This window comes from Ursus maritimus, unplaced genomic scaffold (assembly GCF_017311325.1).
Source record: "Ursus maritimus isolate PB19 unplaced genomic scaffold, ASM1731132v1 scaffold_15, whole genome shotgun sequence".
NCBI classification, from domain to species: domain Eukaryota; kingdom Metazoa; phylum Chordata; class Mammalia; order Carnivora; family Ursidae; genus Ursus; species Ursus maritimus.
Window position 1 is genome coordinate 30,631,654 of NW_024423897.1, and position 72,089 is coordinate 30,703,742.

Consider the following 72,089-nt stretch of genomic DNA (forward strand, 5'->3'; position numbering starts at 1 on the left):
TTCCGAGGAAGGGGACATCTGTGATGAGACTATGAGGCTTGGTTTCGCTCAGCTGGGAGGTCTGGTTTCTTGTACCTTTCCTTCAATGACCACAGAGGTCCTGTAAGATCCCACACAGATCCAAGTTTTAAACATAGCAAAACAATCCAAGCAGGTCTGTAACCACAGGAGACTAGAAAGTTCTGAAACAGCAGGTGACTTTTCTAAGAAAGCTCACACAGTCTGGGTTAGGCTAACCTGGCCACAACAGAGCAGAAGGAAAAACAAACAAACAAACCCCTCCTTTTTTTCTTTTTTAAAAAGCAGCAGCTTCACTTGCTGGCTCAGCAAATGTTTTTCCCTATTATAGTTTGAAAAAGAACATGACTTGGAGGCCCTTTTACCCTTAGCCCTTCCTCCCGCCCCCGACTGTACCATTAAATCCTAGATACTGGGGTGACTAAAAAGGATAGGGAATAAATCAGTAATTGCAAAAAAACTTTCTCCCCATTTTATGCTTGGCAGCACTTGCTATTTTCTTTTAAGTTGTTTATGAAGATCTGCTCAAGGGTTTGCTCAGCTTGCAATGTCAAAGCCAGAGCGGGCAATGAACTTTGGACTCTCGCTGGAGAGAGGTAAACAACAGGACTATAAATATCAGGGCTTCTGGCTGCGGCTTCCAGGAGCCGCAGAGTTGAGCAAAGAGAGAGGAAGCCGGCTGCTCCCAAGGGTTGTGTAAGTAGGAACTTTGTGTTTTCCAATATCTGATTCTTTTAGAGTTTGATAAATAATTTGATTTCGAGTCTGATAAAATGTTTCTGTCCTTAGGACAGAGTTTTAAAAGGGGAGATGGGTAAATAAAATAAAAATACAAAGGAAAGAAAACAAAGATTCTGGATTTGGGTGGGGTAGGTGAGGTTCTGCTGTGGGCAGGAGGCAGTCCTTTCTGATTTCTGCCCTGTCTGCTGGACGAGGATGGGAGCAGGGGAGGCTGGAGAAATCCAACGCGGTTGCTCTGCAAAGAGTTGTGTTGTTAGAGGCGATATTCTGTGTTCGAGCTTAACTCTGTCCTGCTGAAATGCATAGTGAGAACTCTGGAAGAATCAGCCCCTGGGTTTGAAGGGCGGAGACCGAGATATGGCCATTCTGCAGTGCTATAGAAATGTCTAGGGATACTGTGAGCAGTTTCAGAAAACAAAACAAAATATGACACAAGAGCTGGGCTGGGGGGTGGGGGGAGCAGGGTCTGTCCACTGTGCGGAAGTGGTCGCCCTTCAAAGAGTTAAAACCCAGGTGGCCTGTGGTGAAATGCAAGGTTTTGCAGTGTGCAAGGTGAGCAGGTACTTTCAGGTGAATGAGGAAGGACCCTCAGATGCCAGCCTGAAGTTCAGGGAGAAATTTTCTGCATATTTTGCCTTTTAATGGGGAATTTAAAACAGATGTAAGCCTGCATGTGGCCAAATATCTAGTTTCGTGATTGCAAAGTGGTGGGATTAGTGAAATTTACAACTACTTCCAACAGCTTCCAATAATTCCAATTGAGTTATTTATCTTCATTATTTTTACATAGCTATCTGATAGCTATAACTATAATCAGATGTTTATTATGCCAAAAATGATCTTAAGAGAACAAAGTTGAACAGCCTATTGATTATACAATAGAAGAAAATTTGTGTGAACTCCGTAATCCACTACCCTCTGCCAATGGTTTTATGTCTTTTTTCATCAAAAAACTAAGTGAGGGACATAAGGGAAAACGTCTTTTTATTTATATTTACTACTTAGCCCCTTGAAAGGGTATGTATATGGTGAAGTGAGGATACCAAGTGCTGAATTTATGCTGAAGATTCTAAAATTCTGTAATTATGGAAATTATATTGTAGAAAGTAGGGGATCTTCTTCCATTCTAGTAAGAAACAAAACAGCGTGAATTGTTTTGATGTTCTCTTTGCCGTCCTCGGGCATAAACAAATAAAACCCTGGCTACTGTGGTTGTTAAAGGTAATTTATCTAATAGCTAAGAGGTCACGGTTTGGATTTAGCAGAACTGGTTTGAATCCAGTCTCTTTCGTGACTTACTACCTGTGTGGACTTTCAGCCATGGTTTCCTGAGCTGCAGAAGGGGATGTGGGTCACGCAGTTGTAAGGATTGACTGACAGGGTATAGAGAAGTGCTCCAGCCGTGTAGAGTTCTGCAAAAGCTCCATGAGTGGTAGTTATAACAAGGGTAACTGTGCCATCAATATAAATACCAGCCTAAAGAAATTCCCTAGATTTAGTCCAGATATATCCTCTATTTTAAAATATTAGAATCTTAAAAATATTAGAATAGTTGGGATGGCCTTAATAAATCACTTACTTTCCCTCTTTTCTTTTAGTTAGGCTCTTATCGAGAGCCTAACTATATAGGTAGGAATTTTGTGGTCTTAAATGATGTGAAAGTTAGTCCGGTTTTTAAAAATTCTGTCTATGTCTCCCAGTGTGCCAGAGCCCCAGTCAATCTGATTTTAGCCTTTCTACACCCATCTTAATTCTGGGCTCACTCTAGGTAACTTGTCATTAGCTCCCCACCTTCTTTCCCTCCCCTGCCTCCCCAAAAGTACTTTTACTTTCTTGTGCCAGATTAGTGCCTGAAAGTGGGCCAACTTCACAGTTCTAGAATGTCGTCCTGATCTCTCTCCACAGACTTCTATATAAGAATGAGCCTGTTCCTGGGTGGATTTTTCTTTTTCTGCTCATCTCTGCTGAATGGGTTTCTTATTTTTACTACCTCTCTGCAGATTCCCTGTGTTAGGTGTACCTCTCTGCTGGGAGAGTTAGCCTTAGTGTGGGCATATTTCTGGTCAGATACTGAACTTTTCTACTAGAGGGGGGCACCTTTTTACCCAAGAGCTTGCCATCTAGTCACAGAAACTTCCTGAAAGTCAAGGTAGCCAATAGCTAGACGGAGTGTAAATTGCAATAAGTTTGGAATGGTATATTTACCTCGGATGTGGTAGTAACATTTTGGCAGGCAGTTTTATACCTGAAAAGATTCAAATCTCTTATTGTTAACATAGAGCTAGACTTTAAAGAAGAAGAGGAACAAAAGGGAGCCGTACCCCAGAGACTTAGCAATACAGAATGCTTGAACCTGCAGAGCTAAGGGCCCACCTGAGCCGCCTTCATGTTGGCAAATTGCCCTCACTGCCGCCTCCTTTCTTCCTGGGTTCCCTTTCATGCTGGCTCTTCTTTCTGTACAGAATGCCCTGCTTACCCTTTCCTTTCTTAGACTGGTGGAGGGTAGAAAGCAGCAGTCAGAACTTGCATCTCCAAGCTCCTATTTATTTGAGAGAGAGAGAGAGAGAGAGAGAGAGAGAGAGAGAGAGACCATGAGATGGGGGAGGGGCAGAGGGCTAAGCAGACTCCCCACTCAGCAGGGAGCCTGATATGGGGCTGGATCCCGGGACTCCGGGATCATGACCTGAGCCCAAGGCAGACCCTTAACCGCTTAACAGACTGAGACACCAGGGTGCCCCGCATCTCAATAAAAACGAAATCATGTTTGCAGAATGTTATTTGGTTATAGAAGCCACAGTCTCAAAATTTTTCTAAACCTTTGTCTTCTTCTAAGGAGTACTTGGCTGCCTGTTGAGGCAGATCTCCATAGCACTTAGCACACTTACTAAACTTTCCTGCCAAGCCAGGTAGTTAACAGATGCTTTGACAACTCCCCTGCCTGTGGCTGATTTTTTAACCCCTTCTGGGAAGATTTGGAGCAGGGAGGTGAGGCCCAACATCACAGCCCAGTACCACTGGGATAGAATCCCTGGGGTTGGCTGCTGATAGGAAGGGGAACTGCACTGGCTGGATTTAATAGCAGTTCCTGGTTATGACTGTGAAATTGCTTGTAAAGATGACAGAAAGGTTTCTTCTTTTACAGGACAACCCCAGTGATGTGGAGAAGCTTGGGGCTTGCCCTGGCTCTCTGTCTCCTCCCCTGGGGAGGAACAGAGAGCCAGGGACAAAGCTCCTTCTGCAAGCAACCTCCAGCCTGGAGCATAGGGGATCAAAGTCCAATGCTGAACTCGGGTGGGTCTGTGACCGTGGTGGCTCTTCTTCAAGCCAGCTGATACCTGTGCATTCTGCAGGCATCCAGGTGCGTCTCTCTGTGCTCCGGGATTGCTCCAGGCCACAGCTATGGACTACATACACACATGCATACAATAAACATAGAAATGGAAAAGCTGTGTTTATTAAATCACATTTTTAGAAAAACTGGATGTGTTTGCATAAAACATGTTAGAAGAAAGCATACCAGGAGGATATACACCAAAATATTTATAGTGGTTTTCCTGGGATTATAGAAAACTTTTCTTCATTTTGTGGACCTGTATTTTATAATGTCCTACTAAACCTGCATTACTTATGTAATGAAATGTTCTAAAATGTAATCCTGCTAATGTGTTAGTTATTTTGACAGAGGAAGGAAGCAAATGAGAGTGCTTTGCTGGAATAGAATCAACATCAGACTTGCCACTGAAAGTCTTGTGTCATTTCACAAATATATATATGTAGATATAAATTATATGTGTAACAAATATATTTATATTTGTTGGGTTATTCAGTAAGTATTTATTGGGTAGAATTCTCTGTCAGATGGATTAAAAAGTACATGCTTTGTAGGATTAATTTGAGGACCAAATGAGCTATTGCTTGTGCAATTACTTAGCATAAGGTTTTAACTGAGCACAGGTCCTCCATCAATAATTGAAAAAACATAAGTTTTAGTTTTTTACAACAATATAAAGAAGAGATATAAGTAAAAAATAGTAAAAGAGTTTCATGTAAAAAATAGTGAGGAGAGAGAAGTCACTAATAAAGTAAACGAGATATTCCTTTTTTGTATTTTTCCCAAATACAGATTGGAAGACCTGCGAGTAAAACTGGAGAAAGAAGGCTATTTGAACATCTCTTATGTGGTTGTTAATCATCAAGGACTTCCTTCTCAATTAAAATATATGCATCTTAAAAATAAGGTTTCAGAGCATATTCCTGTTTATCAACAAGAAGAAAACCAAACAGATGTCTGGACGCTCTTAAATGGGAAAAAGGATGACTTCCTCGTGTATGACAGGTGTGTACACACACACCCCCCAAATTAAAATATAACCTGCCTTGCATTTAGTTTAAAAGGGAGTGATTTAAAATAAGACACCTCTTTTGTTTTATTACCAGATACTCAGAGTGAGCACTTTAAAATATTTGGTTTTATGTTTTTGAAATGACTTCCTTTTGTGCGAAAGAATTCACCATTCTAGTAGGGAAGTACAGAAAATTGACTATACTTTCCCCCCCAGTAGATTGGCATTCTGAAAAAGAAGGAGCAATTTGTATATCCGATACAATTCTAACCTGCAAATTTGTAGATGAATGACTGTACTTCACAGAGCACTTGCTTATCTCTAATCTGATTAAGTTTAAAAGCAACATACCTGGATTTCTGAACTGTAAAGTGTGTTACTCACTTAGGTCTAATCTGCATAAATCTGCTTTTGGTTCCTTGAATGATGAAAACTTTTGTATTTGAGGGAACCTCGATGCTCACATTCTTTGATATGACCAACATGAGTAGTTGGTGCTGTTTTCTTTGGATTCTTCAGAAATGGTAGCCAGAGTCTGTGTAGGCCTAAGCCCTACTTCATCTTACTCTACATATTTTTAATAGTATGTATTCTTTTTGGACGCAAACTTCTAATTTAGATAGTTGCAAAGCGTAGCTCTTTGATACTCACATAATAGCACATAGCCTGGGTAAAATGTGGGCAAGAAGGACATTTCAACTCCTCCATTTCTGAGAAAACCAAGTATTGTAATTCCATTTTTTTCATTATGCTGAAATTTTTGTTGCATCAGATATATTTTTTAAATAAATGGGTTACTGGCCAAGACACGAGGATCTTTTTTGTCATGCTGTGATTTTTTTGTTGTGTGGAATTAGTGCTGCCGTAGTAGTTATGAAAACCTCATGTGATTTGCAGAGCCCAGTTGATGATAGGTCAGTGGTTTGGGCATTGGCAGAATTTATGTCTCTTACCAAATGTATTTGACTAAGTCACAGTGACTAAACTACGTAGTTTTGATATTATTAGTGGCATTATCTAGAACACTTTGAAACGCTAGTATTAGACTCACTGTGGTCTTGCTGTGACCGAAGCTGGTATTCAGTGCCAGAGCTCATCCGAGACCCCATTCAAGGAAATTTACTGAAGTTGTGAATGGGTGGGTCTTTGTTATAAGACCATTAAACCAATAATACCTATCCTAAACTGCTTACGTACGCTCACTGTACAGAAAATATTGTAATGATAGTGTGTTTGTCCTTTTGTTTTTAGATGTGGCCGTCTCGTGCATCATCTTGGTTTGCCTTACTCCTTCCTAACTTTCCCGTATGTAGAAGAAGCCATTAAGATGGCTTACTGTGAAGAGAAATGTGGAAACTGCTCCCTCATGGTATTTTATTTTTCTCAATTATTTTTACTGGGAGAAAAAAGAAAATCTTTTAAGAGCTATCTAAATAAGTTAGTGTTGTTTTAAGACCAATTAGCTAGTCAGTGTTTCTGTTGGTTATACCAAGAATAAACTACAACAGTAATTTTTATAATTACATACTCTTTCTGTTATGTAACATACACTATAAGCCGTCTTTTCAAGATCGTATCGCTTTTATCTAGCAGGAGTTTTGAAAACAAAAATCAGCATAGATCACATATTTCAAATACCACCAAATGATGTGGCATATGTTCAAAGCACTCAAGGAATTCAGCCAACATAAAATAACATTATTGTAATATCCTGAATGTGTTCACACAAGAGCATACCGACAGCAAAGCTTATTCATGGCATTACCTGAAATGGAATTGGGGCCCAGATACCTACTTAATTTGTCAAGGATGTAAGACTATCAGCTTTTCCATGAAGCCTTTAACACTGTCTGCCCATTCTGTAGCCAGAATTTCCGTGTTTATTTCACAATGGAATACATTTTCTACTCGTTACTGATATTTCTCTCCTAACAACTGTGAGAATACTTCTTCCTTGTTATGAGAAACTCTCTATTTAAATATGGTTTATAAAAAGATACTCAAGGAATTGATTTTGATTTATATTAACTAGAACCCCCCCCATGTTGAAAAGGAGAATAATTCTGAACAATTTTCCTTAATAGGGCAAATTGGCAAAATTTGAACTCAGGTTTAAAAATAATTCTTTTTTTCTTAAGATTTTATTTATTCATTTATTTGACAGAGAGAGAGAAAGAGAGGGATCACAAGTAGGCAGAGTGGTAGGCAGAGGGAGAGGGAGAAGCAGGCTCCCCGCTGAGCAGGGAGTCCAGGGTGGGTCTCGATCCCAGGACCCTGGGATCATGACCTGAACCACCCAGACACCCCTAAGAATAAGTCTGAATTTTATTTGTGAGCTGTACATCTTTCAGAATCTTCCAGGTGTAAAGAAAGCCATCTCAATTTTTAATGAATTATTTAGTTAACTAATTTAGTTGTTATGAAGCACAACAGGTTAATTACTCTAGTTATATAATTTTTTCACATTCTAATCTTCATTATAATCCTATGAAGCTTATTCTACTGCTTTTAAGAGGGGGGACTGAGATAATGCAAATAAAGTATTAACTCAATGTCTAACTTCTAAGTGCTTAATAAATGCTATCTATGTTGATTCCTCATATTCTGGGATTATTTTAATATTTTGCATTTTTGCAAGTGCCTAATAGTTATAAATATACCCAGTTATATTGAAACAAAGGCAGAAACAGTTCCCATAACATGCTTTAAATTTATGAACCACCTGTAAATAGGAATAATATACCATATATATCTGATATGCCAGAGCAAATTCGAGTTTTTCTATTTCATTGCATCCTAGATGCCATCAATTAAATGACACATTATTTTATGTACTATTTAAAAAAATGCTGTCAGTTAAGGTAGGACACAATGTTACAACACCATCAACAGTAGGATGCGTTCTGATTTTAAAGGCATTAAAGTGTGAAAAAAATACATTGTAGGATCAATAAAATATAGTAATTGGTTTTTTGAAATTAGACTACTACTACCAATCTTTGAACATTTAGAACATTATGTAGTATATTTTAAACACTTATCAAATTGTTACTAAGTTTATCAAATTGTTTATAGTATTAAATTCTCAAAAGTGAAGGAAACAATCAACAAAACTAAAAGGCAACCTATGGAATGGGGAAGGTATTTGCAAATGACATATCTGATAAAGGGTTAGTATCCAAAATATATAAAGAACTTCTAAAAACTCAACACCAAATAACCCTAATAATCTAATTAAAAAATGGGCAGAACACAAGAATAGACATTTTTTCCAAAGAAGACATACAGACGGCCAACAGACCCACGAAAAGATGCGCAATATCACTCATCACCAGGAAAATACACATTACAACTACAATGAGATATCACTTCACAACTGTCAGAATGGCTAAAATCAATAACACAAGAAACAACAGCTGTTGGTGAGGATGTGGAGAAAGGGGAACCGTCTTACACTGTTGGTGGGAATGCAAGCTGGTGCAGCCACTCTGGAAAACAGTATGGAGGTTCCTCAAAAAGTTAAAAATAGAACTACCCTATGATCCAGGAATTGCACTAGTGGGTATTTACCCAAAGAATATGAAAATGCTAATTCAAAAGGATACATGCACCCCTATGTTTATAGCAGCATTATCTATAATAAGCAAATTATGGAAACAATCCAAGTGTCTCTCAATTGATGAATGGATAAGGAAGATGGGGGGGGTGTTTGTGTGTGTGTAATGGAATATTACTCAGCCATTAAAAAGAGTGAAATCTTGCCATTTGCGATCGTGTGGATGGAGCTAGAGAGTATTATGCTAAGTGAAATAAATCAGAGAAAGACAAATACCATGATTTTACTCATATGTGAAATTTAAGAAAAAAACCCCAAATGAACATGGGGAAAACAAAAAGAGAGGCAAACCAAGAAAAAGACCCTTAATTATAGAGAACAAACTGAGGGTTGCTGGAGGGGAGGTAGTTGGTGGCGAGGAATGGGTTAAACAAGTGATGGGCATTAAGGAGGGCACTTGTGATGAGCACTGGGTGTTATATGTACCTGATGGATCACTAAATTCTATACCTGAAACTAATATTGTACTGAATGTTAACTAGCTGGAATTTAAGTAAAAACTTGGAAAAAAATAAAAGAAAGAAATGAGCAAATGAGCAAAGGGGGAGAACGGGGGGAAGCAAACCAAGAATCAGAAACAGACTCTTAACTACAGAGAACAAACTGATGGTTACCAGAGGGGAGGTGGGTGTGGGGGATGGGTTAACTAAATGCTGGGATTAAGGAATTCATTTGTTGTGATGAGCACCAGGTCTTGTATGTAAGTGTTGAATCACTCACTACATTGTACACCTGAACCTAATATTACACTGTATGTTAACTGACTGGAATTTGAATACAAACTTTAAAAATTGCATTGAATTCTCAAAATTCAGAAATAACCAAAATATGTATCATTTAATAACTGTATGCAAAAATCCAGTGGAATTTTTAACTTTTCAAAACAATGAACCATAACACTTGGAAGATCAGTTTGAGAGACCAAAGACTCACCAACTTTACCTGCAAATCACTTTAGGTAGAAGTTTCACATGACACCGTAAGCTTTGAGCCTATGACTTGTGGGTGCACAAAACAATAAAAAAAGACTTGGAGCAAATTAACTAGATTGATGCAGCATGGAATCTCTTGCTTATTGGAAGATGGGCAGGAATTTGCTCCTTGCAGCCCACAGCCCTCCAGTAGGGACACAGTAACAAAACTAGTGAAGTTCAAAACATTTCCTGGCATAAGCTGAGGCAGGAAAAACTAGTCATTTTGAGCGGAGTTTATTGGCATTTTTGAATTATCAGAGAGAAATTAGTTTGCTTCAGAATAAATCACTAAATTTGAATAGAATACTAGATCGACACAGGTGTGAGAGATTCCATGTAGTTCAGCTGCTTCTAAGATTTGATATTTGTTTGACTTTACTGCAATCAATGTCAGTTCTTTAAGCAGTTTATTTAGTTTTGCTTCTGCAGATGTAAGTATAGTGGTTTGCTTTCTCTTTAAGCCTTATGTATCTCTCAAATTCTTCTTCGGAATTCTTAAAAATTTAGGAAATGCTCTTGATAAGGAAAATTTGAAATCTGCTGTTGATTTAACCAGTGTAGCAGTTTAGGTGAATTGTTGAATTTTAACTGTCTTGTGCTCTATTTTATCTATTTGCAAAACATTAATATTAATTCCCTTGTAAGATGCTTGAGGATTCTGTGATTAGGTGCAGACTTTGCACAAGAAGCAGTTTATAATTAGGTATGATGGGAACCAAATTTTAATAAAAAGTCGAGGTGTTGGAACCGATACCAAATTTTTATCTCATGAACACGACGCTAGGAAAACAGAGCCAGTTCAAAACTGATTAACTGGTTTGAATTTTACATATTTTAGTTCTACAAATCATTTTTTGTGCACTCCTGCTAAATCTATACATTTGTGGCTAAGTCATTATAAATTTGTTCTAGACCCAGGAAGCTGAAGACTTCTGTAAAATGGTATCTTCGGCTACTGTGGCAACCACAACAGAGGCTCCCCTGCCACATCACCACCACCACCACCACCACAACCAACACCACCAACACCAGCACAAGCACGGGCATCCGCATCATGGGAACGATGAGCTTTCAGAGGATCAGCAACCAGAAACAGCACAGGCTCGGGAGCATCCCGCTCCTCGAGGCCTTCATCGCCACCATAAGCTCAAGAACCACCAAAGACAGGGCCACCCCGAGAACTGAGATATGCCAGCCGGAAGTGAAAATTTACAACTTCCGGTCCCACAAAAGCAGCTCTGACGAAAGGGCTGTATAAATCAGTTACTCTGCAAATTGCCTAAAGTTTCAGGGTTGGCCCCTAGCAGCTGATGCTGACACTGTCGACATCTGATATTTGAAAAAACAGGGTCTGCAATCACCTGACAATGTAAAGAAACCCTCCCCTCTTTATGCAGCTGACAGGGACTTCTGGCAGAGGAGAACGTCATTGAATCCTGACAGTGACGTTTGCCTCTAGCTGCCTGACAAGCAAGTCAGCAGCTTCAGCCCACAGAAGCCAGCACCAATTGAAGCTGAAAATATAAGGCCAAAATGTGAAAATGACCTTCATACTAAATACTTAAATAAGATATACTCCCCAAGTCAGTCTAGATAATTTCATTTCCAGCATTTTATAAGCCACCTAATAATGATCCAAAAATAAGAATTGGATTTGTACAAACATGGAGAAATCTATTATATTGGCTTCCAAATTTTAAAATTTAAGTCAAAGAAATTTTGACCCAAACCATATTTTCATTATTTTATTATAAAGGTGATTGCAGCATTTGGTTAATATGTTTTTCTTTTTCTTTTTCCAGCATTCTACTTGCTTTAATGAGAACAGAGACGTAAACTATGACCTAGGGGTTTCTGCTGGATAGTTAGCAATTTAGAATGGAGAAAGAACAACAAAGACATGTTTTCCATTTTTTTCTTTACTTATTTCTCAAAAATATATTATCTTTGTCTTTTTAATCTTACATTTTTAACTGATTAAACCTTTAAAGGACTCAGTGAACTCTGTCTTTTAAGTTCCAGAAATACTGACACATGAATATTTTGCTAGGACTACATTTTAAATATCCATTTATACTTTGTGTGTCTAAGAGTCATATCTTGATTTTTACTATCACATATGAATGAAGCCCTTATATCTTGTTTTCTTTATCTAGCATTATATCACACTCTTAAAGTTGAGATTGTCTTGAAAGTTGTAATGGAAAAGATAAAAGAATGTTGTCTATCTCTTGATTGCTTAGAAAGTATTTCCATAGGCAATGATGGTTCAATAGGTAAACCAAGTCCTATAAACCTGAACTCCTCTATGGTTAATACTATTAAGCAAGAATGTGGTACACAATTGGCCAAATGTGGATTTGTTAAAATAAACTCAATTTAAAAAGTTTAAAGCTCTCGTTTTTTTCATTGTTATTATTTAGACGGTATGTTATATTAATGACAGAAGTAAAATTTCAACTGCTTTTCAAGAAATTAAGTAGCCACTGATGAGTTTGCTGTCCTACTCAAAAACGTCTACGCTTAAGCAAAGAACCTTTGCCAGTAGGTTTAAATTGAGAATCTTTGCCAAGGGAGAGGCGTTGCTCTAAATCGTGAATGGTATTACGAAGAACTGCAATCTCCTTGTTTTTTTCTTCTTGAAGATGTTGAAGTTTCTAAATAAAGCAGAAAGACTTTGTACTGCAATTCATAAACAGTAAGATTAAACACAAGAAACAACAAGACAACAACAAAAACTGCATTTCTGGCTTAAGTAGATATTTTTAAAGACAGCTTATTTTGAAAGGTTTATAATCTTATTTTTAGGAGGCTTATGGAGTAAAACTGGAATAGGGATACCAAAATACGTATTAGTACCATTTGTTCTAGTCCATTCCCTTCTCCCTATATAGTTTGAAGTTATAAACCATTAAGGAGGAGTTGAACAAAAAACCTATTATTTGAGTGCCTAAATAACGTCAGAATAGTAGGTCAGCCCGAGTTCAGAATATATTATAGAATTCCTTAGATGGCCCAGAGTCAAACGACTTCTCTAATGGTTTAATTTACTGCTAAAATTTATTATTTTAAATTGAAGGTCACTTTTAAAGTTTTAATTATTTATTTTACAGAGAGAGAGAGAGTGTGAGCAGCTCAGCGGGGAGGGGGAGAGGGGGAGGGAGAGAGAGACTCTCTCAAGCAGACTCTATGCTGAGCACATGGCCCAATGTAGGGCTCGATCTCATGACCCTGAGATCATGACCTGAGCTGAAACCAATAGTCTGATGCTTAATTGAGCATGCAGGTGCCCCCGACTGAAAGTGACTTTTAAAGATTATTCAAAACCCAAGATCATATTTTAAGAAAAACGTTAAGTATATTGTTAGTAAATACTAGATAGCTTTTATAGAAACAGACTAAGAAAATGTATTCTTAAGCAACAGCTATGGAAGAAAATCTCACATACCCTTCTGTAGATACTCTGTGGCAAAACAGTAGAATCTGGATATGATTTTGATTTAGTTTGAACTCTTGCTAGTTTGGCATCAAACTGAATCAAGTTTAAAAAGAAAGTTATCGAGAACATTCTAGCTAAACAACTAAAAACAATTATTTCTACAAATATAAGCATAATCCATTATATTTTTAAACATATAATCTGTAATTTAAGTATATTCTTTGTATAACTCAAGATAGAGAAGTCTTTCTTCAAGAAATAATTTTTAAGAAAAAGCAAAGAACACCCAAACAAGATTAATCTTGCTGCATGTTAAGATTACCTGGAGAGCTTTTTAAAAGTCCCAAATGCCTGGGCAGTACCTTAGAGATTCTCAGATAATGTCTTAATAAATGATTATGCTGACCCTAAGTAGAGAATCTAGATAACCAGGGTTGGGAAATCTAGTTAACATAAAGATGGATAAAAATATTTTCATGTTATCATGAATGTCCCTTTGTAAAGAAAACGTAGCATGGTCAACAGTCATGGGATAAAAACTCATACACCCTTCCAAAAAATCTTTGAGGCTGAGTAGTAGAATTTGGATATAATTTTGTTGATTTAGTTTGAACTTTTACTGGTTTGACATTAAACTGAGTCAGGTTTAAAAATTCTCATTAAGTCATTCTTACAGGTCATATATATATATATTTTTTTTCTTTTTTTTGCAAAATCTCCCCCCCACCCCTTTGTTTTTTTAGATTTTACTTATTTATTTGTCGGGGAGAGAGAGAGAGAGAGACAGAGCACAAGCAGGGGGAGCTGCAGGCAGAGGGAGAAGCAGGCTCCCTGCTGAGCAAGGAGCCTAATGTGGGACTTGATCCCAGGACCCTGGGATCATGACCTGAGCCAAAGGCAGATGCTTAACCAGCTGAGGCACCCAGGTGTTCCACAAAGTCTTCCGTTATAATTCTTCCCTTCAGGTGGAGTTCAGTGTAGCCTCTTTGTGGTCTAAAAAAACTCAGTGAAATTGTGTTCTGGTTTAAGGAGGTAAATGGGTAGCTACAGTGAAGAAAGTTCTGTATATCATTGTAAACAACAAACTTGGGCTAGACCAGTGACAGGGCACAGATAGCAAACGAAATGCACATTTTCAATAAATGAATTAGAAATTGATGGTAAATCTTGAAACCTGGCCTACTGTATCTCAGTTGGCTGTCCAGCCCTTCCTCTCTGTGGGTTGTAGGCCTACTTGACCAGAGATAGTAGCAGCAGCAAAATGCCTCTCAAGTCAACATCTGTCCCCCTTTGCTCAAACATTATACGGATTTCACCATTGTACCTCACCGAACACCCTAGAGACACCTAACTTCCATGAACATGAATAGTAAGCTAACTAAGCTGGTGAATTCTGACAAGATAAGGTAAAGTGTGAGTCAGGCTGGGGAAAAGCAATGGAAGAATGATGGAAGTGGAGATGGGTAGACTCTAGAAAAAAAATTTTAAGAACAAATATATTGTCAAACTAGGGATGTACTGTATGGTGACTAACATAACATAGTAAAAAATTATTATTAAAAAAACCAAAAAACCCCAAAAATATATTGTCAAAACATCCATGTCTTTGAGATTCTGGCATCTGGTTAAACAACCTCCTGAAAAGGCTTTAGAGCTTAGAACTGGAACTGTAGCCTTTGAGATGCCCTATTTGCAGTCCCTTTAACATTAAAAAAAAAAATCTGGTTTGTCTGGTAAGTATTTTCCACACATTTATTAGGGAGCAACTTGTCTCTTTTTAATAAAGCCGGAGGAATTTCTAATTGGTTTACCAGGGTTCCACAGTCTCTGCTAAGGAGAGAAAAATGTTAAGGATTAGAAACATTCTCTTCACTGCTGGAATGGTAGTCCTATAAAGCTTGCATAGACTCAGCTACAAAGTGTGGGGAAATCTTGAGTTTCAGGTCCCCAGTCTCAGAGGAAACAGACCCTCTGTGGAAACCAGGACCTTCTGAATGACTGAAGAGTCCCACCTTCAGGCCAAGTGATGAAAGGCAGGGTAGCTAGCTGTGTCTGATGTTTGAGAACTGTGTGTGATGGAGAGTGAGCCCGCGCGTGTGTATGTGTGTGTGTGCGCGTGCGTGTGTGTGTGTGTGTGTGTGTGTGTGTGTATTTACTCCTGAAATTTATCTCACTGTGGTGACAAAAAGTCTGGTCTAGACTAAAGGATGCATCTTCAAATTTAGCAGACTCTTACCTCTAACTGTAATTTGATTATTTCGCTTTGTTTTTCCTTTTCTTGAGTTCTTAACTTTGCATTTAACTCTGAAATTTCCACCTCCTTTTTTTCTATCAGTTTTTTATGCTTTTCTTCATTTGACTCAACTGAACAAAAGTAAATAAAATTAATTCATTTTAACATTTCAAAAATCTCATAAACTGTTTCCTTAACATTTTAAACAATCCATAAGAAAGTAAATTTTATTAATAAAAACATATATTTTAAAAACCATTTACATGCAGGGTAGCTTTTATATATTTTTGACAAGCCCCTGCAAATTGCTTGAAACACAAAGATTACCCATGAAGTGCTTTTGAACAAACTGATTTGTATTCTTAAACATCAATTATATATAATATATATACACAATATATAAATATTTTATGTATAATAGAGAGAGAATAAATAGGAGACTTAATAGTTCCAGAGGGACACAAAGCCGGGGTTCCTAGGTACAGAGGGCTCCAAATTACTGGATGATTTTAGAGCTATATCAGACTCCCGCTAAACCCTATTCCACATGATTGGGCGTCTGTCATAGTCACACCACATATCTATGTTTCATTAAATTTCTTCTCCTCTCAAACTTTTCTTTTTTTTTTTAAAGATTTTATTTATTTATGTGACAGAGAGACAGCCAGCGAGAGAGGGAACACAGCAGGGGGAGTGGGAGAGGAAGAAGCAGGCTCCCAGCAGAGGAGCCCGATGTGGGACTCGATCCCCGAACGCCAGGATCACACCCTGAGCCGAAGGCAGACGCTTAACAACTGCGCTACCCAGACGCCCCATCCTCTCAACTTTTCTATTCCTATTAAAGACACCATGTCATTCAGGATGGGAGTCTCAAGGAAATTTCCAACTTTAGGGAGAAAAGAGTCAATTCATCAACAAGCCCCACTAATAAGGGCTCTCCATTCAGGACCAATCCAATACTTACTAAGTTTCAAGCCTTGTTTTTCCTCGCTTGGACTCTGTCCAGGCTCCCAATCGCCAAGTCCCTACACCCTATACACCATTGCCGGGTTAGTCTTCCCAAAGCGTACCTCTAAGTATGGCCATCACCTTCTCAAAAACCTTTACTCACTCCCATTTTTTTTAATTCTATAATTCAAGGGGTCAAAGAATCCAACCCTAGCCACAGTTTTTGGCTTTTCTCTTGCTAACCTTTCCAGAAAGAAAAGGTAGGAGATGGACTATTATTCCCTAGAATGTCCTATGTCTCCCCCTCTATATGTCTTGGCTTTTATTTTCTCTCTGCTGAGAGACTGTATTTTCCATCTTCCCCAACGCATCTGAGTCATATCCAGTCTTTGTGATCAGGGCCTAGTACTTCACAGTGTTGAAGGACAGAGTTAGTAACTTTGATAAAGTTCAATTTATAATTTTTTCCCTTTATTGTTTGTGCTTTTTAATTCTTTCCAAGAAGTTGTGGCTAACTCAGGTTCACAAAGATTATCTTCTATGCTTTCTTCCAGCAGTTTGTAGATGTAGGTTTATATTCTGACTTAGCCATTTCCAGTAAGTTTTTGCATATTGTCCATAAGTATGAGCCAATACTAAGAAAAGTTATTACTTTCATGAAACCAGTTAACTCTCAACATAAGTTCAACCTTCTTTAGTGAGGGAAGAAAATTTCATTACTGAAATAATATTCCATAAGCAGAGTATATAAATGTCAAAGTTATTAATTATACATTTCACCATAATCTTATAAGGACATTAACTGCTTCATATTAAGCAATGGTAAGTGCAAAAACATAAATCCAGTTTACAAATGTTGTAATTTATATCACATAAATATATAGAAAGGTACAAAACTTAAAATGCATCAAGGCAATGTTCATTCAAGAATTGGCAATTACTGAAAAAAGTTTATACATGCATTTAAATTATTTTATGATGTCTTAGAATTCAGTAAGTTAAAAATAAAAAACATACTTTTTTCCTGCATATCCTCATGAAGTTTCCTTATTTCTATCTTATGTCCCTCCTCTTTGATTTTCATTTCACTCGTAAGTTTGGCAATATTATTCTTATATTCCTAAAGATTAAAATATATATTCATTCCTCAATTAAATACATGTACACAATGTTCCATTAATTAGAAAGGTGAAATTCTCAAAGTTTATGTTAATTTTTAATATGTAATTATATCTAGAGGGGAAAGATATTGTTTATCACTTGAATAACAGGCTTTGAGAAGGATCAATTTCCGGTCCAAGGAGATAGGGACCATCTAGAGACAACATTTTCTTATCTTTGCTTCCTGAATACTCATCACCAGTGTTTACCATATCATAGATGCTCAGAATATTTTGTTAATTGTTCACAAATAAATGCCATGATAGCATTAAAATATGTCTATTAAAGCCAAAGCTATACTTTAGAGCCAATAGTAGGTTCTGTTCGATAACCGGCAAGTTTAACGTAACATAGGATGAATCCTTTGAATGTGGCCTGAAGTTCTAGTTCTGAAAATTATATATACATCCCTAATTCCCAGAAGGAGATTAAGTACTACGTATAGTAAGGGTTAGCTTTATGAGGAGGAGGCTAGAGAAGGATGAATTTGGGAGTTGAGAAGTTCTCACCAGGCACCTGAGATTGGTTTCTTAGGTTGCTGAAGCATAGAAGTGATTATTGGGTTAATGTGTTAAGGGGCATACAGAGACATGTTGGAAGAGAAAGCCCCCAAAGATAAAATTTACATTTTTTCCAAGGGATGTTTCTACATAAAGAAACCACTCACAGGCCTAAGATGTAGGCAGGAAAAAGGAAAGCAGCAAGAATAAAAGTAAAATAGGATACTAAGAACAGTACATTAATGAAGGCAACAGGTGCAAGAAAAGCTTCTAAACTAAACATCATAAAAGCAGGGACTTGGTTTTTACTCAGCATTGTATCCCCAACTCCCAGTGTCTATCTCTGGATAAAATTTGTTGAATGAGTAAGAGTGCCAACAAGAATTATTTAAGTCAAAATTTCCTAGCCTAGACCCAGTGAATGGGCTTTTGAAGATCCATTAACTTTCCGAAATTGTATGAAAATTAGACACATGTATGGATGCATGTGTACCATTGAGCATTTTTCTCAGAAAGTGTTCAGAGCTTTCAACAGATATTCAGTGGTATTGAGGAGGTTAGATGTCCGTAAACACGGAGGCATGTGTGACGAGATTATATAAATTCAAGCGGAGATAGTGTGGCTACCTACTTAGGCTACTTAACCTGCCTGGTGACTTGTAGGAATAGCCAAACCTATCTAACCATCGGCTTTGATGAAAGCTTGGCAGGTGAATGTAGGGGTGAATCTCATAAATTGCCCCTTTTCACGTGCATGTATCTAGATTTCTAGATGGGCAACTACGGAGTGGCTTTCATAAACTACTCCTGACTCCGCTGGTGCCCTAGGCATTTGCTGCTCTGAGAAACCACGAGAGACGAGTCTATGTGTGTTTTCATTCCCCACTGATTCTGCCGCCTGAAGAGGCCACCACTGAAGTGGAAAGCGTCCATTAATTCGGAAAGACAGGATTTTCACTCCAGCCTCCAGGCATAAAGGCTGTTTTAAAGGTGGGCTTGCGCCTGGCTGTACCTCACTAGGTTCTTCTCCCCAACTTTAGCCTGTGTCAGCTCTGAGGAATCAAATTCTTTTCTCTTTCTAAGGGGACCAAGTCCCAACAAGTTATTCTTGGTTGCCTTCTTTTCCTTTGCCTTCTGGGAACTTTAAATTGCAAGAGAAAACCCCCATGTTGTGTTTTTGTTTTTATAAAATTTAAGGATCCTCTGCATACAAGTTACAAAATCTCTTCCAGTCTTACAAACACGGCCTTTCCGGACCTCCTGAGTGTTTCCTAGAGAGTGGTTCTCTATGTGTTTTGGATGTGCCTGGACATTTTGGACTAGAGACTTCTCATTGGATTGAGGTCATCTTTAGTTTGCTTTGAAGAGATGCTAATTAAGGACTTCTGAATCTCGGGTTATGGTATTTTCTCTTTAATTTCCATCCCTTTGAAAATTCCTAAAGTATCCTAGGCAAAGCAATATTCTATGGTTTGACATTTTAGAAGAGAAAGAAGCCAAAAATTTCTCCCCCTTCTCTCTCTCTCTTTCTATGGAAAAGAAGAAAAGAAAGGGATAAAGGAAAGGAAAAATAAAGGGTGGGATATTGTCTAGAGATATTTAAATTATCTCAAGTGAGGGACCAGATTGAATTTGGAAATGATCCTTCAAGTTGAAGTTCTAAGCTTGATACAGATCCAATTTGAATTTTAGAAACCTTAGGTCTGCCAGAGTTTGACATATTGGGTCTTGGGAGATGAGAAAAAAATTTATCACAATATGCCTCCCAAAGGGTGGTGGGAACTGACATTTGCTGAGCACTTTTTATGTTCTAGCCACTGTGTTATCTGTTTCATAACTGCTGCCATATGCTGTTCCTATGGAAGAAAAGAAAAAGTAGCAGAGGGTATGGTAGCCTTTGGCAGATACATAATTGGTGATCCACATAAAGTCCTCCTTTCATTTGGATGATGCAATAAAAGTGCAACAGATTACTCAAGTCAGAAAGATTAAAGATTCATTTATTTTATAATAAAAAATTTTTAAAAGTGCTAATTAATAGAGTATACTCTAGAGTAAAAATTCTATTAACATAATTTAAAAATATGTAAATATGTAGCAAAATAGTTGCATTTCTTTTTGGTGGAAAGAAAAAGTAAGGCAAGTGATATATTAGTGCATTATAGTCTGCAAAGAGACTAGAGTCCTTCAAACTGTTATTTCTTTAAAGATTTTTATTCGTTAAAAATTCTGGTATACATATACACATGTTTATTTCCTCTCCAAATTTTGGCTGCCTTCATTAATGAGAACAACCCCCCTTTTTTCTAATTTGAGAAGACAAATGCTCTACAGGAATTTGATTGAATATAAAAATATATAAACTCACCTGTTCATGAGATTTTAACTTTTCTTTCATAAGATCAACATTTCTTTTTAGTAGTTCATTTTCACCTGTGTAAAAATCACCAGAGGGCATCCTAGTACATAGTACTTTTTAATTAATATGGGAAAATATTTAACATTTCAAGTTTTCATTCATGGGTGCATTCAATACATACATACAGCCTCTACTACACACAAGGCTCTGTGCTTAGCACTGGGAAGGTTAAAACAAACAAAATCAGAGCTCTTCAAAGAAGAGCCTAATGGTAAAACAGATGTGGAAGTAGTTGCGGTATGCTATGATAATTGTTCTGTAATGGCAGTGTGTTTAAACTACCATGGGAACCTGTGGAAGAAAAGCCTCAATCAGCTTGAAATCAGGAAAGGATGTACAGAAGAGAAACCACTGGCAGTGAGACAAATGATTAGGGTTACTCCATGTTGAAGGAAGGCATTTCACATACAGAAAACTGCACAGAAGACTGGGTTTGAGTGAGTATAGCATGTTTGGGAAAATTACAATTCAAGTACAGTACTGTTGGAGTGTAAACTGTGAGGAGGATATACTAAAGAGGCTGAAGCCATATCCTACTAGGAGGTGGACATATTCTATATGAATGACTCTAAATTTTATTTTATAGGTTATGGAGTCAAAGAATTTTGAACAGTAAAGTGAAATGATTCGTTACAGGTTAAAAAAATTACCTATCGGTGTAGAGGATGAATGGGAGGGTTTTGACCCTAGAGGAATGGGTATCAGTAAAAATAGATCAAGTAAGAAATAACAGGAGGCCTAAATTAGATCAGCGGCAGCAGGACATAAAAGGAGAATGAAGATAATTATTTAGATAGTAAGATGGTAAGATTACCAGGAGACTGACCGGATAGCAGAGGCAAAAAAGAAAGGGGAACGCTTGCTTCGTAGGTTGGGTAATTTGTTTGGGTAATTGAAAAATGTTCATCGGTTTTGGAAAAATTAAAGGAGGAAGACTTTTAGGAGTGAAATGATGAGTGTAGGTCTTCACCATGCTAAATTTGATTGCTTGAGATATCCAGGGAATATTTCTGGTAGGCTGAGAAACATTTAGAAGTGGCCAAAGGAGAGTATCCTGTAAAGGAGACTGAGAAGTGTCCAGAGACACAGGAGAGAGGGTATCTGCCTGCCGCTCTGCCTACTTGTGCTCTCTCTCTCTGAGACAGAAATAAATAAAATCTTAAAAAAAAATGACAGTATGTGAAAAGTTAAAAAAAAAACAAAAAAAAGAGGGTAAGGGGTCATAATCAGTGGCAATAAATGCAATAAAGAGATCAAGTGAAAGCACTTCAAATCTGAAACCTTTGGGAAACGCCCAATTGCTTAGTTGAAGACTACGTGACGATGAGGAAATGGATAGTGAGTACAGACTGTTCCCTTGAGGTTTGATTGTAAAGGGAAAGAGTGAGAGCAATTGCAGGGAATAAATCCAAAGTCAAGGAAACATTGTTTTCTTGTTTGTTGAAGAGATGGGAGAGACCTGAGTTGTTCAAATGCTGAGAGGAATGACAGCAGAAAGAGAGAAATGATAAACAGAACAGAAGGGACAACTGAAGACGCAATACCCCAGAAGAGAGACAAGAGTTAAACCCACGTGGAGGAATTAACTTTGGACTGGAAGGATTTTCTTTTTTTCTCTTTTTTTAGGTGAAGGAGGAAGGTAGTAAGGATATGTCCAGGTATATATATATTTGGAAAAGTGAAGTGGGAAGAAGAAGTGGTAGACGATAAGAATGAGGTAGTTTCTGGGGCGCCTGGGTGGCTCAGTCATTAAGCGTCTGCCTTCCGCTCAGATCATGATCCTGGAATCCCCAGATAGATTGGGAACATGGGGCTCCCTGCTCAGCTCCCTGCTTCTCCCTCTGCTCCTCCCCCCAGCTCATGTTCTCTTTCTCTCTCTCAAATAAATAAAAATCTATAAAAAAGAACGAGGTAGTTTATGTCTGACAGCTTTCATTTTTTCTGTGAAATAGAAAATAAAATAAGTTGAAAGAGAAAGAAACAGATTTAAAGTTGGGGGTTTGAAGAGTGAAAAGTCTGAAAAGTGAGGATAAATGAAGGCTATAATTGAAACTGAGATTTATAAATTAATATGGGTCTGTAATGTATGATTTTTTTACCAGTTCAGTAACTGTAGCATTATAAGTAAGCAGGTGTATGGTTGGATTGATCCATATTTGGGGATTGTTTAATTGGTATTACAGAATGGATAAGGGAAATAAAACCACTCCCAAAAGAGAAGATAAGTGATATTCTAAGCTAGATATGTAAGCTAAAAAGGGAGGAAGTTTTTATCCTATAACAATATTATCGAGAGCATAGTTATATTTACTTAATGTCTTTTTATGTAAAACTTAAATAAGAAAAAAATGAAATAAAATGTATTAAAATATGGTTTTGCATCTTTAACTGGTCCTCCTGTTTCAGACCTATCTTAGTCGGCGTCTATTTATATATAACCAAAAGCCATCTCCTGACAAAGGATGATGAAGAAGGAGCAGTGCTTGACAGTTTTCTGTACTCATTCTTGTTAACTTCTAGGTGTTTTAAGGAAAAGGAGGTATACTTAGACCAGAAAAGAGCCCATTCTGAATCACTGTGTGATGAGGGTTCAAAACAGAGTCAGGATCCGCACTGAAGCCAGACATAAAAGGTACTCAAAGCAAATATTAGGCCAGGAGTAGGCATGGCACCAAGACTATAATTCAAAACCATTGTGAAATAGAGGCCAGGGCTTGAGTTCAGTGATTAGCTGGGACCAGTGACAAAGCTGAATCAGACACTAGACCTGGGTAACAATAATTCCAGTTCTGTATTATTTAGAATTAGTTTGTCGATATCCACAAATAACCTGCCAGAATTTTGATTTGGATCACACTGAATTTATAGATCAAGTTGGGAAAAACTGACGTCTTGACAATATTGAGTCTTCCTATCCATGAACATGGACTCTTTCTCCATTTATTTAGTTCTTTTTTGATTTACTTCATCAGAGTTTTGTAGTCTTCCTTATATAGATCTTGTACATATTTTGTTATATGTATACCTAAATATTTCATTTTGGGGCTGTCAATATAAATGATATTGTGTTTTTAATTTCAAATTTCACTTGTTCATTGCTGGTATATGAGAAAGCAATTGACTTTTGTATATGAACCTTATATATTGCAGCCTTGCTATAATTGATTATTAGTTCCAGGTTTTTCTTTTTTTTCCCCCCAAATCTTTTGGATTTTCTACATGGATGATCATGTCATCTATGAACAAAGACAGTTCTATATCTTCCTTCCCAATCTGTATACCTTTTATTTCCTCTTCTTGTCTTATTGCATTAACTAGAACTTCTGGTTCAACATTGAAACGGAGTGGTGAGAGAGGCTATCTTTGCCTCATTCCTGATCTTATTGGGAAGCCTTTAATTTCTTACCACTAAGTATGGTTTAGCTGTAGGCTTTTATAGATTTTTTAAAATCAAGTCGAGTACATTTCCTCTATTCCTAGTTTACAGAGATTTTTTTTTTTAAATCATGAATGGGTGTTGGATTTTGTCAAATAGTTTTTCTGCACCTATGAATATGATCATCTTCTCAGTCTGTTGGTGTTCTGGATTAAATTAATGGATTTTTGAATGTTGAACCAGTCTTGCGTACTTGAGATAAATCCCACTTTGTTGTAGTAATAAGCCTACCAAAGTATTCTTCATTTCTGTTACAGTGTTTTGATCTCTAGCATTCTTTTTGTTTCTTTCTTAGGATTTCCATCTCTCTTACTTATATTGCCAACATGTTCTTGCATGCTGTCTACTTGATCCATTACAGTACTTAGCATATTAATTATAGTTGTTTTTAAATTCCCAGTTTGATAATTCCAACATCACTGTCATGTCTGCATGACCTGTGTCTGCATGACAGACTCCTGTTCTGTCTCTTCAAATTGTGTGAGTTTTTTGCTTTTTATTTGGGCTAATATAATAGAGTCTGAGTTCACCCTAACTTTTTAAAAATTTAAATTCAATATTCAATTAGCCAACACATAGTACACCATTATTTTCAGATGCAGTGTTTAATAATTCATCAGTTGCATATAACACCCAATTCTCATCACATCACATGCCCTCCTTAACTACCCTAATTTTTTGATAACATATTAGCAGCTCTCTCTAGAATGTAGAAATAGTTACCTTAATTTTTTTTTTTTAAATCTTGGGCCCTAGTTACCATTTTCAGATTAATAGGACAAGTCCCACTCAATATCCAATTACACTTTCCTCCTACAATCTTAATATAATCAAAAACTAGTCACAGCAATAACAAATCATTAAAGATTTTTGACATCTAACAATGCTTTAGGAAGGTTTGTCTTGTAGTATAGTAATGTTGAGAGGAGACCTTAGAAATGGAGTCCACATATGAAACTATTGCAGAAGCATGGGTAAGAGGTTATGAATATGTGTTTTGTGGGCAAAATCGATATTGTTGGGGAGAAAGAGTAAACAGTAACCGCAAAGTTAGAGTCCTGGTAATTGGGAGAATAGAAGTATTTGGGGCAGAAGGGGAAAACCCAGAACTATGTTTACAGGGGAAGATGATGAGTAACATGAATATCCATTAAATCATAATATTACAATGACAGTAAAAATCTAAAATCAGTGTGCTTTTAAAGGTTGAGATCAGACAGAGAGGAAAGTTATATATCAAAGGGTCATATTTAAAAATGAAGAGCTTAATCTTGATGGTAGCTTCAGTTTTACAAAAATTTTGTTGGAAAACTGATGTTTCCTTGAACGAAAAGCACCAAAAAATTTTGAAAATATTTTTAACTAAAATACTTACCTATAAAATACACTACTGCCTTTAGAACAAATGACTTCAGATACATTTCTCCCTGCCCCCCTCTCATTCCAACTGGATTTTCAGACCATGAGGACACAGTTAATAGTCATGTAACCCGATAGTGGTGAAATGTGTCTTGTTAGTAGAATGTATGTATTTTAGAATTAGGAAACTGGAGATTTTAGAGGATTTTGATCTCTATTATAATAAAGGAGTTCTACTTTCTGCTATTCAGTTTTGTATTATTTTCAACTTTAAGGTTTTTTGTTTGTTTTTTTGTCACAATAATTAAGGGCTGGGAACTGCCTAAAAAACATTGTGCTAACTAGGCAACTAATACCTCATGTATCTATTGGAAATGCTGAAGCATCCATTACTGAAAGATGAAAGTAAAGATATTTGATGTTTTCTAATTTATAAGAGCATCCTTTCTTGTCTTTGTAATGAAGTATCTGTAAAGGGAAGTTCATCATCTCTACACACCTTCCCTGACCACTTACTTCACCGGTTATCAGTGTTAGAAGCCTGATCTGTATTTCTTCCCTACTTTTCTCCCAGCTTATATAATTATTTATAAACATGCATTTGTACTGGTTTTATTTATTTTTACCAATATAAAATTGTACTATATATATTACTTTGCAAAAAACATTTCCTAAAAATGGACTTTCCTTCAAATCTGCAATTTTTCTATGCATATATCTACATACATTTTTCATAATTTTCTGTAAATAGGATCATATCATACATGCTGAACTACTTTTAGGACACTCTTCCCTGCTCTTTCATTTTCTTTCTGCCATCTTCCTCTCTCTCTTTTTTTCTCCTTCGTTTTCCCACTCCCACACCTGTGGTGTAATTGTGTTTTCTTATCCGTTTTTCCCCTTGCACTTGACCTCTGGATCATACATATGGATACACATACACATTTCCATAATTTTATTCATATCTTTTACCCGTTTAAAAATTCTGTTTATCCCTGCTGGTCAATTTGTAGAGCTTGTTGTATATTGTAGATATAAACTACACAGGGGAAGGAAAGGAAAAATAAAATAAGATGAAAACAGAGAGGGAGGCAAATCATAAGAGACTCTCAACTGAAGGAAACAAACTGAGGGTTGCTGGAGGGGAGGTGGGGGGGATGGGGTAATTGGGTGATGGGCATTAAGGAGGGCACTTGATGTAATGAGCACTGGGTGTTATATGCAAGTGATGAAACACTAAATTCTATCCCTGAAACTAATAATACAATACATGTTATCTAAATTGAATTTAAATAAAAAATTTTTAAAAACCTACATTGGTATTTGAAAACAATTTTTCAAATAAATTACTTTTTTTTTTACTTTTGAGTGACAAAATAACTTGTAAAATTGTTTTATTGTTGTTGTTGTTTGTACTTTTTTAAAAAATTTATTTTAGAGAGAGAGCAGAAAGAGGGGCAGAGGGAGAGATCAAGAGAAATTCAGGCAGACTGCATGCTGAGGGCAGAGCCTGATGGTGGGCTTGATCTCAAGACCCTGAGATCATGACCTGAGCTGAAACCAAGAGCTGGAGGCTTAACTGACTGAGCCACCCAGGCACCTCTGTTGTTTGTACTTCTGTTGTGTGTTGTTAAGAAAGTCAGCTCGGTCTTTTTTTTTTTCTTTATATAGTATCTGAGGTTTCCAGATTGGTTAAGAAGACAGCAAACAGCTCTAGGTTGTATCCTGCCTACAGTGAATGTTATATCCTGAATTTTCTTTAAAGTTTTTATTGTTCTTTTTTACACTGCAGCTTTATCCATCTGGAATTTATTTTTAATGTGGTGGGAANNAGTCCAACTTTCTTTTCTTCCAGATGGAAAGCTAGTCGTGCTAGCGCCATATGTTAAAATGCCATTCATTTTCCAATAAATTGAAATATTTATTGTGTCATATATTACATTAACAAATATTGGGGCCTGCTTCTAGAATCTAGAAATCTACTCTTTCTGGGGATGTAGTTTTCCATTTTTATGCCAATACCATATTGATTTCATTACAGCAGTTTCAGGACATGTTGTTACCTGGTAACAAATCCCCTTCTTCACATTCTTCTTATTTTTCAGTTTTCTTGTTTCTTCTGTCAAATGAGCTTGAGGATTATTTTATACAATCTCCCCCATCCCCAATTTAAAATTTTAATTAAAATGGCATTAAATGTGTATATAAACTTGAGGAACACTGACATTGTAATGATGAGAAATCTTCCCTCTGCCAGAAACCTGATCAACCCATGTAAATGTTGAACTACTTGCATATTATCTGACTTAGGCACATCTATAATTATGCTAACTAGAACCACAGAACTCATCTGTGAACCAAAGCCACTTACGGAAGAAATAGCTCACTTCCTTAATACTTTACATCACACTTTGTTGGCTCTATGTTGGCTTTCATTTTTAGTACAAACAACATGATTATTGTTGGCACTGTTGTTTTTTCATCATCCTACCAGAGGCTATGTTAGATGTTCTTCCCTCTCTTTCTCTTTTTTTTTTTTTTAAAGATTTTATTTTTTTGAGAGAGAGAGAGAGAGAGAGAGAGTGAGAGGGAGAGAGCACAAGCAGGGTGAAGGGCAGAGGGAGAAGGAAGCTCTCCACTGAGCAGGGAGCCCAATGAGGGGCTCAATCCCAGGACTCTGGGATTACGACCCAAGCCGAAGACAGACACTTAACCAACTGAGGCACCCAGGTGCCCCAAATTAGATTTTCAAACACAGATTCCCACTTTGGCTACTTCCTTAAGGTGCAAGGCTCTTGCTGCTCTGGTTGGAGTATTTGTAAATTCAAATAGCATTTTGCATCATTGTAGAACCCACCTGGTCCTGATATTTGGCAAGTAATCTTTCTCTAGCCTAGGCAAAATTAATTTTATTCTCTTAGACTCTAATAATTTTGTGATATATTTTTCTAAATTTAGTTATTCTCCTTTGGTATTGAACTGGGAGGTCCTTAAGAGTACACTGTCTTTTTATTTATTATACAATTACAGTGAGTTGGGTTTTTTTTATATCATTTATGATTGTTTAGCTTTGTAATAATTTCATTCCATAATGAGATAGATATTTTTACATTAAAGTTTCTTACATTGTTGCCTGAATAAAGGCTGTGTTGATTTAAACTGGAACTGTTCTCCAGCAACATTTACTCAGATCCTGGAAAAGTTTTCGTCTTTTAATTAACTGAGTGTTCTTATTTTATTATTATTTTTTTAAATCGGAAATTGATAGTTACCTAACTGTGCAACTTGTTCTTTGTCTTATTTTGTTTTGCCTTGGTTTCTAGAAGATTTAGAGTTAACTTTTGTGGTATATTGAAGCAACTACCCCTTAGGAAAATACTTTGATCAGAAGCCTAACCTAACTCTTATTCATCATGGGCAGGAATAGCATTATGGGTGTGCGATCTCTGCAGCTGCATGGGACCCTGCACTCAGAAGGCTATCTTTGCTCTAACATTCTGCCAGCAATGTCCTGACATTCTTAACAATTTTGTCTTTGAACTTACATTTTTAAGTAAATTTCAGTGGGACAATAGAGCACGCATGTGAGCAAAGGTAAGAGCAACATCCACGTCCACTGCTCTTTGCCACTACATTCATACACAGCATTTGCAATGCCCCGTGAGCACAGAATTCTGGTGGACGTAGGATGCCTGTTAGCTCAGCAAAACTCAAAGGTACAAGTACAAGGTAAACACGTTCCATCTACAACTAAGTAAGCAAGGGTCCTTATTTTCTTTTGTACTAGAACTTGCTTCAAAGGCAGAAAGAAAGCAATAGCATCTAAGAAACATGAATGACCAGGCAACGCTATCATATCCTTCCTCAATTCTGTTATTTTCCTCTATTAACCATCTAATTATGCTAAAAAGGATGACATAAAAAAAAGAGAAGGATAAGAAAATTCACAGTTCCTTTTCCTTTTAGTCCTTTGTTCATCAGGAAGTGAAGGAAGAGAGTATTGGTAGAATGTGCAGGTATCAAGAAGTAAAATGAATAATAAATGGTTTAGATAGTTTTGTGCAGCATTTTCACTGTTGTGGTAAGAATGAAACAGATACGCATGTACAAGCAATGAAGTATTAATTGTGTACTTTTAAAAAAGATTTTATTTATTTGAGAGAGAGAGAGAGACAGAGATAGTGACAGAGAGCACAAGCAGAGAAGAGAGGGAGAGGCAGGCTCCCCGTTGAGCAGGAAGCCCGACATGGGGCTCCATCCCAGGACCCTGAGATCATGACCTGCGCTGAAGACAGACGCTTAACCGACTGAGCCATCCAGGCGCCCCTATTGTGTACTTTTGTGTATTAATTGTGTATCTTTGAATTTAAAACTGGCTTGCACATTATAAAGATGAATGGTAGTATTTATGTTCCTAATTAAATTTTTTTATTCTTTTTTAACTTAGAGCAACATTAACAGAAAGTATAAAACCCTGGCAAGTTGAGAGAGACCACAGAAGGAAAAAAAAAGCTTTATATCTTAGAAACCTTAGTGTTACTTTTTCCACCACCTTTTGCACATTGGGCCCCACATTTTCATTTTTGCGTGGGGCCCTGCAAATTTTGTGGTTGGCTGTGTTTATGGGTTTTGTTCTTAGCTTTCTTTTAATGTGCCTTTAGCAAACCTCTTTGGAAGGAGACAATTTTTAAATAATGAAGATTCTGAAGTATATACTCAAAGCAAATCATTTCCCCAGATAGAATGTACTTATATAAATGTAGCATTTTTCCAAGGATATACTAGAGGCTAACATGATAAATTATTGTATGTTGAAAGAAGCATTTCTACATTTTTCAAACTACTTTTAATTTGAGCAATACTTTTTTCTTTAGGAATAAACTAATCATTGATTAGCTTACTTTCTCAAATAATTCTTCTATAGAATAGCACTCAACCATGTGCTATTGTCCTTTTAAAAACATTCTGAGCAGTGATCAATTTTGATTAATCATTTTGATTATGATTGATTTTGTATAGTAAAGTTGAATTATACATAACAATGTCTTTTTGGAAACCTACCCTGATAGAGTATAAGGGCCTAAATAAATTCAAATTATTCAAGTGCAGTTCAGACAGGAAAAAAAAAAGCAATATTAAATTGCAAGAAATTATCTAGAGATAATCGGCAAAAATAAGCGTGAATTCTACTGATTTTAGAGATGCTCTGTGCTTGCAGCTGATTTCATGTGTCTCTCTTCTCCATGACGCCCTGCCCATGTGTTTAATTTAAGAACTCAAATTCCTGAATTCTTTTTTTTTTTTTTAAGATTTTATTTATTTGACAGAGAGAGAGCACAAGCAGGGGGAGCTTAGGCAGAGGGAGAGGGAGAAGCAGGGTCCCCACTGAGCAGGGAGCCCAATGCAGGGCTGGATCCCAGGACCCTGGGATCATGACCTGAGCCAAAGGCAGACGCTTAAGTGACTGAGCCACCCAGGTGCCCCATGAATTCTCTTCTAATGAACAAAAATCTCTGAATCTTATTTTCTTTGTCCTGGTAATAACTAACCATAAGTTATGGCAGAATGACACTATCTTTCATTCAATGAATTATAGGGGTCCTCCTAAATTAGCATATAGGATAATATAGAGAAATATAATATAGGAAAAATCCTTATCATTTGATATATTGTGATGAATCATACTCTAAGGACCCATGTCCATGCTCTAAACTCCAAACACATATTAATTCAAAGAGAGGATATTATATCTGTGAAAAGATTGTATCCTTGACCATTGGTCAATATTTGATATCTTTTTCACAAAAAATAACAATTCAGTAATGAATATATTAAACATTAACTTTCTGGGACTTCAGAGTAACTTTAATTTCTGGTAGATGTTTTATTTGAACAAAATTCTGGGAAGAGTTAAATTAAATATCATTCGAATCCTAGGATAAGAGGCCTGTAAGGATTATGAACATTCACAATTTTTTAAATGCAGTTAGGTATATTTAGACAGAGAAGGGAAAAATTGTTTTGAACCATCAGCAATGAGATGGGAAAACGAAAGCCTAAACCAGGTGTGGGATGGGATTCAAACACTGAAACAAGTGAGGAGACTGCTAGAGCCAAGAAAAGTGAAAATCTATAGGACATACGGGGATCAGAAGTCTGCAGGACTAAGCCAAAAGAAAAGGCATTGGAGATGGTGTTCTTCCCCATCTATTACCCTTCTTGATCTCCAGAACAGCTTTTAGTGGTGTATTGATAGGAAAATGAATCCTCTCTGTACTGCAGATGCTGTTTGACAGTGTAAGTGTGAAATCTTTTAATACAATTTTAATATTTGTTTCATCAACACTTGAGGAAATGTTTTAAGGTAAAACAATGAGGGGGGAGTAAGAACTAATAGCAATTCTTAAAGATAAATCTCATTAGAACATTATAAAGACAATAAGGAATAACATGCCAAAACAAATGGTGTGTGACATCATTATGCTTCACCTCCGTATGTAAAGTACTTTCTTTATGATTAAAAATAGGGGACTAAAACGAAAAATTCTTGTTTGATGTGTTTTATATTGGGAGGGACTTTGAAGGCAATTTTATCTAATCTCCAAAATAGCAGAGGAAAATCCCATAAACACTGCACTGTAGCTAAATCAGAACAGAACAAAACACTTGGTTGTTTTGTCCATTTTGTCAACGAACAGGCACATTGGGTTAGCATGACCAGCAAAAATAAGGTAAGGTGAAGATGCTGGCTTCATTTACACAAACACAGCCTCATTTATGATGAAAATTAAATAGCAAACCATCACTGCAGTTTGAATAGTATATTCATCATGTAACACTAGTAAGTAGCTACCCTTCAAAACTGAACACAAGGTCTTTGCTTTAGTACTCCTAAGAATAAAAATGTTTCTAAACTTTTGAAAATAATAAAGAGAATTATTATGACTGATTACAAAACAGCCCCCTCTGATGTCCCTGTCAGAATAAGATTGAATTGTCCTGCTCAGGGTGGCATTTCTTATTTCATAATAATTTAGGGAAGTAGGATTTGGTAGAGAGGAGCCTTGCCATTAGCTGATGAATTTAACAAGACCAGATTAAAAGAAACTTACTGTCAATGATGTAAAAACTCTATTTTTAAAGATAGTCAAATAGAACGTATTTTTGAAGATTTTTTTCTAACTCACCTTTCAAATCATGTTGAAATTCAATGGTCTGTTGTAGCCCTTTTATCACATTATGAAGAGTAGCACATTCTAAAATATGAAAGACATTTATTTGAAAGTTACTTGCTTTCATTTTGGAACTATTCTCTCAAAGTTGAAAGACTTAAGAAATAAAATACTTAATTGACAATTATGAGATCTTAATAAAGCAACAAGCTATCGCAAAGTAAATAATATAATAAGTACTTTTTATTTACCCTTTAAGTCAAATGCGTTCTGGGATTTGGTCATGAGTTTTCTATGCACAATAAATTCAGCATAGGAGGTATCCCCCACTCCGTGTGCTTTAGCAATATTGGCCCTAGAAGGAAGGTGCACTTGGACATGTCTGGGCCTTCATTGCAAGCATTTATGCCCTGTCGTGTAAATAAAAGTTTCATTATACTCTTGGTTATAGCTAGCAATAGCTAAACCTTTGGTGAGTAGCAACAGAGATGGAAACTTCTGTAATTCAAGCAGTCCACGTGGCTGTAAGCTCCAGGATATCAGGGACTATTTTCTGTTTGTTCACCATTTCTCCCTAGTACTTAGAATAGTTGTGACCCATACCAGGCACTCCATAAATATTTGCTGAGTGATTGATCAATAGGCAATATTATAGTAAACCGAAGAAAGAAAGGGGTAAGTGGAAAAGCTCTGGTCTGAAAATAACATTTTTGCTATTCTAAGTGCTTTGCAAATATTGAGTAAGTTAGCCCTCCTAACCCTATGAGGTAGGTCCTAGTAGTTGCCTCATTTGACATATGAGGAAACCGACACACAGAAGTTTGGTAAATTGCCCAAGGTCACACTTATAACTAGTAAGTGGTAGAGCTACAACCTGAACCCCAGCAGTTCAGCAACACAGCCTATGACTTAACTACTTCACTACCACAAAGAAGACCAGCTCAGGAGCCTCTACTAGAGTAATATGAGTAGGTTGGAGGCCCTGGAAAGAAGGCAGGAACAGAATCAGAGAAAGACTCTGTCTGATGGTTATTGCTATTGAATTTTTACTAGAAGGTTAGGGAGCACAGGTTGCACTAGTTAAAGTCTACAATTACACTAGCTAAATATATAGTGAGGAAAACTTCACAAAAGAATAACTTAATATTTTTAAAATATTAAAACTTGTGAAGTTTAAGGACAATTTCACCTTTATGTGCTAATAAATATTGGATCTTATTCTCTTTCATCCAGTTTCAGAGGTCCAAGATGGATAGTCAGCCAGTGTGCACTGATATGACATACTGACTGGCTTCCATTCTAGCTGGGCATCTGTTTTGATGGTTAAATATTAAATACCATATTTGTATCTAATAGTAAAAAGATATCTAGGTATAATAATAATACCATTTATTGAATGTTCATTCTGCCAGGCATTACACTAAGTGCATTATAAACATTACCCCAATTGGTATTCAAAATGATACCGAGAGTTTCATATTATTAGACTGATTTTACAAAGGGAGGCAGTCATCCGTAGAGGTTTGGTTACTTGCCCAGGATTCCAGAGTTAGTAAATGGAAGGTATGGACTTAAACATAGATTTTCCCCCATTTCAAATCCTGCTAGTAATCTGCTATTCAATACTTCCTCAGGAATTACAGGATATGCTGATGAAACCATGAAACCTGGTCTAAGGGACTAGAATAGTTTCCTCTTTCTCACTCTCTAGCTATGACACCCTGGGCAAGCTACTTAACCTATTCGAACTTTATATTCTCCGTCTGCAAAATAAAAGTATGGGTAATTCCCGTCCTCCCTCACATACGAGACTATTCTCATATATATGACTGTTCTGACAACCAAAGGAGAAAACAGTACTTTCTAAATTTACTCACACATATTCAACATTGTTTTTGTTCTCTCCTCTGCCTCTCAACAGTTTGTATATATATCTTCTCTCCATTCTCCACATTTCATTTTAGTTATTTGCGGCTTCTCCCACTAGATGGTGAACTCTTTCAGGTAAAGATCATATCTTATTAATTTTGGTATTTCTTGCACCTAATATGGTGACTATTTCATAGGTGTTCAATAGTCTTTTTATTTATTGACTAAAGGAAAGAGCCAATACCGAGAGGGGAGAATGCAAAACTTTGCCTTTCAGTTAGAGGTCCTGCACTGAGTCTCCATGTACTTTCTTCAACTAATGAAAGTATTTTGTAGAAGTTAAAAGCTTTATGCAGATATAAGGTTCTACTATTGTGGTTTTTCACTCCTCCGTGTGTCCCCTCTGCCATCCCCACCACCCACCCAAAGGTCCCACCATCCTCCATTTTTTCTCTTTTAGGGTGCCCCAGTGAGAGAATGGCGGTTAAATCACCTTGGACATCGCCTACTTCATATGTGCTATGTTAGCTGCTATAAGTAGAAAATTAAGGGGGCGCCGGCCTGGCTCAGTCAGTGGAGCACGCAACTCTTGATCTCAGGGTTGTGTGAGCCCTGCCATGAGTGTAGAGATTACTTAATATCTTTAAAGAAATTAAGGCGGCACAGACTCTGCCATCACTCCTCTTTGTGCCTTTTAGAGGAATAAATCCAGCAATTCATGAAATACGGTAGCTGAAGCTCTCAGTACCGTTGACCCTTGAGTAACATGGGGGTTAATAGTGCCGGCTCCTGTGCGGTTGAAAATCTGAGTGTAACTTTTGACTCTTAAAAACTTAACTACTGGGGCACCTGGCTGGCTCAGTTTGTAGAGCATGTGACTCTTGATCTCAGGGTTGTGAGTTTGAGCCCCACATTGGATGTAGAGTTTACTTTAAAAAAAAAGTTCAAAATCTTTACTAATAGCTGATGGTTGGCTAGAACCTTACTGATAACATAAAGTGCATCAACACATATTATGTATTATAGCCTATATTCTTACAATAAAGTAAGTTAGGGAAAAGAAAATGTTATCAGAAAAATCACGAGAGAAAATACCTTTCCAGTATTGCACTGTATTTATGAAAAAGCATGTGCATATAAGTGGATTCATGCAGTTCAACCCTGTGTTGTTCAAGGGCCAGCTATAATCAACAAATTGAAAACAGAGCCCAGAAACTGAAAGTATATACTGTTTTTTTTAAATGTGTATTTTCAAAATATGAACACGAGGTGGCTCTCTCAACACTTTTTCCCCCCAAAGGAAACTGGCTCAATAAAAGACTGTTCATAAGGTAAAATACCATTCATTATTTTAGAATAATGGCTTTTCATTCTCTTTGCAAACCTTTACCCACATCATTTCTGTTGGATTTTACAATGAATACTATCCTATCCAATTCTTCTTAAAAGTTAGAGTTCAGAATATTAAGCTACTTCTTATACTGTATAATTTAGTAAATGGTTATTTTGAGCTCAAATTTAGACTCTATCATTAACTAGCAATTTGAACATTAACATCTATTTCACAAAGCACTTGGAAATGTTGAATATAATTATGTATGAAGAGGATTTTTTTTTTTTTAGCACTTGGCCCTCAATACTAATAGTATTATCATCTTGAGCTGGCACAGAAATTCTTTATCTAGTATCAAATGTAGAAAAATACTTTAGTATCAAATATCATGGTTTTGTTCTTTATTATTGAACAAATCCAATCATATATGTAGTTTGTTCTTCCTCTCTACATGAATTAGTACACACTTGGCTCTATAAGCTGTTATTCCCACTAGTTCTTTTACTTCTGCTGTGTATTATCCAGTGAAAAGGTCATTAGATTGAGACGAAGTAGAGCTGCATTTTTTAAAAGTATTTAATTATTTTTTTTCAAGTAATAAATACACATGAAACACAATAATATTGTGAAAAATAATTCTCTCTCCAATCTCTGCCCCCAGACTAATCAGTTTCCCTTCCCCCAAAGCAAGCGGTGTTACCAGGATGCTGATGCTGTTTATCTTTCCAGAGATACACAAATGTATAAGGGAGAGGGTGTTCTGTGTATTTAAAGATATTTTTATAAAAATGATAGCAAGCTGTAGTGAACACTGCTGTTTTCATTTAATGTACCTTGGAGATTATTCTGTATCATATTGAGACACTTTGTTCTTTTCATCAGCTGCTTAGTATCTCATTAAATAAATATGCCTTTATTTATTTAATCAGATTTCTATTGATGAATGTCACATTTGGAAAGGCCTTCTCCGTACTAAAAAACAAACACACAAGCCCCCCACAAAACCCTATATTCTCTTCTATTTTTTTCTGTGGTTTAATTTTTTTCACCTTTATTTTTTAGTATAGTTTTATATGTATAGAAAAATCAGGAAGGTATTATAGAAAATTGCCAAATATCCTACACCCAGTTTCCCCTATTACATCTAACATTAGTATGGTATGTTTGTTACAATTAATGAACCAATACCGATACATTATTAACAAAAATCTATGCTCTATTCAGGTTTTCATAGTTTTTACCTTTTCTTTTTCTATGCCAGGATCCCATTCGCAATACCACATTACATTTACTCATCATGGCCACTTAGGGTCCTCTTAACTGTGATAGTTTCTCAGAGTTTTCTTGTTTTTGATGACCTCGACAGTTTGGCAGAGTGCTGGTTAGGTATTTTGTAGAATGTCCCTTTATGGGTATTTGTCTGATGCTTACCTCATGATTAGATGGGATTATGGGTTTTGGGGGGAAGATCACAGAGGTGAAGTGCTATTTTCATCACACCATATCAAAGGTACATACTATCAACATGACATCAAGTTGACCTTGATTGCTTGCCTTAAGTGGCACATGTCAGATTTCTCCACTGTACTGTTACTCTCCACCACCCTGTTTTCCATACTGTATATTTCATACAGGGAAGAAAGTCACTATACACAGCCCACACTTCATGAGTGGGGCATTATGATTTACCTCCTTGAGGGAAAATCACTTACATAAGTTACTTGGAATTCTGCAGAAAAGATGTCTCTTCTCCCTTATTTATCTGTTCTTATCAGTATGGGCTCATTGATATTTATTACATACTTTGGGTTACAACCCAATATTACTTTATTTAGTTTGTTGGCCAAATTGTTCCAGCTTTGCCATTGAGAACTCTTTCAGTTGGCTCTTGTATCCTTTTAACACACCCCCATCATTGTGGAGTGTTTTATTTTTTTTAGCATTTTCCTGCTTTCTGGTACTGCAAGATGCTTCAGGCCCATCTTAATATATTTCCTGCCCCAGTCCTAGAATCAGCCATTTCTCTAAGGAGCCCTGGTTCCTTGTATTGTAAAATACTATTAGAAACCAAGATCTGGGTTCTTGTTGCTACTGCCTTGTTGTTTTTAGGCCCTCTTAGTTGACACAGCAAGGAAATATCTGTATATGTGCTTTTTTTGTTGTTGTTTCTTTTCCCTCCCGACGTAGGGCACTTTATTAGTGAGGAGTGTTGGTCTGGGAAAAGGGTGGCTGGAATGAAAAGGATCAGTGCCCATTCTGGGGACCATTTCTAAACATCAGGCATTCTTCCATGAAAATTTAGAGAAAACTCCCATCATGGATGGATCCCTCTCCCCTCCCACCTCCCACCCTCTGCCAGAGGACAGCACTGTGACTCCCAAGCAGCAGGGGTACCTAAGGCACAGCTGGGCCCAAGGACAGCAGGGTTTCAGTGTCAGGCACAGGAACACTGTCAGGGGACCCCAGGAACTTCTCAAACTTCTAGGTGAACTTGAGGGAATTCAGGCTCTCTTGATTTCTCCAGATGCCCTGAACTTGTTGCACAGGGAAGCCAAGCACTACCAGGCCTTGAGGCTAGAGGTGCAGCTGAAGCTCATTTATCTGTGTGTAGTCCCAGACCACTGTGCCTCAAAGCAAGGGGACATTCTCAAAGAGCAGCACCTTGCCCTGCAAAGAACCCAGGCTCTCAGGCTCTCGGCAGGCCAGCAGGTGGGCAAAAAAGGGTAGACCAAGAGCGGGGCCACAGCTGGGAGGATAGCTGGCTGCTGGGAGCTGAGAGGTACACGTGTCCTGATTGTCCCAGAAGTAAGGGGAGAGCTTGGCACTAAAATTTTTGACCCACCTGAAATTTCTTTTGAGTATAATTGTGAGGCAGGAATTCAATTGTTACTTTTTCCCATGGTTTTGAAGGCCTGGATTGAGCCTTGAATTTGCCATTTCTTAGTTTAGTGGCCTCAGACAGGCTAACTTCTTTCATCCTAGGTTTCTTCATTACTGGGGTGGCTTAGTAATACCAAACCTATCTGTCTATCAGGGCTATAGTAAGGATAAAATGAAATAATAGCCCAGAAAGCTCTATGTGAATTTAAAATATTTTACAAACGTATGGTATAATATTAATCACTGCTGTACCAAAGAGTACTCTCATTAGAATTAGTATTTCTTCAGACAGCAAAGAACTAACCTTCTTTAATTGAGACCTCCTTTGTTTGCATTACTTTTAACAAATAGTTAGCTTTTTCCAACTGCATATCCAGTATATTATTCTTTCCACTGGTTTCTATCATTTTCTGCAGAAAAAATAATATATATTATTACCAAAGCAATGTTGCTATTTTAATTTTTTTAACCTAATGATATGAAGACTAATGAAAATACAAACCACTTAATACCTAAAAGTCTAATAATTAAGTCTGGCATATACTTTATGTAAGTCAACTTCCTAATTTATTTTTAATTTTAAAAGTAACATGGCAAAAAATTAAAACAGACTAACCGTTACAAAGAGTTATGAAAATCAAAAATATGACCTAATTTGAATCTCCCTCTTTCCAACTATTGAACCCTTAGTCCGATGGTTAACAATTCCTTACATATATTTCCAAGATATTTTATGACTATACAACTATAGATAAGGATATTATACTCTGTTCTGCACCTTGGATGTTCTACTTAGAACTGTTATCTTAGAGATGATGTCATATAAGCAATATAGGTCTACTTCATTCTTTTTAAGAGCTCCATTGAGTTTCATTTCTGAGTATATTGTAATTTACTTAACTAGTCTCCCTATTGAGGAGAATTCATGTTTCCACTTTTTTGCTGTTACAAACAATAAATGAACGTATCTTTGTGCATAGTATAATAGCTGCCATATACCCTTGGAACAGCTTCAAAAATCATCAATGCATTGTATCATCTATATCTCCACCCACTTCCCTATTCTATCTGCTTCTGAATTTATCTTAAAGCAACTCCTTGACATATATTATTTCATCTCACCACCTATATGTATCTCTAAGAGATAAAATTCTCAATACAATCACAATACCATTATTGCGTCAAAAAATTAATATTTCTTATTTAAAATACTTAAGGATATGTTAGATATTTCTGACTAAGCTCCAAAAAGTTTGTACCAATTCCTCTCCCACCAACAGTGCTTATTATTTCTTTCTCTCTTCTCTGTTATTTCAGTAAGAGTTCTTGGTTAAGAAAACTCAAGTTCATCATTTTAAAAAAGTTCATGTTACCTCAAAATACCCATCATCATGGTATTTTTTTTATTATGGCCATACTACACTGTGCAGAGGAAAAGAAGGAAGAGAGAAGAATGATAAGGAGAGAAAATAGAGGTAGGTATTATTCCCCTTTTCACCTTTGCTTCACAAACCCACTCTCCAAATCTTTCATTTATCTACTTGTATCTTCTCAACAGCTAATTCCTATTCCTCTCCAGAGCAGACGAGAGGGAAAACACCTAATATATGCTTGTGGGTTTGGACTATCATGTAATTCATCCAGAGTTGGTGGGGTGGTGCTGGGGGGGGAAACTTCAAATGGATCTGTTTCTAGGCAAAAGAGAAGGAAAAAGAAACAGAATAGGAAAAAGTAAAAAAGAAAAAAAAAGTTAGTCATAATGGTAAGACATTGAGGATTGAGTCTATTTAAATTCTTACTAAAACATTCCTGGGTTTATAGACATTTTGAACATTTAAGTATGTATTTTCCCTTTAACTTTAGCCAAAGTATATCAACTGTTTCCTTGTTCCAGAACCATTAGGATGTTTTAGTACAAATCATCCAAAATGAAATACATTTTAAATATGGATTTTAAAAATGAGAGAGAACGGGCTTAGCCAAATGTATTTCCATTATCTTTACCTTGTCTATTTTTTGGTACATTTTTCTTTTTTCCCCAACTCCTTTCACTGGCAAAATCTGTTTCACTTTTCCTTTTATGCTACATCTGTTTTATATCTTTACATACCTTTTCTATCTGTGAGAAGTCATTTATAAGTTTGTCAAGATTCACACTGCTAATCTTTTTCATACATTCTTCGTTGCTTTCATTCATGTCTAAACTAGTGAAGAGTAACTAGGGTGAGAAACAGATGAAAGAAATAAACAAAAGCTAAAGCACTACAACAATGGTAATAACTCAAATACTAAAGTTTCTGTATTCCACCCAAAGAGCACCACTTGAGCTCCATTGCACTCAGAAAATTTTTGTTATACTCATTAATAGCCAAATGCATTAAGGCTTCCCCACTCCTCTCCACGCCATCCCAGTCAAGTTTTTTCTAAATAAATCTAAAATTAGTGCAATGTTATGTGTATATGTAGAAATTATTTGTTCCTATTACACAAAAAACTATGCCATTGTTCAGCTCATTTCCTAGTCATCGGTATGACAGGACTTAAAATCTGGTGTATTGTTAATTATTGTTAAATCTGATGTGTGACTTTTAAATATAGGTATTCTCAATTTAAGATGTTAAAAATATTTGTTAACTATCATGTCACAAATATTTTTTGCTGTATTTCCTGGTAGTGTGCTTATTGCCATGGACTGAATTGTATCCCCTGTCCCCCAAATTCCTTTGGGTGTAGCCAGCTGACTGTTGAAGAATGAGTTTGTTTTAGTCCTATGGAACCAATCATAAGAAATTCTACAGAATTCCTGAGGTAAACTCATCCAGTCAGGATGAAGAAATTGACCTTTGCAAAACTGCCAGCATTTACATTTGGGGGTGGGAGAGTATCTAGACGAATTAGGATTAATACAATCTAAAAGTATGAGACACTTGTCTTTAGACTTTTCCACAAGCAAATTGGAAGGAGAAAATACAAATCTGAAATTTAGGCATTCTAGATTGAGGAAAGAGCATGTCCCAATGCCTGGTGTGTGAAAGTGGTAGTGGCAGCTAGTCCAAAGTAAAAGGTAAGTAAATTTCTAAAGTAATTACCTAAAGTAATTTTAGGGGTCATATTCTTCTTTAAAATGAGGTCCATCAAAACAGACGTTGCTTGACAGTTTGTTACTTCACAAAGAAATCTCATTTCCTTTCTCTTTTTGATATTATATGACATTAACAACTATTAGTGGTTCTTAAGTGAGAGAATTTTAGCTATATATTTTCAGCTTACTGAATTATTTTCCTCCATCACATCTTCAAGTAAAACTCTCTCTAATATCCCTTAGAAAGTTACAACTTGATCTTTAAGGCAGGTGAACTATTGTAATAGCATCCCATGATAAATACAGCAAAATTCCTTTTGGGGTAAAATTTAAAAATCACCTCTATTGGATAAACTGTTATTCTTTAAAAGAACTACAGGATAATCTGAAGTAGTTAATGCAAAATTTTCCCTCCCAACTTTTTTTTTTTTGGTTCCTAACATTTTAAATAAAAAAAGGTTTTACTTTGGTTGTGTCTCAGATGCCAGCTCTTGAATTAAATTCATTTTAATTTCAGCTTGATTTTCTCCCAACTCCTCTCCTCTAACGAGCCTCTTGGAATGTTTTTCTTTATAAAACCATCGCCAATATTCCACTGGCTCTTACTGCACGCTTTCCCTTGTGTGTGTTTGTCACACAGGCTGAAAATCCATCGGGTCCATTTCTAGGTGTTGTCATAGTCTCCCCCGCCCCCCCCTCCAATTTCCTCGACCAAGATGTCTTCAGTGAATGCGGCCTTCCCGCCCGTGAAACCAGGTGACAAGCTGGTGATTCAGGGCTCGACAAATTCTTCGGCGAGACGCAGAGACTGACCTGTGACCTTCGGGGCCCAGAAGCACGAAACATCCCTTCAGGTGGGTGCCAGCCCCATTTCCTTCCCCGCCCTCCTTCCGCCGACTAGCATCTGGGCCTCACCCTCTCCCTCCGCCCACCCGGCTCGGCGGGGCCTGTGCTGCGCGGGCCAGAGGATGGGCTCGGAACCCCCCCCTCCCCTCCCTGCAGCTCTCGATGAATTCACTCAGTCTCGAAGCCCGGGGCGCTGCTCCCTCCACCCGAGTCGCGGGGGCACGAGTTGCCCAGCTCCACTGCGGGCTGCGCACCCCCGCGCCCGAGGGGAGTGGCTGGGTCAAAACCCTGCTAGGGGCCAGGAGACCGTGAGGGGCTTTGAAGAAAAGAATGTCCAAGGGCAAAGGGGGAATGTCGAACCCACCGACAAAAAGCCTGGAGCGCCCCGCCTCGGCTCACAGATGCCCCCGTCTCCCACGCCTCCGCCTCCCGGTGCCGGTCCGCCCCTCACGGCTGTCCCCTCCCCGGAAGCCGGTTCCCCCAACAACAGGCCCGCCCCTCTCCTGGCCCCACCTGGGCGTGCTCCCGCGCTCCACCGCCTCTCGTCCCTCACCTCCTGGGCCCTTGCTCCCCTCAGCATCTGGTGCTTCTCAGATAGTTCCTCTAGTTTCTAGGACAGGACTCAACAGCCAGAGGCTGCCAGATCCATAATTATTTCTCCAACCAAAGAATAAATCACATTGGTTTTAAGATTTGATCAGTGAGTCAGCATTAAGGAATAAACAATAAACGATATTTACTAGAGTCACTTATGAAGTTGGCTTATAAGGTACCAGAGACTGCTAGGTGATAGAGATGAAAGCGTGAATACAATGCGGTCTCTGCAGTCCAGAGTTGGCTAATGGAGCTGGTCTCCCACCTACGAAGCTTTATCTTGGTAACTTAATGCTTAAGGGCTTAGGCTCTGTGTGAATTCAAGCCCCCAACTCTTGTTTATCAACGGGTGACGCTGGGCAAATTTTTAAGTATACTTGCCTTAGCTTCTTTATCTGTAAAGTAGACATTAAATAATAATGCCCACCTCATGGGGCTATTGTGATAATTAAAGGATAGGATGCATTTTAAAAAGTGCTTAATGCAGTTCTTGGCATAAAGTGTTCAAAAGTATTAATTAGTATAATTTGAAAATTTTGGTCAACAATGGTTTGAAAGTGTATCCACTGCCAACTTTGCCCTCTCTGCTTTTTTTTTTTTGAGTGGGAGATGACAGATATATTTTTATTAATTCCATTTTCTATGAAAGCCAAAATCTGGCAAGCAGATACATGTAGACTGTAATGGGACAAACCATACTTTATTATTTGCAAGGTAGTATAGCATGGTGGCAAGAGAACTAGGTCAAAGTAGGAAATGTGGGATGGAGTCCTCTATCGCAGTTGGTAATCTGGGAAGGTCAATTCATCTTCCCAACCCCCCCCCACCTTCTCACACAAAATATATATATTTATATGTATATTATTCATATAACATATATATTATATATGTGTGTGTGCGTGTGTGTGTTAAATTTTTTAACTTCTAACTACTCACTAAGCTTTCCTTGACATTAGTAACAACACACAGGGATATCAAAAATGGCCTTTTGAATTGCTGGTTCTATCCAATTAGCACATTTAAATATTCCATGTAACCCGTATCATAATGGTTTTTGAAACAAGTCCATTTTAAGGCCCATCTAAAAATGCTATTTTCTCCATAGGGCGTTCAGTGATCATATCAATCAGCTGTGACCTACCTTTCCTTGCTCTATGTTCCTATTACACTTTGGACCATACTGGCCTTCTTGTGGCATTTATTAGGAGCGTCTGAACTGCTCTCTTTCCTGCTCTTTGATCAGCTCCTTGGTGGAAGAAATGTTATTTTATATATATATATATATATATATACACACACACACCACACACACATACATATATGTCTCCATAGTGTTTAGCATAGTCAGAATAAATAGAAATGAACCAACACACCAGAAATGAGTCAGAAAAATTTAGCTTGATTTTTCTAGTTTGAAATGAGTCATAAGATTCTCTTCCAGTTTATAGATAAACTAGCTTTTTTCCGAGAGTCTAGTGAGTTCAAAATATGTCTGGCAATGAGAAACTATGTGAGCCTCCCCTGATTTCATTTTTAAAAAGGGAATGCCTTTCGCAGTTGTATTCACAGTTTTATTCAAGTATCATCCACTTGAGAAATAGAAAGGATTCATTGAGTATTTGCTCAGAAACTGCCTGGAAAACCTAAGAAAGGAATAAATTACATTATTGTGTCATACTAACAAAGGGAGTATAAAGAAAGCAATGTTTGAATCCATTAAAAAAAAACACCTTGATTTGAAAAATAAACATACGAACCTACCCAATTGTAAAAAACAAAACAAAAAAACCGAGGCTACTGATTTATTCATACACAGTTCTTAAGATGAGTGATACATTGATTTTGTTGTTGTTGTTACAAACAGCTTCACTTATTATTTTATTCAAAAATATTTGTTAAGTACTGGCAAGGTACCAGCTCTTGAGGGTTTAGGCATTATGAAGAGGAAGACAAGTAACCTTAAGTCTCTTAGGATTGCCTTAAGACCATGAGCACTAACCCATCTATTTAGTCAAGAAATACTTTTTAGGCACCAAACCTGTTCTGGGATCTGTGAGAATAGGAATAAACAAATCGGGTGTGGTCCCTGACCCCAGAGGGCTTACAGTTTTGAGAGAGAAAGAGATGATAAACAAGTAGATAACCAGTAAATAAAAACAGTAATAAGAGCAAAGAAAGAAACACAAATCCAGGATATTGACTTAAAAAGTGCATGGGAGTTGCTTTAGATGTGGTGGTCGAGGGAAGTCTGAGCAGATGAGATTGAAAATGAGACGTTTAGGGTACATCAGAAAGTTAGCTGAGGACAAAAGTGTTGCTTTTCTTACCTCCTGCTTGCTCTCTTGATACACTGCTCCCTGCTCTTATTTCTTTATCACATTCCCATTTTTCTTTTTTTTTTTTAAAGATTTTATTTATTTATTTGACACAGAGAGACAGCCAGCAAGAGAGGGAACACAAGCAGGGGGAGTGGGAGAGGAAGAAGCAGGCTCCTAGCGGAGAAGCCTGATGTGGGGCTCGATCCCAAAACACTGGGATCACGCCCTGAGCCAAAGGCAGACGCTTAAGGACTGCACCACCCAGGCGCCCCCTATCACATTCCCATTTTTCAATGTCTACTTCTGAACTACATTGTCTTGGCTTCAGCTGCAACTTCCTGCCCCCTCCCGTAGCTGCCTGGCTGCAACCCCGCTCGCAGTCATTAGGTGAAAGCCACCCCTTGCACCAGCTCTATGACCCTGTGGAACTATGTTGCTTGGACTCACCCTCATCCTTCCCTATATGGAGAGAGGAATTTGGATAAGATTGCAGGATAGAGCCTGAACCATCTAGAGTTTTTTGTTTGGTTTTGTTTTCTCACTGGACATAACCTACCCTAGATAAACATTCTTTCCAGTTCTTTCCCGTGGTCTTCAGCCATCTCCCTCACCAAGTTGTGCTTCCGGTTTATACAGCTGATGTTTTCAGACAGTTTGGGAGGGTTTTTTTTTCTCTTTTTTTCTTTGTAAGCGGTAGATTCCCTCTTCCACTAATTTTCTGCAAAATTTGATTACGTGTTCTTGATGCAGTTCAGGCAGAATTTGACGTTTTAGCTGGAGCTTTTGAATTTCACTTTCAAGCTGAGAAAGTGAAAAGCCACTTCTTTGCCTATAAGTTCCCTGTCCCTCCTCCATGTCCTGAGGACTTCTAGCACTCCTAGTCCAGGTTTGAGACCCCAAATTTTCAGTCACTCTCTTAACCTGAATCCATCTGTTAGGGACCATCTTTTAGGAGCTCTCAGATTCCACCCCAACTTATTAAAAGATTCCCTCTAATCACACATAGCTGTCTGGAAGAGGAGTTCTGGGTGGTTTTCTTCATTTTGTTACATTTCCTGACAGACTGGCACACAAACACTGCCCCAGATGGCTTCCTCTTACCTTGGTCGGGTGTGGTGGTCCAGGCAAACCCAGCCTCCACCTTCAGCAATATACCTTGGAAATTTCATTGCCTTCATCCCTTCCCTGCCCATTTTCTTCTTAATGTTCACTTTCTCTGATCCATTTTTTTAATTCTTACTTTTCTCTAATCTCTCTTGGTGGCTTCTAGATCTCCCATAGGCACTATTTACAAAGGAATGGGTTCTTGTCTTGAGTTTTAATGCACCATTGGTCTGTAACCATCCAGGGAGCTTCTCTGGTATAATCTGAAACCAGCCACCCCCTAGTCCGAGGGCAGGGAGAGACCAAAGAAAGAGGCAAGCCACTCCAGGTTGGTAGGTGGCAGTTTTAATAAACAAAGGCAACTTAGGAGGTTTGTCTTGGGTGTCAGTGAGGTGAATGGATCGCCAAACCCACCCGCTGAAACTTCAAGGTTTAGGTTCAGTCATGTACACTGTGCAGGTGTTCTCAACACCACATCACTATCTCAAGGTTGTGTCCTCAAGGCTATGCAGCCTCTAGGAGTGGGAAAAGCAAGTGGAACCCCCCTTTCAAGGACAGAAGAGGGGGTGAAGAGTTTGAGTACCCAGATCCAGCTCATGGGTCAATCTGCAGTCACATCTTTTCCATGACCACCCCCAACAGGCACTTTTCACTCTTTGAATCTCATGACCAGGTAAGAGAGGCTTTCAGCTTGATGGAGATTGAACAGATGTAATTTCTAGTAACATTTATTATACAGTCAAATATAAATCTCCTATTTTGCCTTAAATTAGTTCATTAATCTATCTTGCCTCTGAAGTATAGTTGAAGATTGGGAATTAAGTTCTAACCATTTTTCTGTATCTAGAATATGGGAACAACTTTGGTGAAGCTGTTTGCAGCCTTTATTGGAAAAACGGGCTTAGCCATCTCCTCTGAGATTGTGTTCAATCTTCACTAATAGAATTTGCCTTTTAATAAAGAACTTACTCTACTCCATGGGAGAATATCTTCAGGACATAGATTCTTTCTCAGGCTGCTCATGGAGGCCTGGAGGGACTCAGCCCAGGTGTTCATTTCACCCAGGAGATTTCTCTAATTCCCCACTCGGCCCTCCCTCATCTTGGGGAAGTATTTCTTTAGTCTACTTCTCTGCACAGCTAGAAGGTATAAAAGGAAGTCTCAGGACTTTTCTGACTCAACAGTAATGTTTGTGGGCAGTGAAGGTGAGGAGAGGAGCCCTCACTAACCCGCCTGTGTTATTCTCTTGGTGATCATCTTTTAAAATTTATGATCTAGGGTTACAGCTTTTCTCTTATCTGGTTCTTGTTGTTGAACACATCTAGGTTTTGTTCATCTTGCTAGGTTATGGGGTGATGGGATTCTGTGATTTCTCATCTCCCATCTTTACCAAGAAGCATCAGTAGCAATTTAATTGTACACCAGTCGTATATACAGTTTGAAGAGATTTAGGGAGACAAATATACTTGAATACCATTCACAACTGCTACAAAACAATGTACGCACGGGCTTCATATGCCTTGCAAGATTCTCAAATTGCTTAGTGTCACTGTCTCCTCTGCTACATGGCAGGCATTATGAAGACTTCGTGTCCATTTCTTAATGGATGTTGCTACAAAAAGGCAATTTCCAGTTCCATGTAGGTCGGTCTAGCAAGCCCTACAGAGTTTGTGTTAGAATTTGAAGGAGAGAATCTAGAGCCGTAACCAGTCCCTTCGACACCTATCTCGGCTGGTCTGGAGCCCACTGGGTGATTTCCGCTTGTAGCCAGGTCTCCATCAGGAGCTGCCTTATTTACTTGCCAAAGTATGTCGAACACTCTCAAAACCTTGTTCTGCGACAAACAAGACCACAACGGGGAATAAAATGCTGCTGAGAACCAACGCCACTAATTTCAGCTTCAGGAACCTGAACTACCACAGAAACCTGAAGTACAATGGCCTCACCGACTCAGCTGAAGGGTTAAACACCTCTAGCTGTTGGGCTGAAGGCACCAGCCTTTCCACCTGGATCTTTAGGCCAAACACTCCAAACCAGCTCCCAACAATGAGGCTGATTCCATCACAGCTGTTGTAGAATATTGGAAAATAATATTGCCAAAAACAGGGAGAAGAATGGGAAAATAAGCACACAGGAAACAAATGGAGATAATTAAATCCCACCTGGAACCTCTTGCTTACTAAAGGAATCAGAGAAAATCAGCTGCCTAGGGTTAGCGAGAGGTAGAATGAAACAGACACTGGCAGAATATCTTCTAACCAATTTTAGGGGGAAAGAGGTTGAAAGATTTTATGGCGGGACCTGGATTTTAAAGAAAAGTTGATGAAGAAAATTCAACATCAAATCTTTCCATAGGAAAGACTAAATGTGGCTGAAAGTGCCAGGCTTCAAATCTTTTCACCACAACTGGCTACATAATTTGTGGGGCCCTGTGCAAAATGAAAACGTGGGGCCTCTGTTAAAGAAATATTAAGAATTTGAGAACAGAAGAGCAGAGCTTTAAACCAGGAATAGGCCCTTCTCTACATGGGGCTCGGCTCTGTGCTACTACACACGTCACGTATCCATGAAGTTGGCCTTGCCTCTGACTCCTGCACTGTTATCCCACAGCTTTTCAGTGTTCTTTTCAAGCTCCCCTGTTGTTTATTTGTTTTGCTTGGAAGTTTAGGACCGTAGTCTGGGGGTTGGGGTTCTTAAGTTTCGGGAGGGGGGAAATACAGCGCCCCCTGTCGACTGCTTCAGAACATTGCATAACCTCCTGAGAGGAATGCAGGCATTGGGTTACCTCTCGTGCTTTATCACTAACAGTCATTGTTTTATAGCCATGAACCAGCGCAAACAATTCTTTAAAGTGAGCTCAGAAACTATTGTGTCAGTGAGCTCTTCAAAAGGATATGGGTAAATTTGGTTATTCCAAAAATTTCTTTGTTGTGATCAGGAGAAGAAAACTTGCTCTTTCTGTCGGTCAGATTTGATGGCGTTAGGCTGATACAGGATACAAGGCAGGGGTAAGACCACTAAGGCATTTCATTAAAAATAGAATCCACACAGGCCATTAAAATCTTCAGGCCAGAGTTAAAGCTCGGAGTTTTAATTAAGGATTGGCTAGGTTGAGACAGGAGTTAGAAGGACCTAGCTGGAAACTCAATAGCAGGCTGGGGCCACAGGACACATTTGTGATGGGCCTTAAAGATCAGGCGAAGGAGCATAAGCTTTATCTTGATGGCAGGGGGAGGTCAGCAACCTGTTACAACTAAAGGGTTGGCATGATCCCATCTATATTTTAGGAAGACAAATCTGGTAAGACCAGAGTTTATGGAAGAGAAGTTTGGGAAATCAGACAATAAAAGTCTGAACTTTTAAAAGAGAAAATTCAAAATTTAAGGAATATGTAGAGGTTAAATCTTGGTAACGGAAAGGGTGTTTGGAGGTCAGAGAGCAGATATTTAGGGCTTAGATATTGTGTAACTTAGGTCATCAAAAGTGCTGACAGCATTATTTGATACAGGGAGTAGTTTTGGAATGTAGGTGAGGTTTGGTGGGGTGAGGTCCAGAGCCAACGATGGAGAAAGAATTCTTGGGACGTCTTTGGTGCAAAATGGTGGCTATTAAAGCACGGGGATAAGACCCGTGGGCAGAAAGAGCTGCTGCACTGGTGTTGTGAGGGGTGGCTGATTATATACTTGGGAGTTGGGGGAGGGAAGGAAAAAGGGAGGTTTTCAAAAGAACTTTCATTTGCTAAAGAGGACCTATAAGATACCAGAGGCCTTGCCACGGTCTAGTTAAGGTTGTTTTCCCCTCTAGTAACGCATTAACATGAAGAGAGTTGGGAGCTTCTTGGAGAACATTATAGCTGGCCTGCCTCAAGGATTTGTCAATGGGCTGCAGTTTATAAGGACATTTAATAGTATCTACATTTCTTTCTGGAAGTTAGGTTATTGATAAGAACTCTGTCTTGTAAATCACTAAGACGTTTGTAAACTGAGGGAGACCCCTGTCCTGCAGGACTGTGATCTCTGTAAGTTAACCATTTGTTTTTCCTTCCCTTAGCTTTAGGGCGCCAGGAGTGCCTGAGGAATACCACACGGATCCACCTGGGGGGGGGATTGCGGGGTACCAGCTTGTGTTTTATCCTCAGCTTGCCTTCTGCTCCCTCATCAAGGAGTATCAGAGGAAGAACGAATCAGTAAAATTCCTGTCAGGGGGTGAGGCGGTGGGGGGGGGGGCTCCATTCTACGTAGAAAAGTAGTAACAAACTAAGAGATTTAGCTTTTTGACTTCCACCACTTGCAGCCCCATCTTTAGAGATTTTAGAAATTATCTTTAGAAATTATCAAGTAGAATTAAACATTGTTCAATAAACTCCTTTTAAATAGGACCTAATTAGAATACAGCCGAGACAGAGGTCTACCCAAAAGTCCTGACAGAAGTTGCAATAACATAAGGGATTCTGGGATGCATAGTACTCTTTGGCATACGGATTATTTTGAGCTGATTACTTTGGGAAACCACAGACACAGGAGAAGCTCTGAAAACAGAGAAGTTGTCCTTTTTGTTAGAGTAATTTTACATCAGAGAGAGGTCCTGTACCAGAAAGAGAGCTATTACCAGTGATAATTTCCTCTGAGAGACTTATCTAGCTGGCTAGGCAACCCTTTTTTTTTTTTTAAAGATTTTATTTATTTGACAGAGAGAGAGACAACCAGCGAGAGAGGGAACACAAGCAGGGGGAGTGGGAGAGGAAGAAGCAGGCTCCTAGCAGAGAAGCCTGATGTGGGGCTCGATCCCGTAACGCCAGGATCACGCCCTGAGCCGAAGGCAGACGCTTAACCGCTGTGCCACCCAGGCGCCCCTAGGCAACCCTTGTTTAACAAACATTTCCTCTTTTCACCTTCGCATAAATTGCCTTCCCCCCCACTTTGAAGCCCCAGGCCCCTATAACGTATATAAGCTTCAGTTGTCTGGCTCCCTTTTGCAGGGCTCTTGTCTGTAAGAACATCATTTAAATAGTTTTTCTTCTGCTATTCTGTCTCACATCAATTTAACTCTTAGACCAGACCACATAACCCTGAAGAATAGAAAGGAAAATTTTTCCTCCCCAGTAAGTCTAAAAATGAATTTTCTGACTCTAGCAAAGTTACCCTACTTATTAGGTAAAAGATTTCAAAACGGAGCAAGCAAGCCCAGCTAAAAGAGCCCTTTTTAAAATGGAGCCAGAGGCGAGGTGGTAGGGGAGGAGAAATTTATGCACCTCCTCATTGGAGGAACCATGAATTTTTGCCAGCTGCAAACCCTCAGCCTGGGCTTAACTCCCTCCTCACCAGGACACCTGACCTGCATTCTTCACTTTGAAAGGAGCCAAGGTGATTTTACAAGTTTCAATCTCTCATCTATTTACATATTAACTCAGCCAAGCCCAGTTTTCCTGCTTTCATAAGGGGATGCAAACTGAAATTTTGCGTAAGGGACCTGATTAAGAACTACCCTTGTAACTGCTGGCCTTTATAACCCTGCCTCCTCAGATAGCAACTCAGGTTTCCACCTGAATCTGTATCTCCTTAATTGCCCAAATAAATGCCTGTCTGCCCCACCCTGGAGAAAGTTAAAAATAGAGCTACCCCATGACCCAGCAATTGTACTACTAAGTATTTACTCAAAGGACACAAAAATACAGATTTGAAGGGATACATGTTTAAAGCAGCACTATCAACAATAGCCAAACAATGGAAAGAGCCTATGTCCATCAACTGATGAATAAATAAAGAAGAGGGGGTATATATACACAATGGAATACTACTCAGCCATCAAAAGAATGAAACCTTGCCATCTGCAACAACGCGGATGGAGCTGGAGTGTATTATGCTAAGTGAAATAAGTCAGTCAGAGACAGACAAATACCATATGATTTCACTCATTCATGGAATTTAGGAAACAAAACAGATGAACATATGGGAAGGGTGGGGGGAAGAGAGAGGTAAACAAATCATAAGAGACTCTTAACTATAGAGAACAAACTGAGGGTTGATGGGGGGAGGTCGGTGGGAGATGAGCTAGATCAGGGATGGGAATTAAGGAGGGCACTTGATGTAACGAGCACTGGGTGTTCTTTGGAAGTGATGAACCACTAAATTCTACTCCCGAACCCGGTATTACACTGTTATGTTAACTAGAATTTAAATAAAAATTGGGAAAAAATGCCTGTTTGCTTAATTTTATTAGCAAGTTCTTGTTTGACAATTAAAACTAAAATTCATTGTTTGTAATGAGTCATCTATAAGTCAATGAATTATATTTCTGAAGCTGATCTGAAAGGAAATAGCCCATTATCTTAGACTCAGTAGAAATGCTAGTAAGAGAATGGTAGAGGAATAGAACTAAAGACTATGAAATGTCATCTTTCAGTTGAGCCCATTTGAGAACCACCCAGAAATACTTCTCATTGGGATAAGAAGTCTTTGCCCTTGTGTGTGAGACCTTAGGCAATCAATGAACTGAGGTTACTTTGGTGGTGTTAAAAAATAAACTGAGGCATATTAAAATTTTTAAGAGTTTATTTGAGCAAAAACTGATTTGAGTGGGCAGTGCCAAACCAGAAATGGTTAGGAGGACTCCAACATCAGGATCTGGGGAGAGATTTTTCACAGAGAAAAGGTGGAAGCAAAGTGAGGAAATTATCGATGGAATATAGCCTAAAGCCTAACTGGCTGTTTGTGATCAGTTGTCCTCAGGTTTCGATATCATAACCTTGAGGCATTTACAGCCTTAGATCTTGTTTTGCTGACATAAACCTCCAGGGTGGGTGGCCTGGGTGGCCCAGTCGGTTAAGTGTCGGATTCTTGGTTTTCAGCTCACGTTGTGATCTCAAGGTCGTGGGATTCTCTCCCTTTCTCCCCCACTCATGCTCTCTCTCTCTAATAAATAAATAAATCTTAAAAAAAATAAACCCTCCATGGCATTAGAGCCTCCTCAGTCCAATGGCCTCCTTGTTTAGTTCATTTAACAGTGTAATAGGACTTGCCTTCTGTTAGCATTACAAAAACTAGGAGGCTGAGTCAATACTATACTTTAAGGCCTCTAGACGTAAACTCCCCAAGAGGCAACCTTCCAGAAAATTTCAATCTGAGCCCATTTTACGTACCAGAAATGTTTCTACAACTTGTCCACCTTTCCCAGCACTCTGTCCACTATATTACTGTAAAATGTAACTAGTCCAGAAATTGAGATAACCACAAGACCACAGTGGGGGAACACACTGATTTTGCCTATGCATGCTGGGAAGCTTTTACAATGAAGATCATTCTTGTAGGTTTCAGCCTATTCTAGAAGGGTGGGTTAGAATTGTTCAGGCTGAATAAGGGAAAGCATGTTATGAACAGGTGATTCTGGATTGCTCTCTTTGCAAGGAGTTCTTGCTAACACGCCGCTCCTCAGAAATCGTTAAGCCGCCGGTGCCCTCTGGAGGTGATCTAGTGTGATCTGCCTGATAGGTACGCTCTATATGGATTGAGACTACCCACCAAACCAGAACCTCTTAGACTGTGCCAGGAGGTAAAAGGTGGAATATAGAAAAAGAGCACCAGAGGCACAGGACTAGGGTGGGATGATGAGTGGAGAGGGATCACCAGATGAATGCCTCTGAGGAAATATATGAGTTAATAAGAGTTACTACTGGGTCGCCATTGGAATCTGACTGTGTAGCTAAGAATGTGACCTTCTTTGCTTCTAATAAAGTTAATTTGTACGTCGAGACCCACAAAATGGAGAGTGCGCTAGTGGCCCAGCTCATGTCACAAATCTAAGCCTAGCTCAGCCTGCTCTTAAAAGAAACATCTGTCAAGGAAACCTAACATACACTAACCACAGTCCTCCAACGCAGCTTTAGCTTGTTTACCTTACTCTAGAAAATGCGACCTGCTGGGCTTATGAGGAACTCTCTGACCTCCTAGCCAATCTTGCTTTGTTTTCATGTTGCTGCTTCTAAGACTCTATAAATAAACTCAAGCTTGCCCAAAATCCCTTGGGAAGAGTGCGTCACTGCTTGGGGGGCACTGTACTTCCCCAATCCCTGGGTTGTGTTTCCTTGAATAAAGGGCATCAAACTCATTACTAAATTGTTTTTGTTTTGCCATTTGAAACCTCCTTACTTTTTAATGTATGTATTAAGACTCACCCTATAGCAGTAGATTAAAGATGGCCAGAGATGACTATGGCTCCTGCCCTCAAGAGGTGGGTCTGTTTCTTCATCCCTTGAATTTAGATTGGCCTTATGATGGTGCGGAAGATACGTTGAGATTTTGAACTTACTCCTCAGGAGGCTTTGCACCTTTCACTCTCATTTTTTTTCACTCCTCCCACGTAAGCAAGCCTGAACTGACTTGTTGTAGAGGCCCTGTGGAAGAGCCTCTCTGGCCGACAGCCCACCGAATGCCCAACAGGTGTGTGTGTCCATCCGAGACCATCCAGCCCAAACCAAGCCATCAGCTGACAGTTGACGAGTGAGTGAGCTTAGCTGAGGCAGGCAGAAAAACTGCCCAGCTGGGCCCAGCCCAAAGGCCAACCCACTAACCTGCCAGCTAATAAATGATTGTTGAGTTAAGCCACTAAGTTCTGGAGTGGCAGCAAAGGCTGAGTATATTGCTCTTATTTGAAATGTGAGAGAGTGTAACATATCTGCCATGGAAAGAAGTTTGGCTATATATTTTTTTTCATTTACTGTCATTTTCCAAAAATGACCCCTTTCAAATTGGATGAAAGGTAGCTTTCCTAGTCTGATGCAAACTGGGGGACAATGTAGGAGACTAAGGCATGAGATAATGAGAGCTTGAACTAAGGTAGTGGAAGTGAGGATTTTAATAATAGGACAGATTAATAGGTATTTCAGAGACATCCAAGTTACATTCCTCAGCAGGGCTATGGATGGCATTTTCATTTTACAAATATTCCATATAGTGTGAATAATTATAGATTTGTGTGCCAATGATTGTCCTGAGCAATCTCAATAATTGAAATTGCTGGAAAAATCCTAAATTCTGCAATAATTTAGGTTTTCCTCTTCAAAGCACTGCTCATATGAGTGAGGGCAATATTTCAAATAAGTTTGTGCATATAAAATTTCAAAGAAAGTTAAAATAATAGGAACAACAAAATATGAAAACCTCGACTGAGAAAAAAACCGCAAACTAGAACTCTCATGTTCATTTCCGTACATTTTGATCTTTGGGAGAAAGAGATATATGGTAGGAATATGTTTCAGTAGAAAATTTAAAATATGTTTTATATTATTTTATTACCCTATAACAATAAATCTTGATTATAGACAATGCAGGAAATTACATCAAAGTAAAAATAAGAAAATTTAAACACCCATATTCTTACTTGCCAGAGATAACCATTATTAACATTTTGATGTATATACCATAAATCTTCCATATAACATAAACATTATATAATATACGAAAGTACTTGTGTATATATTACATGTGTGCATTATATAAAATTTAGACCATACTATGTTGCTTTATACCCTCCATTTTTTTCTTATTGAGCATTTTTGATTGTTTAAGAATATGAATTTTAGGGATTCTTGGCTGGCTCAGTCGGTTAAGCATCTGCCTTTGGCTCAGGTCATGATTGCGTAGTCCCAGGATCAAGCCCCATGTCAGGCTCCCTGCTCAGTGGGGAGTCTGCTTCTCCCTCTGACTTTCCTCCCTCTCGTGCTCTCTCTCTTTGTGTCTCTCACTCTCTTTCTCTCAAATAAATAAATAACCTTTAAAAAAAGAATATGAATTTTAATAGTTGCATGATATTCTATTTTATGGGTGTATCAAAATATATCTAGCTAATGTTAGGTAATAAGGTGCTAACTTTTATGAAATACATGTGATAGACTTTTAGGCACATCATTCTTTGTATATTTTTCTGATTAGTCCTATAATTAAATTCCTAGATGTGCAAATACTGGGTAAAGTTTATGAATGTGGTCAAGGTTCAAGATACATATTGCCAAATATTCATCTAGAAAAGTTACACCAAGTTTGGACTTGAACTATTAGCCACTAAGTATTATCATAAATGACAATAATTTATAAGACTTCCAGGATATATATAGTTAGCAGATCACTTACATCTATATATATCGAGCAACATAATTTGAGTTGAAATCCAGGGTAATGACCCTGATGCTTTATGAGACATCAGAGAAGTGGGCTAAGATATTTAGTAACATTCGACATAAAGGATAATCAAGCATTCTGAAACTTGGGCATTCTAGTTAACTCTTTTGTCATCTCTTGTTTTTATAGTAAAACTGAAATCATCTCGAGACCAGCATTTCAGTAACTATAAGCATCTTTAATCACCGTGAATGTAGGCAGAAAGAAGACAAGGAAAATAAAGTATCTCTGACGGTGAAAAAGAAATTTAGAACAGCAAACAATCATGAAAACATCCAAGAGCCAGAGGCAGCTTTCTTGACAATCACATACCATACACTCTGAACCATTATTTCCTGAACAGAAGGAACCCTAGTGGTCTGGCTCTGCCTCTAAAATTCAGATTATCTGAATGAGATCCAAGGCTGCTGTAGAATCAGCAGGAGTCAGAGAAAAAAAAAATAAGGAATAGATGTGAAGTAGAGGAAAGAAAAGTTGAAAACTGCCTAGGTGATTTTGGCTTCAAGGATGTAGAGGAGAGAAGAAGTAGGAATACAAATGCCATCGCAGTGGTGTTAACGAGCAGTCAAACTTCGGAGGGAGAAGGAGGGAAGAGATATGATGATAAAAAGGTTTGCTCTTTATAGAGAGAAGGGAAAGTGGAGGGGATGGGGGCCCAAAAGACCCTGGAGAGAATTTTCATCGGAATTATTTGTAATTTTGAAGTCAGGATCACGTTTTCAGGACTTTCGGTTCTTTTCATTGGTTCGTTTCTATCCTTTCTCAGAAATAGCTGGTGTTTGCATTCCTAGCGAACACATATCCGACCAGGATTCTTTGAAATAGCTTATTTTATTTTTTTTAAACAGTTTTACTGAGATATAATTGACGTATAAAAATTGTATACTTTTTTTTTTTTTTTTGAGTGAGAGACAGCGAGATCATGAGCATGTGGATAATTGACGTATAAAAATTGTATACTTTTTTTTTTTTTTGAGTGAGAGACAGCGAGATCATGAGCATGTGGCAGGGAGGGGCAGATGGAGAGGGAGAGAGAATCTTAAGCAGGCTCCACACCCAGTGCAGGGCCCGACACAGGGATAGGTCTCACGACCCTGAGATCATGACCTGAGCAGGAATCAATGTCAGACGCTTAACCAACTGAACCACCCAGATGCTCCCCAAAATTGTATACATTTAAGACATACAAATTGATGTTTTCATATATGTATACATTGTGGAATGATCACCACAATCAAACTAATTAACATACCTATTATGTCTCCATAGTTACCATCTTGTGTGTGGGGAGTGGGAGGGTAGAGATTTAATTCAGGATATATCCTCTTAGCAAATGACAAGCATATAAGGCAGTATTATTAGCTATCATCACTATGTGGTACATTAGATCTCCAGAAATTATTCCTCTTTCAAAACTGAAACTTCGTACCCTTTGACCTATATCAACTTCTCCCCAACCCCTTAGCCTCTGTGCTTTCGTGAGTTTGACTATTTTAGATTGCATACATAAGATCATGCAATATTTCTCTTACTGTGTCTTATTTTGCTTAGTGTAATTTCTTCTAGCTCCACCCATGTTGATACAAATGGCAGATTTTCTTTGCTTTAAGGCTGAATAATATCCCTCTGTGTGTGTGCGTGTCTCTCATATTTTCTTTAGACATTCATCCATCAGTGAATACTTAGGTTGTTTTCATATCTTGGTTATTGTGAATAATGATGCAATGAACATGGGAGTGCAGATCTCTTTGTGATCCTGTTTTCAATTCCTTTCAAATTCAGAAGTGGAATTGCTGGGTCATATGGCAGTTCTATTTTTAATATTTTGAGGAACCTTCATACTGTTTTCCATAGTGGCTGCACCAATTTACATTCCCACCAACAAAGAACAAGAGTTTCTTTTCTCCACATCCTTGCCAACACTTGTTATCATTTGTCTTTTGGATAATAGCCATCCTAGCAGGTGTGAGATGGTATCTCATCATGGTTTTGATTTGCTTTTCCCTGGTGATGAAGGATGTTGAGAACTTTTTCAAATGCCTGTTACTATTTGTATTTCTTCTTTTGAGAAGTATCTATTTAGGATGTTTGCTCATGTTTGTTGTTTATTTTTCCAAATGGAATAGGCATATGTATGGGGAATCCACATAGACATGAAAGTCCCTCTTTGCCAATGTTTTAATTGGGTTATTTTTATTTTTGTTATTGAGTTGTATGAGTTCCTTATAAATTGAGAGTATTAATTCCTTTTTGGATACATGGTTTGCAAATATCTACTCCCATTCCTTAGGCTGCCTTTTCATTTTGTTGATTTTTTTCTTTGCCATGCAGAAGCTTTTAATTTTGATATAATCCCACTTGTCTATTTTTACTTTTGTTGCCTGTGCTTTTGATGTCAGTTCCAAAAAATTATTGCCAAGACCCATGTCAGGAAAGTTTTTTCCAATGTTTTCTTCTAGGAGTTTTTTAACAATTAAAATTGTTAATAAAACCCAGAATGAATATTTAAAATGGGCAGTAAAATAGACAAACATCTGATGAGTTCAATGATGCAAAAAAAGAAAGAAAACACAAATATCTATCAAATGAGAAAGAATGTATAACTGCAGCTAAATAAATTTGATAAAATTCATGACGAATTTAGAGATTTAGATAAAATACTGGAAAAGCATAGACAATAGACATTGACTAAGAGTTCAACAAAGTACAAGGAATTGAAAAATTTGTTAGCAATCTATTTCCATAAATGCACTGGATCAAGATCTGTCAAAACTTTAAAGAAGCCCTTTGTTATTTAAATTATTCCAGAGAACGAAGTCAAATTTCCCAATTTATTTTATCAGAATTATTTTAGTAACAACATTACTAAGATATAGAATATTCTGCTTAGAAAGAAAAAAAAATGAAGACCTATAAATTTAAAATCAGAACAGAGACCAAGCATTCCATACAGTGTTATCAAGCCTGTATTTAGACTGATGTTGCTTAATATACACAACTGTAATTCAATTAATATAGGTTGGTATCTTTCTTTGAAATTAATGATTCATTTAGAAATCACATATTTTTCTGTATACATTCACATCTGATTATTGTTGTTAATAGCATAGTCATAATTTTTTCAGTCTCAGTCTGAACAAGTCCATACAGTTCAAATGAGTAAAGAACACAGAACTTTGGGTGAGAAGATGTGCGTATAGTACCGGATATTGAAACTAGTTGGGAGGTCTAGGGAAGCTCATTAAGTTCTCTGTCTCAACTCAGATAGGAGCATCATTCCTCTTTTATGTACCTCAGAAGTAAGTAGAAAGTAAACGTTCTGTGAAGACACTTGGCTAAAGTTAGTAAACAAACTCAGTTAATGTCCGTGTGTAAGCTGTCATCACGTTCATTTTGCCTTAATATCTGGTTGACATTTTAAAAATTTAAACGTTTAGACTATAAAATACTGCATACTTTTAGGACTACAAAACTCAGTCATCCTATAAGGTGAATGAAACATCCAAGTTAGTAATCGCAAGACAGCATTCATCTGTGCCATCATTTAACTGCCATAAGAACTTACAGTTACAAAATACAGGTAAAATATCATAAAAATATTCCCACGGACGGCAGGTTAGGAACTCTCGCCCATCGCGCCGAATTACCTGGCAGCAGCCACGGCTTTGTGTACTCAGAGATTCAAACCGTCCAGATTTGGCAGCCTGTCCCAGGGGTGTCGGTCAGTCCACAGGCCAGATTTTTTCATCCTCCTCATCTGTGATTACATCTTACCTCTCAAATATATGCTCTTCAAAGATGAGATGACAGCTAAAACCCTCCAGTTCCCTCACATGCGCCCAAACTATCAAAATATTTATTTTCTGCTCAACATTTAGCTAAGAGTCACCCACTTTTCCTTTGATTTTTATGTGTCACTATGCTGATTTTGTAAGGGCTACAGTCCTTCTGAAACTCTTTCTTCTCGCCACACTAAGTAGTGATGTGGAACACTTGGTAGGTGAAGAATTTACTGTGGTAAATTCAACCACATATATTAAGATTATTCTTAAGTAAAGAATTTAACTTCTGGAAAGTTAATCAGAAAGAAACCCCTTTTATCATATGCTCCAGTCAACTAAAATGGAACAGATGTAAACAAAAAAAAACATGCTTTGATCAATGCCCTTTGGCTGCACCACCAGAGAAAACTGGCTGGATTCTGTTTTCTTCTAGACTGGTGGTCCTGTACCAGTAGCCCAAACTTGGCAAGTGGCTAATTCCTCTTTCCATATGTTGACCCTAGGAATCACTTGCTCTTCCAAAAACAAATTCCTTCTGTAAATCTCAAAAGGTCAATTCGGAATGTAGTAGATTTAAAAGAAGCTGGGCACAGATGTTTGTTTGATACCAAAAGGCAATGAGGAAAATAAAGAACAAAAATGAAAATCGAACCCAAACTGGGCAAAGTCCATTCTCCTCCTGATGTTTAAAATGGAAATTCAAACATCATTAGCTATTCTTTTGGTCTGGCTGGAAAAGAAGTGATATCAACCAAGGAGCCGTGTGGAGGCTGCCTTCTACTTCCAATTGTACTGGGGAACAGAAAATCAAGTTTTCGGGGGAGTGGGGGAAAGAAAAAGAGAGAGAGAGAGAAGGAGAAACTGAATGATGGAGTGAATTTTCTTCCAGGATTTCGACACCTTTTCAATTTCTCATTTCAATTCATCATGAGGCTCTTCATTCCTGTTCCTGGACGTTATGAGACACCACTGTGCCTTGACAGATCAATTCTCCTTTTTTCTTCAGCCAGGCTTTGGTTTCTGTTACTTGTAACCAAGAGTTTTAACTAAAACAAAGGCCCAGTAAGGTAAGATAAAGGGATGGAAGTAAAAGATTTACGAAGACATCAATAATCATTCGTGGTGTCAAGCAGCCAAAGAACAGTGTCAGGGCTAAAATGTGCATTAGAAGAAGGCTCTTCGGCCCTTACCTGCTCCATATCATTTTGTATTTGTATTGTTCTTTAGCCTGGATGGTCTAAGAATATAAGCGATTGGGGGGCGGGGTCAGGGGTCTGGAACATGTTAAACTATCTCTTTCAAAGTATAAAACTAGTTTTTGCACTTTGAACTGCGGGCACTAAAATGCTTGGCAGGGTTCTTTGCATTTTGGCGACCATATGTATTGCTGCTCTGAAACGTTTATTTAGTAGCGCGTACGGCTGCTGGATTTTCATGGGCCCAGAGGAAGAAAGGGCCTTCAGCAATTCCAGGATGTGGTACAAACAGCCCTGCCAACCAAGGGTTGTGACACAGATTCAACAATACTCAAAGTTTCTGTGGCAAATGGAGATGCCGTAGGAGTTTCTGAATAGCGCCAGTAGGAGAATCATGGTACAGATCCCTAGGGTTTTGGATCAACCCATGTTCTCTGTTGCCCTCTATGTTTTGAGAAACAGTCCCTGGTTGGAGACTGGATCCCGGCAGAGTCTGAATGCCTGACCAGGGGCCATCAAGTGGCCGCGGAACTAAGCTGTCAGTCCCGAACTATGTGTTAACTGCTCATCATGTTTTCAGTTGGGGAGCGTGCGGCAGCAATCCACCGCCAAGGGGAAGGGGTCTAAACGTGGTTTTGAGCGGCCACTGAACACACAAAGAATTTGCATGAACGGGTGGTTCAAACTTACAACTTCTCTTCCTGCGTGCTCCCTGCCCCTCCTTCCTCCCTCCCTCCCTTCCTCCCTTCCTTCCGCCCTTCCTTTCTCCCTTCTTCCCTTCCTTCAATATTTACTTAATTAATTAATTTAGAGAGCATGTGAACAGGGGGAGGGGGCAGAGAGGGAATCTCCAGCAGACTCCATGCTGGGTGTGGAGCCCTCGGGTGTGATCTACGACCCTGAGATCATGACCTGAGCCAAAATCAAGAGTTGGTCGCTTAACTGAGCCACCCAGGTGCCCCATCTCATGAGCAATTTCTTGTAACCAGTTGACTACGGAGGGAAGGATTCAGGTCTGGTACAGATGATGTTGCGTGATATGCTAGCACCCTCCACATTCATGGTCACAATCAGGAATGTCCTAGAAAGACCATAGTGAAGACAATCCTTCCAATAGGCAGAAATATGAGCAGTACATATGGCTGTACGTTTTTTTCTTCAGCTTATACCAAAACCTTCTTCAAATGCTCTAGGCAGATGATTTGCCAGCTTATTTGTGCTTTCGTTACGTTCCGTGTAGAGCGCTAACACTGATTTATCAGTGTGCATTGGCTCTCTGTTCGGCCCTGTCTCCAGGGTGATCTTGAGGGCAGAACCGGCGTTGCACTTACAGCCTCTTCATCTAGAAAATCCCTGGTACACAGTAGGCACACAGTAACTGTTCTTAAAACCTCTTTATGGTGTTGGCTCCTAGGTGATTATCTATGGATATGCTTGTCCCTGGGGTAAGGGAGGCACGACGGAAGCACTGTGGTTTAGCGAGAAGGCTGGCTTTGAAGACAGAGGGACAAGTCTGCTTCTGCCTCTCACGGCACTGTGACCCTTTACACACCTTTCAACTGTGAAGGAAGATAACTGACCCTGTATTGCCTCACCAACAATTGGGTTGGAGGTATGGGTATGAGATAAACCAAACTTTGTGGAAATAGGTAGGGATTTTCTAAAGAAGTGAGATAATCACTTGACTGGTTTGAAGGAGGTTGGGCTCTCAGAGAGAAGGGTGAGCGTCAGGAAGGAAGGTGGGGAAGGCAATGGTTTGGGGATGTTTGTGAGAGGAACTCTATTGAGTAACACGAGAGTAACCTTGTTTACTTTCTTCATGTGTTCACATGCTCCATAAAATAAAATTTCTTTGGGAATGTTGTAATTCCCTCTAGTCAAGCACAACCTTAAAATTTTTATAGTACTAAATTTTATTTAGCCCAGTATATCCAAAATACTATCATTGCAACATGTAATCAATATACAAATTTATCAATGAGATATTTTATGTTCTTTATGTTGTTGCTTGTACTGTCTTAGAAATCCAGCGTGTGTTTTATACTTATAAGTCACATGTGGCTAGTGGCTACTATACTGAATGGCATACTTCTGGATTATCTGCCCAGAACATTTAACGAATGGGAAAAGCAAGGTCCAGAGAGAGACAACGGCTGTTGGCTCCCAGAACAGGGCCATCCCTGGCCTCCCAGGAGAGGTGTTGCCCACACACAGATCAGGCTTGAAGTGGCCTGCACAGCCTCTTATCTTAGCTACCAATTCCGGATCATCTTCTGAGGGATCGTCAGCTGGAAGCACTGACTTCATGCACAGGGAACGAATACTTGGGGTCTGCTTCTTCTCTTACGCCCCCACATTTGGTGACTGAAAGGGAACGGTGAATCACACTTTCCTGCACAGCCTCGTTTGGAGGTGCTTTGGTAAATAAAGGGAGCAGAGAGTATCAAGAAATTTGACCTACCCCAGTTCACTGTATCACTAGTGCAAGGAGGTCTGTGGTCCAGTGCCGTTCAGTGGCCAGCAACAAACTTGGAGCAAAGGGGAGAGGCACAAGATGAAATCACCATGGTCCAATGGAAGACTCAGAAGTAGCATTTGCCAATCTGTTTTCCCTAGATATTAAATCTAGATGGTTATCCCTGAGGGTACAGGAGGATGATGCTGTGTTATGTAAAGATTAACAATACCAAACGAGAATTATCTGCTTGGATTAGTAAGAGTTCAGTAGTTGGCTGACTTTTGTCTCATCATGTACATCCAATCTGGACACAAATATCATCTGGAAGGTGGTGAGCACTGAGTTTAGAGCATAGGCTCTGGAGCTAGAGAGAGAGTGGGGGGGGGCAGAGGAAGAAGGAAAGGGAGAGAATCCCAAAAGGATTGCCTGCGGAGTGTAGAGCCAGACATGGTGCTCCATTCCATGACCCTGAGATCATGACCTGAGCCAAAACCAAGAGTTGGATGCCTAACCAACTGAGCCACCCAGGCACCCTTCTAATATTTCTTAATTTTGTGACTTTGATCAAATTCATTAGACTCTGTCTGCCTCAGTTTCCACATCAGTAAGCTTGGAATAATAGAATTTACCTTGTTGGATTGTTGTAAGGATTAAACTAAACTCACGTATGCAAAGTGCTTAGACCAGTGTCTGGCACGTGAAAAGTGCTTTAATAAATGTTAGCTAGAAATGGTGTCTACTCATTATAAAAAATGTCATCCATTAGATGGATTTATAAGGTTGTGTAGACTCAATGGTGTGCTGGAACTGGTTCACACGGTCTCATAAGAGCCTATTGTACAATTTCTTCCCAATTTTATGTTCGGTGATGAAACTGATAGCTTAAAATCAGCCACATCGGGAGAATTTACATGATAGAAACTGGCAAATGCCACCAATCTGACCTCCCTTCTCTCCCCCAGAGAAGTGGTTGTTGAACATTTATCAACATGCCACTGGTTGTTTATCAGAAAAAGAACCTTTCATCTTTAGCAGGTAGATATTTGGATCCATGGAGATTATAAAACTATTTTCCATTTTCTCCACACTGAAAAGGATCAGAAGCTTTCCCCCATCAAGAAATGTTATCTCCCCCCCTGTTTTTGGAATACGGGACTAATTGAAGGTCTGTGTTTTTGTCCTGGCTTCATCTCTTACCACTTAGTTAACTCTGGGAAAATCTCTCAGGTTTTCTGAGCCTTGGTCTTCTGTCCTGTAAAATGTTAAAAGTAAAGTCCTGAGTTGCCTACAACACAGATTTGTTCTGTTTAAATGAAATAATACATATGAAAGTGCTTTATGAAATCAAAATCCGATGCAAATCATTTTTATCATTTGGTATCATTTTTTAAAAAAGAAGGCTAACATTACAAATCCCTCTCCTTTGGATTTTTGATCACAGTACTACCAGGAAAGCCAAAGTGCATGCAATTTCCTGATGAATTATTTCATCCTTACAGAAAGTGGTAGTAAAATCTTTTAATGCCCACAGAACAATTCATGTGCAGATTCTTTTTAAAAAAAAAATCAATAGAAAATTGCTTTTCTGTATATCCTACAAAGACTGCTTCCTGGGACTACTGGGCACAAATCTATTATGTTTGAAGTGCTGTTGGGTAATTTTTTTTTTTTTTTAACTCAGCAGACAGCAGTAAGGAGTGAATTATTTTTGTTCAGGCAATAACAGGGACATATAATTCTGTAGCTTTACAGCAAAATATGCTCCTCTTAATGGAGAGTGATATAAGCATTTCTCAGTGCTGTAAACCTTTCAGACGAAACTAGGTGCACCGAGTAAGACTGAGAATTTGTTGACGTTGGTGAGTCCCATGTGTTCACCCTCGTCCTCTAGCCTTCCAGCGAAGAGGTGGGAAATCCAGTCTGTTTTAGCAAGGAGATAATCATTGCCACAGAGAAGACAATGAATGCTCTATGACCTCCGAGTTCTTAGAAAATGTCATTCCATATATGAAAAACAGTTATGCATCTGAGTTGCAAAGAATCTGTGGTTATTTCAAAGATGTAGCTGCTTCGCCTTTTATTTAAGAAGTTTTATGGAGAAAGTTTAATGGCATCACATAAAGATGCTTTGTTCAGATTCACATTCATCTGAAATTCATTATAACTTTATTTCATGTTAGGTCTACAAATTCTCAGAGCAGCTTTTCCCAAATGTTAATAGATACAATAATGGGTATCTTTCATCATTATATTTTTTGCTGTTAAATAAAGCTGGAAATGATGTGTTAAATTTAAGTCAGTGAGTGTGTGTGTGTGTGTGTGTGTGTGTGTATGTGTGTGTGTGTTGTAAAAGCTTTAAAATGTCAATAGGCACACTGGCTCTCCCAGAGGGGAGTGCAGAATGAAATGTTTTCCAAACTTATGTGACCACAGAATTACTCACATAAGAACATTTCAGAGAACGGTTATGCCCCAGAATACATGTTGGTAAATCCATCTTACGTGGTTGTTAGGTGAGCTAACGACCAGAGTGTTAAAACCATTAAAAATGGTTTAGAGGGAGGAATGATCACTTAAGCTGAAGGGACTTGTCCGCTGCATGAAGGAGGCATTTCAGCTGGGCCATGAAAGTTGAGGAAAATTCTGACGGGCAGGTTTGGTTAACTGGGAACTTTTCAAGTTCCAGGAAGAGGTATAAGCAAAGACGTGGAGATGTTAATTGCCTATGTTAATACAGTTGGCATAATACTCTTATTAGATTTCCCAAAGAACAGAGCTGCAATGTTAGCCAAAGGTCAAAGTCTTATTCAGAAGCCGAACCCTTTCTACACAGCCTTTACATACTATGCTAGCGAAGAAGACTGCGCAAATTATGTAGAATCTTGGGTTCTAAACTAAAGCAATTGGATTTGTTATGTGCAGTTTTCCCCCCATTTCTTACCCTACACAGAGAACATGAACATTTAGTATTTTGGTGTAAAACTATGTAAATATGTAAATACTATAAATTGTGAGTAGACTCCAGTGTCAGTATGTCTTAGTAGAACCACGGCGAAGTTCACATACAGAAACACACGCGTAGACATCTTCAACATGCCATTAATCTTCTGTCATAGAAAGGGATGTGGCCTTCGATCCAAGGGAAGTAAACAGGTCTTCCTCCCCCTTCCCTCCTGATAACTCGAAGCACCTCATGTGAACGAAAACCTGTAATACCACAAGGCTGACTTCTGAAAAGCATATGTAAGAAATAAACGTTTGGCGCCAAGAGTGGTGAGCTTTCGCCGGTTTTGTAAATTGAAGGCAGTGTATGTTCCAGTATCTTAGTGACAGAAGGGAGATGATGTTCTAAACTGTATTTCCAAGTAAGGAAGTAGGAAACGTTGAGGCCTCACCCCTGGTTCTTTCAGGCAATAGTCGCTCAAAGGGCAGACGCAGCACGTAGAGAATTTTTATTTCCGTATTGAACGTAAAGCCTCTAGCGTAAACGAAGAGTTGGGGCAGTTTGCACTCCGCTTGCTGCAGCCATAAATAATTGTTCCGGGGGCTTCTCAGTTACGTCCCAGACTCTCGCCTCGCGGGACCCAGCGCCTGCACAGGAGACTGTGACTGACGAGGTGACCCGCCTGGAGCCTGTCCCGGAGGAGGAATCTGGCTTCGTGGCTTTACCGCTCCTTCAGGCCGTACACAACCTACCTGCCCAGCCTCCCCACACAGGCCTGACTTACCTGCTTCCGGTGATGACAAGTAGCTGGTCTGACAGACCGACTTGTGCTCACGTGGGCGTGGTACGGGAGGAGCTGCTTTCCCCCCTCCCAGGCAACACGCTCCAGCTAGAAAGTTCACTTAAACACCACGTCAAGCACCACCTTTTGCTCCACACGGCCCTCACTCCCCATGTCACGCAAGCGATGACGCATCCAAAACATGGCTCCAAGAGCCTCCGCCCGTGGGGTGTTGCAGCCTGAGGAGAAGGCACCGTCCGGGCAAGCCAGAATAATATTTTCGAGCTGGGCTCCTGTTTCCTCAAAAAAAGAGAGGTAGGGAGCTGCCAGCACAGAGCAAAAATCTCCACATCCCCTGCCAATGTGTTTAAGCCAATTGTGCTAAGCTCCCCTTCCTGTGAGAAGAACTGAAGAGTGCGCAGTCTGGCTGAGGGTGCTTTTCATGTGGGGGTTTGACAATAGAAGCATGCCATGACGAATCCAAGAAAATAAATTTATTAAACTTTGAAGGAAAAAAATCCACAGACATAAGGAAAGTTAAATATAAACTGCAGGACACAACTAGTCATACTAGTGAATAATGGCTTGTGTGGCCAGCAAAGTACCAAAATGACATTCTGAGACTGATTGAGGTATTTAGCTATTTTTGGCTATAGAAATTGTTGTCAGCCTATTGTGAAATAGTAAGATAGTTTTCCCAGGCACACAGTTTTAAGTTGAATTAGGTTCTACACTGATGAAATTGTATATGAAACTAAATTATGTAGCTCTTAGAGAAAACCATAGCAGCAAGGTAGCAGAAAATCTATTAAACACCTATTACAAAGTAACACGTTGAACTTGGAACACCCAGTTCTAGCTTTTCACTGTCCTTCCTGCAAGAAAGAGGGAATTTAAAATTACCAACCATTAAGCCTGTTTCCTAAAAAGGTCTGAGCTAAATGGCAAATACTATTTAAGTTACAGCTAACTTTAAAGTTTCATTAAATGTAAAAAAAAAAAAAATACTTAAAGTGAGAAGCATTCTTCAGTGAGATGAGATTCTTCTCCTTTGACAAACCTTTTGGGGAGCAATCCCAACACTCCTAAGAATGATGCTGAGGTTACTAAGGGATTGAACAATAATATACAATACTTCAGGCCTCTTCCTTTCCTTCTGACTACCCGCTTTGAGGCCAAGCCACTCAGAGAGGAAATAAAAAAGGAGGAGACTTCTTGGTTTGCTACTTTAAATAAACCCGAGAAAGGGTTTGGTGAGGAAGAAAGTTTCCGCTCCGGGTTTAAGAAAATTTTGACTTCTCCGTGGGGATTTAAAATCTTGTTCCTTCTGTTTCTTGTTACCAGGAAGAGTGGGTATATGTCTGGCTATTGGCTGTGAAACAAAAACCTATTTCTTGAACTTTATTCCATGATCTGGTTTAACTTCGCTTCGACCTGCTTCAACTTACAAAATGCTTGTTGTACTTTAGTCCCTTCTTCGGTAACCATGTCATAAGATCAAGTCGTGTCTGGAGAGATGCTACCACAGAGGTTGTGGGGCCCACCTCTCAGGACCTGCCTGCATTAAAAACTCACTTCATGGGCAACAGGGGCACCCAGCAGCCTGCCCACAGGGCCCGGCTAGCCTTCCTCCTTCTCCTAGCGTGGAGCTCTCTGGCATAAACCAAAATTCGGTAAGAAAGAGTTTTTTGTCTGTCAGTTTTGGTTCACTATAAGTTGTGCGACCATCTTAAAGTCTTCTCAATTAACAAATATTTTTTTAAAAATTTCAATAAGATGAGCCTGTTCCAGTAATGGAGGTAAGAACAATCATTTGAGAACTGTGTAAGGACTTTGGGGAGGTATAAAAAGGGCCTGGTAAAAAACTAACTTGTTTATTTGTTTTTCTTTAGGTGTACTGACCAAAAGCAGTAAACTAGCTTTAGACTAGTTGCTACATTCTTTAGATGGGTCAGCATGAACTACAGTACACAGTGTGTAGTGTGATATAAAATAGCCGTGCTTGAAGTGTAAACTATTAAAAATATCTTTATAAATTTTATGTCAAAATAAATGTTTTACATATCCAAACTATTTTTTGCCTTCTTACCTGTAATTTTAGTTCCCAATGACTTAAAAAAAAAATTAGCCTGTGCTCTGATTTGCATTCCATTTTCCTGAACTGCAAAGCCACCTGATTTTTCGCTTTTTCAAAAAGCATGATTTACTATACATTAAAAACAGCCATTCAATGCTTAGTATCACAAAATTAACACCCACATTAACAAGACAATCACTGCCACTAAACAGTCTTTGAGACAATTCTTTAAAATATTTACAATTCACAATAGGAATATCTATCTGATTAGGCCTTCTTCTTCTTCTTCTTTTTAATATTATGTTTCAACATTTCAGGAAAAGGCATTTAGAATCCACTCCCCCATCCCCCCCAAAAGGTTTAAACATTGTTTTGGTTTAAGCACTCATGCCCCAGCCAACTCTTCACCATTAAATACGTAGCTTGTGGGAAATCGAAGAAAGGCTACGGCAGGATTTTGTTCAGTTGGTCTGTGCTCACGTAGCCGCACGATGAGAGAAACTCTTTGTCAGGCAAGGGCAAGGCCGTGGCATTGAGCACGAGGCCCCGCGGAGACTGTACGATGTGGATGGAGGTATAGTCCGGGACAGGCATCTCAGAGCTCGGAGCCCGCTCTGCTGTCCCAGGCTGGCCAGCGACAGTGGTAAGGCTTTCTGTGGTGATGTAAATGTCTTCCTGGTTAAAGCTTGGCTCTACACGTGATTCAGCCTCGACGTGAGGCGCCACAGTGATGCACTTTTTGGCATCTGCCTCGCAGAAGTAGGCGTTGTCCATGATGAAGTTTGCCTGGCAGAGCGAGACCACTTCCGGAGGCATGTCACACGGGGCTATCCCTGCCTTATTCTTTTGGCCTGGGGAAAGGACCACACTCCCTGCTGGAGTAATGTCGCTTACCTGGGCATAAAAGTCGATGTTTGCCAGTGAACTCGGATTGCTTAGCTGAGGATGGGCAGCTTGATGAGTTGACTCGGTTCCACTAATCAGAAGTGGTCTTGGCTTGTTTTCCTTTGCCAGGATAACGCCGGGCTGCTGAGTGGTAGGGGCGGTATCAGTAGAAGGTGAGTTACTTTGATTCTTCTGGTCAAGGCACAAGAGATCTACTTCCCCTTTTAACCTCTGTGGCTGAGCAACTTCTGATGTACCATCGCACACGTCACTGGCATTGAAATCAGTCTCCAGAATGTCAGGTTCATAACAGCTGGTACGTCCAGAGTCATCATCCTTTGCTCCAAGGATGTTGAGTGACTTCTCACGGTCGTTGCTGAGAAGTCTGTCTGTGTCTGATCCTTCAGTCTTTTCGTCTGGGTCATCAATATCCAGCTCAATGAATTCAACCCAAGAGTCATCGTTGTAGAATTCAGGTTTATAGTTGTCATGAATGGCTAAGATTGTGTTCACCTCTTCTAATTTTCCTTCCTAGGAAACAGAAAGAAAATGAAATCTACGAAAAGAAACTCACAATGATTAAAGGATTTGACAAATAACACCCAGAGACTAAAATTACGGTTACAATAAGAACAATAGTAACAAAACCATATAATAAAAAACACATGAGTGTAGAACTCTTAAATATACAAGACATTCTCATAATTTTAAGATATATTATTTTGAAACTTTTTTTTTTCCCAGAGGGGTTAAAAAATGGAATGGGATACACAGAGCTTGCAAAAGCTCTCAACACAGGTAGCATTTGATTAGTGTGATCTGTCACTTAGATAACTTATTAAGTACCTTTAGGAGATCTGGATCAATTCCTTTAATCTTTGGAACTGGAACCGGGGGAAGAATCAGCATCTTAATCCTTGAAAACAAATGAAATTTTGGTTTGACATATCTGCAGAGTTATATAATTCTCTTATTTCAAAAGACAGGAATAAACTATTGGTGGCACTAGTACTTATTCCAAATATCCTGGTGCTCCACAATAATGCAGAATATGAGGAAGAAAAATAGTAAGTAGTAAATGATGAGGAAAAACTATAGAAGAAAAAAAAAAAAAGAACAGAAATCAACAAAAAAGCCCTCACATGAAGTCAATTTAAATAAAACATGGTTTCCTAGTTTTTTTTTCCCCTCATGTCTTTATCAAGAGCAAGCATTAGTATTTGGGAATGAGAAATTTGATTCCATCTGAAGCCAACTTCCATTTCATCTATAAGGATGGTAATTTTAATGTACATCTCATCAATAGTTTGCAGAGAAGAAGAAGAAAGAAAAGAAAAAGAAAGAAAAAAGAGCCAATTCATATGAAATCAAAATTATTTGCACCTTCAAAAAAGGATGGACTGAGATAA

At 38.6% G+C, this 72,089-nt stretch overlaps 3 protein-coding genes across 5 annotated transcripts in view; 1 reads left to right on the forward strand and 2 right to left on the reverse strand.

Moving 5' to 3' along the window:
* The first annotated feature begins 569 nt into the window (after positions 1-569).
* Positions 570-12,085, forward strand: SELENOP (selenoprotein P). Its single transcript, XM_008692584.2, has 5 exons — positions 570-714; positions 3,902-4,117; positions 4,883-5,095; positions 6,354-6,471; positions 10,605-12,085. Exons 1-5 carry the CDS (start codon positions 587-589, stop codon positions 11,229-11,231), a joined length of 1,302 nt encoding a protein of 433 aa, XP_008690806.2. The 5' UTR covers positions 570-586; the 3' UTR covers positions 11,232-12,085.
* On the reverse strand, positions 11,290-42,990 carry CCDC152 (coiled-coil domain containing 152). The gene is made up of 9 exons (XM_008692583.2): positions 42,734-42,990; positions 40,552-40,659; positions 38,746-38,851; positions 32,375-32,443; positions 20,342-20,406; positions 17,330-17,432; positions 15,368-15,495; positions 13,141-13,224; positions 11,290-12,349 (listed from the first exon to the last, which is right to left on the reverse strand). The coding sequence occupies exons 1-9, from the start codon at positions 42,947-42,949 to the stop codon at positions 12,200-12,202; spliced, it is 1,029 nt and encodes a 342-aa protein (XP_008690805.2). The 5' UTR covers positions 42,950-42,990; the 3' UTR covers positions 11,290-12,199.
* A 25,207-nt stretch (positions 42,991-68,197) lies between these two features.
* GHR (growth hormone receptor) overlaps positions 68,198-72,089 on the reverse strand; it is a 249,659-nt gene continuing 245,767 nt past the window's right edge. For all 3 annotated transcript variants that reach the window (XM_008692587.2, XM_008692585.1, XM_008692588.2), the window contains exons 9-10: positions 71,527-71,596; positions 68,198-71,211 (exon numbers count right to left, since the gene is read on the reverse strand). In XM_008692587.2, coding sequence (XP_008690809.1) covers positions 70,240-71,211; positions 71,527-71,596 — 1,042 coding nt within the window. In that variant the 3' untranslated portion in view covers positions 68,198-70,239. The remainder of the gene's footprint in view (positions 71,212-71,526; positions 71,597-72,089) is intronic.

What these genes read in the sequence shown, in the direction of transcription:
- CCDC152 (XM_008692583.2), bottom strand. Translation starts at nt 42,949, where the DNA reads ATGCTGAGGGGAGCAAGGGCCCAGGAGGTGAGGGACGAGAGGCGGTGG. An exon ending in ATTTCAACATGATTTGAAAG is followed by an intron (nt 20,407 to 32,374) that starts GTGAGTTAGAAA and finishes ATTTTTACACAG; the next exon opens with GTGAAAATGAACTACTAAAA. An exon ending in TGAGGATATGCAGGAAAAAA is followed by an intron (nt 15,496 to 17,329) that starts GTATGTTTTTTA and finishes ACTTTTGTTCAG; the next exon opens with TTGAGTCAAATGAAGAAAAG.